Raw genomic sequence first — 70,155 nt, forward strand, 5'->3', positions numbered from 1 at the left:
ACTTCTATTCATTTTATATGCAGAGAATGTACGAATGCATTTGATAGAAGCTGACATGTATAGAAAATGGTTGTCATCAGCATTTTTCTTGACGGGTTTCACCAGCACCTTCATCTATAAGGATGCAACCAGGGTTGTGAAAGCACTATAGATAGATATCTAACAATGTGAACCCATACACTATTTAAAAGATTGTCTCCATGCATGCTAATTTAGATAACAATGCCAACATTGGCTACAAATTTATTGTAGAACAACCCAGCAGGACGCCAGAAAGTTAAGTCCCAGGTTTTACATCTAAACCAGCAGAATGTTAACAAGCAAAAGGAGTTCATTAAGTATTCAAGAAAAAAGAAAAAAATCACACTTAGGAAAACCAAGGGTTTCTAATCAACCAGAAGCTCATTAAAGGAAGTACTCAATCTATAACCACCAATATTATAACAAAATAACAGCATATTCATCTTTCAATAAAACCCACAAACCAGAATGTTAACAGATGGAAAATGCTCATCTTTCTCGCAAAAAAAATCAAAACCTTTCTTCTCATCCACCCAACATGTTCAATGCCGCAATCTATTAACATCGTTACCAAAAACAAGCATTTATTCATCTGATCACAAGCAAAACCCACATACCAAATGTACCAGACGTAGACAAAGAAAGATAACTTCAATGTCAACAACCCAAATGAAATTGAACAACCACAGATCCCTCTTCATAAACATTCAGCAAATCTTTTCGGATAAATAATGTTTTCAACAACATCAAGAACTATTAGACATGTCCACAACAGAAGATAATTCAACAAAAAAGGGTAACAAACAACCCGAAGAAATCAAACCAGCTTCTCATCTCAAAGACTCCAAACAATCAAATAAACTGATAACAGTAAAACCAAACATCAACAACTTCAAACTCTACCCACAATAATTAACACAAAGCAACCAGTATCACACAAAGATATCACAACATTAACATTACATAGAAACATATATCTATGCAAGAAAGAAAAAAAGTAAATAACAAAGTTTTTAAATGGACAGTGTCAACTAACCTCCATGGAACTGCCTGGAATGTCAAATCCCAACGTGAAATGCACAACCTGGACAAAAGGGTCATCACGTTAACCACTATATAATTAACTTATAACATCAACACAAAACAAAACAAAAGTACCATGAAAAGAAAAGGAAAAGAAGACAAGACAAGAGAGAGGGCACCTCACCTTGTTGATGAAGAAGGTTTTTGCTTTAAAGGGTTGTTGTCTTTCAGGGGAAAATCAAGAGAGGAGAAGCAAATAGTTTGTCATGGTATGGGAAAAGAGGAGGAGTCGAGAGGGAGGAGAGAAAATAGTGTCTTGTGCTCTCTAACAAGCTGCTGCTGCTTCTTCTTTTTAATCACTTTAGAAGCATTAAATAAAAGAAAAGGTGATTATATAGAAGGACTTTTAAAAGCCCATGAAAAAAATTTCAAGCAATTAAATTCAAAGCTTGAATAACCATTTTTTTTTAAAATAGATCTATTGAGTTTTAACTATTCAAAACAACATCTCAAATAATATTTTATGATCATTTTTACGATTATTAAGAGTGATGAATCTCTTCCAAATGGAATTTAAGTTGGCTGATTTATGAAAAAATTTAATTTCTTTTCTTTGAATATAAATTCGAAACACATAGAGAACAAACTACCTTATTAATTTTCAAATAATTTTTTCTTGTACTTCAACCCTAATTTTTTAAAATAACTTTGAAATAATAATTTTTTAAAAAAATATTTAAATATAATTTGATATGGTTCAAGCCTTGAATCAATAAATCAATAAGTTGACTCATCAAACTAAATTTATCATGCAAAATCTTATAAATATAACTTTTTATTCTAGTTACCTTTAAATTTAGTTAAAAAAACAGATCATTTATGTCATAACTAATTACAGAGATATTAACCTTTTTGCAAGACACAATAAAATATGAGCTTGTGTCATGCTTCTATTCATATATATATATATATATATATATATATATATATATAGCACATATATTTGAATTACAAGGTTTAGCTAATTTTAATGAAGTTAGTATATTAGATGAGTTAAATTTTCTAAGATTATATTTGACATGAGAAATTTGTTCTCTCTAGGTTTGACATTTTAAATGCGCATAGTGTGTCATTGTTTGTGAACCAATCTCAGTTAAACATTTATAAATTAATTAATACCCTAAAAACATGAAGCATTATTATTTAATTAAGATATGATTTGAATTTTAAATTTAAATTAAGATCGAACAAAAATTTTATTTAATCAATGTTATTAATTCGTTGAGTATTAATTTATCAAAGATATACTATGCATATTTTTTCAAAGTGATATAGGCTATGGATATTAAGATAATTACTTCTTCCATGGGCTTTTAAGTATTTTTAAGTCGAATTTCACTGATATTTTGAATTTTTTTTATTTTTTATTTTTCTATCAGGTAATTTCATATCATTAAATTCACTTTTTATACTATTTTAATGACGCATTCCTTATGTTGGCTTGATTTATTCAGAGAAAACATTTGAAAAAAAAAACAAAAAAACATTCATTATTCGAGTTTTTTCTTAGCAAAAAAGCTAGTTGATATATTATTTTAGTTGAACTACAGAAATTTCTCCTTCTTTTAAAAATTCACGAATTCGAACCTCTACTCCATAAAAAAAGATTCAAGAAGAAGGAAAAGTTTGCCATCCACCCCATATTAAGATAGATCCATGGGGTTTATACGAGCTTCACCTAATATCCATTACTAATTTGATTAATGCACATGTTGCTGGCTGCTAAGGCGCTGTTTGATTTTGAAACTTTCATCCAAATGCAAGTGTAAATTTTAAGAAGAAGACGAAGACGAATTTTGATGCAGTTTTTGATGACTAAACCTAGCCAGCGTGGTTCGGAAAAAAGGAAAAGGAAATATATATACAAGGTGGAGACCACACGCACGTGAATTGACTCAATAAATTTATAGGTTAGACTAGGAAGACGAGTACTTGTCTTGCTATTGATTTTCTTTTTTGAGAAATTAGTTATTGATTAAGTTAATAGTTGAATTTTATAGTGGGAAATTAGGTATTATAAATGCTAATAAGGTAATTATAAAGTAATGCATGATGAATTATATGGATGGTGTCTTGAAAAAAAAAGGGTTTTGTTTTATACTTTATAATCTGTTTTTCAAAATTTTTTTTCACTTAAAAATATTAAATTAATAATTTTTTTTGTATTTTTAAATAATTTTGGTATGGTAATGTTAAAAATATTTATTTTAAAAAAATATTATTGTAATTTACTTTTAAAATAATATCATGTAGAACAATACCAATCACACAAACCACTAAAAGATAACCCATATCATTATTTTCTTAGAGGAAAAAAAAAAAAAGCAAGGTTCATATTGAAACCCTAGTTCTCCATTTTTACTATTATATATATATATGTGTGTGTGTGTGTGTGTTAGAATTATTTTAAAAATAATTAATTAGTTTTGATTAACGTATAAAATATTTAAAAAAATTATTTCCTTTCAAAAGAATATAAGATTTGCCTCATTATGCACTTAATCTATAGATAGCACTTTAATTAATTAATTAAAAAGCTACTAATAAAGAGTACTGCTCGAACAAGTTTCTTCGGCAGCCATTCACTGCAGGCCATGGTCTGATTCTGTTGGCTACAAAACCTTGTGCCAGCTAGGTTAATTAGATATTATTTAATCGTCATGCTAATCACATTATAATTATAAAAAAACAAATAGTTTTATAGCTAATAAAATATGTTTTTCTTCTTAAATCTTTTATATTCAAATCTTGAATTCGTTGTCCAACAGAATTGATCGAATTCTTCTTGATATATTAATATGTTAATATAATTACATGTTCTTAAGATTATAAATTATCCAAGTAGAAAATTTATCATTAAATTAACTGGCTATAGTAGTTGTACGATGATTCAAGTTTATATATATTTATATATTATTGGATAAACGAGGTGGATATTCTCAAAGTGGGGCCAAATTGCCATATCCCCACATTTACTTTTCGTTGGCTGAGGAAAAAAAAAAAAAAAAAAAACAATATTAACGGCCATCAAGTTGCCGCAATGGGAGCTGACCATGTTCATTGAAAATTAAAATATCAGAGTCAACGCTTCAATACTAGTCGTTTTTGGACCGTCTATAAATAAATATAAATGCATATTAATTAATCTATAAGACTATAAATTATGTTCAACTGGAACAAATAAAATCATACATATATTTCCATAGATCTTTGATCTTCCCTGGATTTTCATGTTCCTAACGAGATTCCTGCATTTCTATAGCAGCCCCTAGTGATTAACTCGCAATTGTGGCTGTGAAGTGTTGTTTATGCTTAAGGTTTACGATTTTCCATCTCTAAAGCTCTTTTTTTTTTAGTTTAACTTGGGTGTTCGGGCCAGCTTGCGCGTACCTCGACTAATTTCATGGGCCCTGAAGTTAACGACCATGTAAGCCTCCAGTGATCATCATATGAGCAACTTAAGGCTCGAACCTGAGATCACAGAGGAAACAAACATCTTGGTTCCAAGCTTTTACCACTGGACCACTACCTAAATGGTTATCTCTAAAGCTCTTTTAGTTACAGTACTTCAAGCACAGCTCGCAGATGCTCATCGACTTCTAGGGAGAGAAAAGGTGTCTCTAGTGAGGGAAGAGAGCTTGAATATCTGTGGATTTTAGGAAAGTTGCGCAAGGAGGAGAGGTTCGGCTCTGTGTTCAATCTTGTCTTTGCAAATTCTTATCTGGGGTATGTTTTGTTCTTATTTAATTACTTTGATTTTTTTGGGATTTCTTAAACATTTTAGTGTTCAGCACCTTTTATTTACTCAAATTTGTAACAAATCTTATTAGCAGTGGCCTCGATTGCATCATAAAAACTATAGAATTGCTCAAACCAAACAAGCAATCTAATAAATAATAACTATGTTAAGAAAAGAAAAGAAAAACGAGTGAGACTATAAGGTAAATTAATTTAATGCATAAAAACGATTGTTCGATTGAGAATTAGTTTTTTATAAGATAATAGTCGTTGGTGATTTATAGGATAAATTCATCACAAGCTGGTTTTAGTTTGTGTATTTAAAAAAAAAATTAATTTTTTTTTTTTAAATTAAATTTTTTTTATATATTTTCAAATTATTTTGATGTGCTGATGTCAAAAATAATTTTTTAAAAATAAAAAAAATATTATTTTGATGTATTTTCAAGTGAAAAATTATTTTAAAAAACAACTGTAACCACACTCCTAAACAAGATCGATGAAATGTGAAGAATATAAAGTGAACTTGAAGAAATTTCTTCACAAGTGCTGAATTCGGATTATTTTGCTCTTGATTCTAGTTTATTAGCTCGTTCTTAAATAGGGATACATATAATAACTTGAAATATAATTTAATTACTTAAATAGTAATATACACCATAGCTTAAGTTTTGGTAATTAAAGAACAAAATAATGAGAACAACTGCAAAAATAATTACAATCCAAATATGAATTGAAAAAAAAAATTGAAGGATGGTACCCACATAAAATAACAGTTAAAATATTTCCAAGTAAAGTCTAGCTTCAACTTAAACTATAAAAAAAGCATTTATCTTAAAAAAACTTAATTGAGTTAATTAAATTTCCAATAATTTGACTGATTTAATCAAATTTAATTTAGATATGATTATCAAAAAAAAAAAACAAAACAATATCATATTAATAAAAAAAAATTCATTTCACCTAAATTGATCCAGTAACTCATGAATTGATCTGATGTGAGTCAATTTCCCAACTAGATCTAGAAACTATGACGTGAATTGCACATGTGGACACATGTGATTGGACACCATCTTAATGCCATTAGGTTTCTACTTGCATATCTCCAGTCAATTGTAAGTTAGTCCCCAAACAATTTGAAAATAAACAATATAGTCTCTCCTTATAGGATCATAATGCAAAAACAATATAATTAGCCCCATTCAATTAACAATACAGATGCTTGCCCAGCATTTAACCATAATGGGCTTATGCATTCTTTACAAACTTTAGGCTTAGATGCTCTTTCTTGAACACTGACAATTCTACAATGGCTTGTCTTGAGTCCAAAAACTAGCTTGAATAGTAGAGCCCTTCAACAATTTGAAATGAGCCGAGGTCCAAACATTGCTCTCTTTTCCTCCTTTTTTTTTTTTTTTTTTTTTTTTTTTTTTTTTAAGGCTATGCCCACTTGAATTTATTTATTTTTCGTGTATTAGTCACCCTAACTAGTAACTATGCTTTTGTGGCCATGGCTTGAATTTGAGAAACATAATTTGTGTAATCATTATCTTGGAGAGGATGATTGTGAAGATTTCATCAACTAAACAAGGTTAAGCTTATAACTTAATCATTTTTTGTTTACGAGTGCAAGACACTTTATTTTGCTAGATTTTTGAAATTTTTTTTAAAAAAATTAAATTAATAAATTTTAAATATTTTTTATCTTTTTAATATGTTGATGTTAAAAATAATAAAAAAATATTAGTTTAATACATTTTCAAGTAAAAATATTTTAAAAAAACATCATGCATTGCAAATCAAACACGAACTTATCTTAGCATTCACCTCAACTAACAAAAACAAAGCTAAACTCCCCCCTATAATCACAAATATATATGGTGTTGCTTGGATTTGACTGCATATATAAAATATAATACCAAACCCAACATGGCTTCCAATTTCCTATCACTGACAACATATTCTCCATTCATTCAAAAAGTTTTAATCAATCCCAGGAAGAAAAACAATTTAAGTTTAAGTTTAACTTATCGATAGAAGATAATTTGGCAAATTAAGAGTGATGCTCTCGACATGCTGAAATTCGTTCCTCCCTGCCGCGGCCAAGGTGCCCTAATTTTTTTTACTCATGAAGGCATGAATGCCACCCATGGAAAGGCAAGAAGCAAGTGATGATAAAGCTATAAGTTGTGTTTGGTTGGTATCTAAGAAATAGATATAAAAAAGCTAAAAATATATTTACTTGAAGAAATTAAAATGAAAATATAAAATAAACATATTCATGGTATAATTTTAAAGTAATTTCAAGACAATAATTACATGAAATTAAAACAAGTTTTTTCTATCTCATTCTCTTCTATTATGAGACGGTAATCATGCGTTACTCAAGTTATTCTTTGGTCATTTAGATAATTAATTTATGTCTTTTCAATTCCTCGCAAATTAAGATGCATGAGGAAGTTCTTATGTGCTGGTACGTTGAATAGAACATGAACAGGTTACCTAGCTAGCCGAGCACGAATTTCAATCTTAGAAACTTTAAATTTGAAGTGGGTACATTGTTTTTGATCGAAGTAGCGAGAGAAATGGATATAATCATGATATAGAAACTAGTTAACTCAAGAGTACCAACTTTAATTGACAAAAGAAAGGCCTAGTTGGGCAAAAAGAATAATGCTGTCTTCAACAACTTACCGCCCTCCTGCATGCACTTATGATAGGAAACACTTTAACAAATAAAAAAAGGGTTTATTCCTATCCACTATGCATTTAATTAATTTCCCAAACTTTTACAAGAGATTAATTAGGGTTGAAAGGATTATTTTTTTCTTTTAAAAGTAGAGGGTGGAAGGATCCTAATTCCCCAAGAAGGCAGTGATTTTTTTATTCAATACACAAAAGTCATTCTTTAAACTATAAAAAATATATTTCAAGTAGGTACTATGGCTAGCTTAGACCCAAAAGAAAAGAAAAGGAACGAGAAGCATGAGATGCCTCTTTGAGTAATTAAGGTACCAAAAGGAATGGAATCTCAACAAAGTTTATGGCCAACAAAAGAAGTATTCCAACTCCTTGTACAAAGAAATGACTTCCAGATATCTTGCTAGGGTTTACGGATCATTACTTCATTGTATGGATTTAGTGCGTGTATATAGCCACTTCTTTATCTATTTCTTCGGTCCCTTGCTAGAAACCCTAAATAAGTTATAAACCCTAAATGGGTTTTCGAAGAAGCATCTCCAAACCCTATCAAAAATGTTCTTCCAAGTCATAAACTTGAGCCAAGCTAAGATTCAGTAAACAAAACCTCAAATAGTGAGTATCAAGAGGTTCCTAGCTATCTCATTGTAGAAAATTATATAATATATACCAATAAAATATTGTATCGGTGTATAAAAAAGTTTTTATCGGTACTTTACACGGGGATAAATACTACTGTTAAAAACTAACTCGTTTTACTCCGTTACTTTTTCTGAATTCTCTGGTAGTATGTAGGTTGATTATTCAGCAAGTTTTCAATTTATGAACTTCGATAAGTGATTCAAATAGTCATTTGGCGATAGGTTGAACATAATATACAAAAGTCATAGAGATTGTGTGTGGTCCTGCAGGCTATATCTATATATATATATATCTTTTTTCTTTAACAATTAAGGCATTTATTCCCATGTTATCTTTCAGACATAAATTAAGTTGATCTCATTTTGTCCGTTTTTAAGCTAGTCGTCATCCATTATATTCATGAAAAATGTCTTTTTTTAAGCCAACCCTTTTGATTAAAACCTGAAATAATGATGCATAAAGCAAATCTCAGCAATGTAAGTAGATAGAATATGGAAGACATTTTAAGCTTATATACTTATAGAAAGTATGCATGAGATGTTTTCTACACAACAAGAGGTTTTTTCGAAGCTCTATACATGAAGATTGTTTAAAGTTCGCAGAAAATAATGATTAAAGTGTAAAGCTAACATATTTTAACAATCATGAGTTAGTTGAATTCGGACTATATATCAATGGCTGACCCCAATGTTAATACTTTGCTATATATAAGGCATTAATTAGTGCTAATGGATGATAATCAAATCAGATTACAAGAATGTGAAAGAAACTAAGTTTTAAAATTTTGGTTAGCGTCTCAAAACTGGAGGGACGGATATAGAAAAGACGAAAACATGTTTGGTTTAAAAAGGAAAGGATAAATGCATAAGATAAATCCATTTTTTAAATAATTTTAAAATGAATTTCTTTTTATTATCGAGATAATAACCACGAGCTACTTAAATATTAATTTGTTTAAATTGTAAATAACCTCGTACTAGGTTTTATTCAAAGATATAGCATACCAAAAATCTAGATTACTGGCCCCACCAATACTTGCTCCTAATTATAAATTAGACCAGCACGTTCAAAAGTTAGTAATATTAAGTGCAACCTCTGTTGAATAGTTTATCATCTATCGTACGATTATACCTAATATAAGAAACGAGGATATGCCTAAAAAGAAATGAGCTTGATTCGATTCATAGATTATTATGCCTAAAAAATTATTTACTAACAAAATTCAACTAAGCATGGCACAAAATAGCCACTAAAAGAAAAGAATATGCATCATTGAACTATTTAAAAGTATAATATTAAAAAATTATCTCAACCTAAAAGCTTGTGCTTAATGTTTTATCACATAAATAAAAATAGTAAGATTTGAATTCATGATCGCTTGATCATCAAGTCTCAGATACCATATCAAAAAACCAATTCAACCTAAAAACATAAACTGTTAGGTGAGATCTCAGGAAATAATTTATATTAGTTTCTAATACATAAATCTAATAAAAAAAAAATAGTCCATTTCAAGATTTGGCACTATCATCAAACTTCAAAAAAAAAAAAAAAACAGTTTTGATCACTAAAGAATCCCTTTGAAAACCTAATTTCAGTTCACTACAAGTAATTAAATTAACTGATCTTGCCTCTTGCTATAATCAATAGTTAAAGTTTTTGAGTTCCCACTAGCAGTATGTCCAACCAAACTGTTTCATTATACTCATGATGCAAATGCTCTGATGCCGTATAGAGAGAAACCTAAAATCTAGCCTAATTAAGCTTGAGGTAAATCAGAGGCTAGCACTTGCAAGCTAGTGCTTAAAATCAGTTCTTTTTAGGTATTGCTTAGGTTAATCCCAAAACATGCAAACGTGCACAAACGGAGTCCACTCATTTGAATTTGTAGAAAATAGTATTATATGAACAGTCCTAATACACTGCAAGCAGAAAGGGCTGCCGATTATCTGGATATTTTAAAAAAAGGTGGTGCTGTATGGGAGACCAATACCTAATCAGCTTTGCAGCTGGGGAACTAGCTAAGTTACTAGGTTTACTAATATTTAGGTTGACCAAACTAATCCTCATCTTTTTTTCTTGTAGTGTAAAGAGATGCGATTAAAATTGTATTTTGTTTTAATTATAATTTTGAAGGTGTTTACCTAATTAATATGCATTATAGTTTTACATAAGCTCTATTAAAAATTCTTTCTTGAAATTTTGATTACGAAAAAGATATAATTTATATTTTTTAAAAAAATATAATTTTTAAAATAATAATTATAAAATCTATCACAATATCAAATTCACGAAAAGCTCAACATTGTTTTTTTTTTTTTTTTTTAATTGTGTTCTAATTTCTTTTCTTCCTTTTCAATCAAATTAGAATTAGGTTATGCAATTTGAATTAATAAAACATCCATTATATTTTCTTGGAATTCCATTGGTGAAGCAACCTATTTTGATTTTTATAACTTTATAATAACAAAGCATTGATTTCAAATTTCAATATAAAATCTCAATAATTATGAATGGTCATTTTAACCGTATTAAATATAACATTAATATTATATCTCAGTATATTACGTGACACTGAATATTTATATATTTAATATCGAGAATCGTGAGTCGTCATTTAATTTTAAAATAAATTTAAGAAATCATAGTCTTTGTTATTAGTTACTCTAACAATCTTTTTTATTTAATCTTGTCTTTTGTATTAGTGACAATCATTAATTCAATTTTTTTTTATTAATAAGAAGAGATATATTAATCAATTGATGACTTAACGATCAGTAGAATATAAAAAAACTTACTGACAAAACTAAACACACAATCAAAATCAAGTATAAAAAATCCTGAATAAATTAAAGTAACTATAGCGTTACCAGACAACTAAATCAACTTTTTTAAAATCTTTTTTTTGTCAAATCATCTGCAACATGATTCTTTTCTATATAATTCAACAACTTGTTATATGTATCGATATGCATCCATGTGCATACTGTGTGGAGACACATACACATACACATGCATACACACACATATATTTAGGCAACTATTAACAAGAGAGTTTGCAAAGCAAAGAGCAATTTCTTATTAAGAAGAAATGGATGATGAGCAAGATAGATTGTTGCCTGTTGCCAATGTGGGTCGGATGATGAAGAAAATCCTGCCACCAACTGCCAAGATCTCCAAAGAAGCAAAACAAACCATGCAAGAATGCGCGACAGAATTTATAAGTTTTGTAACTGGCGAGGCATCTGATAAGTGTCAGAAGGAGAACCGCAAGACAGTGAACGGAGATGACATCTGTTGGGCTCTCATTTCTCTAGGGTTTGACGACCATGCAGAGGCTATGGTAAGGTACTTGCATAAATATAGAGGGGCTGAAAGAGAGAGATCCACTAACCAACATATAGCTTCTGGCACTGACCAAGGTGAAGAATCCAACCATGAAAGTAAGCAGCCAATTGAAGCTCCTAATAACGGAGTAGGATTTAGGGTTCTTGATAAGGGCAACAGCAGCTCTTTCACAAATCCTTCCTGAGAAATAATGTCCACTCTTGATGATGAAGTAATGAAGAAGAAGAAGAACATGAAGACCGTCATGTACAAAAAAGACAAATTTTGGAGATTTACCTGCTTGATAAAGATTTAGATCTCTTGACAAGGTTTGATATTTGAAGTTTTAATTTGACTTAAAAAAGCTTTGACAAATCTGTACAATCTGAGGTAATATTTGATATATATTTCTCCTGAGCTTAGGGTTTCTTCTCGTCTCATCTCTTAACTTCTCCTTTACAGTGAAGGGGGAAATCTGTATAATTTTAGCTATGCAACGAATCGCATACTTCACTTAAGTAGCAAAGTTTTTGGTGTCTGACATTTTCTCATAATTTCTAGCTTGAGGCCTGTGATTAGAGTACACATATGACAAGTTAGCTTCTTGTTCATAACTTTGAGAAATACGAGCTTCGCAAGAAAGATCTTTGAAATTTGTACTGTAAGCAATGCTCAAGCTATAATAGAACCTTTTTTTTGTTGCTTTTGAGTAAGAACCCTCTAGTTTCCTGTTCATAGATTTCAGAAAGGAAGTTGGGTGCATCAGATTGCTGGAAAAACTTTAGTTTCAGTGTGAATATATTGGAATCTAAATTTTCTTCTCAACCCTTTACCATTAATCAAAATGATTTTGTTTCTTCTTTTCGTCTTTACAGTTCAGACGTTTCTCTTATCTCTCTCTCTCTTGCACACGCACGCTCACGCTCTTATAAGGATGACGAACAGTACTGCTCCTGCTCAGAACTTGTGATGAATTTTCTGATCAATCACTATAACACATTGACAATAACTTTGTTATTTTGATAACTCAAATTGAATTGAACAAAGGAACTGAAGGTTCTTAGAGAGGAAAGACTTGATAATTGACGAAGCCATCCAAAAACTCAAGAACGGTCTCTGAACCAGACCAAAAGACAGCAACAGCAGCTTGCTAAAACCAGTAATGTTCATTATTTGTTCACATATTTATGTAAACCCTGATGTTAAATCATGCTAATGAAGCATGCCAACCTATGAGGCAAATTCATTCATCAGTAATTGGTTACGTGGAGACTACGTGCATTTCAAGGGTTCCCCAGCAATAGGCGTCAAACGTACACCACCTGGTTCTTTGAGCACTCTTGCATGCCCCCCGGGGCTCTCCGTGACCATTTAAGCAAGTCCAACCAGCAAATACATACCTGAAAATGCTAGAGCTACACAACATATCTAAATGGACACCTGGATGTAGCTGAACCTTCGTTGTTCTGATTCTTCCCTCTCGAAAGCAAGTGAAGTTACCAGATGCATAATTAATTAGTCAACTAATTAGGGCTAAAAAAGATTACTTGAGTACTAGATTCAGAGTTTGCATAACCCTAGAATCGGGACCACTACTATTGCGGCTTTACATAGCATGTTTTGTCGAGAAAATCCAATCAAAATCTGACGCATGCTTATTTTTAACTATATCAGCAAATGGATTGGTAATCTCCCCGTAAAAAGATGATGATAGAACCCTGATAAATTAATGTTAGAATTGAAATTGAGTTAGGTTTCAAGCTTCAACATACCACCAAGAGCTTCACTGAGCTCTTTGGGACCACTTCTCAACTATCATCTGTTTTGACAAAAGATGGAATCTTAGTTGTGCTTAATAGAAAAGGGGGAGAGGAATGCAAAGACCCACTTAAAATTGTTTCCCAACAAAATGAGAGAAATCATACATGATATGAGACAAAGTGAGAGACAAAAGCTGAAACTAATTGAAAACGTTCTAAGTACCAACCATACCGATGCAAATAACACCATTAAGGGTTTTCTTGATAGAATGAATTATCTGATAACCTCGAGACTCTAGGATCAACTATGTCAATGCAATATTAGGCAACTAATTACGGCATTCTTGAAAGAATGATTTCAACTAAAGTTGCTTCCACGGGCTTTGACCATGAGTCTCGGCATTGGGTTTCATAATCTGGTTGCTTGCATTGCTCGCTAGAGAGCACTCGACAACATAGGATCCGAATTAAACTAAACAGAACAAGCATTGGACCACGTTTTGTGCACCAATTTTACAGGATAGATGGTAATAGAATCATGGGTTGTCCATTTGCAACGCAGCAGCTTGCCATAAGCAAGCGCAGCAAATTGTTACGAGCCCTGAGACACAAAAATTCAAGAGCTGCATTGGTCTTTCAAGTTTGAAAAAAAGTCCTCACCTTAATCCTCAACGGTACCAGGAACTAATTTGATGCAAGCCAAAATGCACCAATGCCATTCAGCAATGACAATGGGTATGCATAAACATAAATTATTCCATGCACAGCATGACATGCCAACACTTCTGCAATATAAGTGCTAAGAAAATGATGCTGTTATAACGTAGCTCTGACTGAAACAAATAGCTATAATCACTTCAAAATGAATTTCGTTAAAACCCTCCACCATCGACTCTACCAAGAGCATAAAACATAATATCATGGTAGGTGTGTAAGCAAGCTTTGTTCTTTCTCTAGAAGTCCATGGCTCCTTCCAAGAAATCATCCTAACATTTCAGAGGAGCTCATATATATGATAGAAAATGTTTATCAAGGAAAACTAAAGATTTCATTATTATTTTACTTTGGTCCAATTATAAAAAGAAATTCATCATTCTCTGATCGATCGATATTTCTGATATTCACTTCAACATCAAAGTCTACAGTACAAGAAAAATGAAATGAGCCAGTCAGATCATTCATGATAAAATAAAATCAAGTAATTTGATTAACGAAACCTTCTACAAATCCCCAGCCATCATCTATATCTGGCCCCACCCAATAACCAGTTATTATTTTGTGAGTACAAGAGCTTAAATGCATACAACTAGAAACAAGTCGGTAAAAATGGTTGGTGGGAGTTGCTAGACATCCACCGCAGCTCTGATTCACAGAAAGTATCTCTCCAGTTGCGTTGCAAGGGACCAAAAGGTTCGTTGCTGTAAACAAAATTTGAAGTCATATAAGAGAGCAAGTAGAAGGCAGGTCTTCACGTTTCTTATGCATTATCTGTTAGCATTACCAGTGAACTTCTCCCTTTTCCTTTTCTTTTCTTTTTTGACTTTAAATAGAAGTTTTCATTACATAATTTAACTCTTACAAACCCACAATCCATGGTGCACTTCTAATTCAACTCAACATGTTATGCTATAACAGTTACTTATTTTCACAAGCTTATGTTCCCATCACAGGCAAAAATGGTAAAAACTATCAACTGAATATGATAAATCATCTTGCTTCAACTCTTTTTTGGTAGTTGGCGTGAAATTAAGATACCTGTCCCAGATGTTGCTTGGCCTGAAAGTCTAGTAACAGCTGATTTCCTTAGTTGTAATTCCTGAGAAACCAATCACAAAACAGTCCCAAATCAAAACACAAACTTATTAACTCAAGTCAAGAACTTGGGGAGCACAACGTGATAATACAAAATAATAATAGTTGGGGACAGGTTACCAACTCATGATGTGGTAAGTGATGGATTTTATGCATAAACCATTACTAGTGGTTGGCAGGAAGAATCTAAATCACCATGAAACATCAACTCTACATTGACATAGGCTCATTTTTGCAAGCAGTAACAGTCTTGAACATGCAACCAGATATATACAAAAAGTCAGCATTTCTATGAATTAACCTATGATGTTGACTATTGGTTCAAACCAAACTTTAAGACAAACGTGAACTTCAAATTTCATGTCTAGTTTCTTACATTCGATATGATCTTATCATAATTAAAGAACAGAAGTAAAATAGTCATTTACCCCAGAACTGTAAGAGGAACTCGTTATTAGTTTTCAACAAGAGAATTGAAAATTTATTTTCATGCGGGCCAATAGGTGGAAACAATTTAAAAACACAGACTGTGTGATTAATCCACCCAGTCAGCTTCTATAACAAAACTACAATTTTACACAATTCCATGCCAAAAGTTGTTCAATCTCAAATCTTTTAATTGACTTCTAAAGTGAAAACATTTATCTTCTCTACACTTTCGTGCAGCAATGAACCATCAAGTAGTTGTCTGTATATGGACTATTCTACAAGATCTCTCCCTATCATAATGTAGCTCAAAGGAAATATGATCACATTGTTCACTTTCAATGCTGGTTTCTCATTTAACAACTAACTAATACTTGTATACAATGGTTAGCAACATTATATTCCAAGAATTTGATGGGAATATTAATCTACAATAACTCATCTCTTGTCACACAATACGCATTCATAGTATCCTTCAAAAAAGCCATCAATTTTTTTGCCGAAAAAAACAGTCTCTCTAAACTTTCAGACAACATATCCATATCATACACAGAACCCTTTAAAGGAAACAAACGGACGACCAAACTCCTAATCCTACAAGATGACAACCCATAATTTTCCTAAATCACATCCAAAACACCAACTGAATCAAACTATAAAACAACTCTTACCCCACAAATTTATAAACATCCCAACCTCACTATACCATCTCTAGCACTACTTTACTCCATAAAGTTCATTCCTTTATGAAAAAAACCACTCTTTTAAAAAACAAAACCCACCAAATTATTTACTCAGCTTCATAAGAATAGCAACAAGAATTCACGGTGCTCAAATAAAGAACCTTTCAATTAAGAAAGTTCAATTCTTGGATCACTCAATGAAATAAAAATGACAAAGAAATTCAAGAAGGATAAGTTAAATATAACAATTGTCGCTTACAAGAAGATGGGCATGAATGATTTTTTTACCTTGAATGAGAGTTTAGGGGCGGACAGAGGCATAGGGAAACTGATGGAGACTAACAAGGATGCCATTGAAGCTTCTTTTGCAGTGGAAGTTCCTGTGATTTTTTGTGAGCTTCTGTGGTTTAGCAGTTCTTGTAGGGGTTAAGGGAAGTGTTATTTCCGAGGAGAAAGTAGCAACGACATCGTTTTATTGATTCAGTTAAATTCCATGATTATTGGGTTTTTGGGCATTGCCATTTTGAAAGAAAAAAAAAAGTATTTGTTAGTTAAAAAAAGGAATTTCCACTTATTAACAAGAAATATTAGAATTACAATAAAAAATTGAATTTTTATTTTTTATTTTTAATAAATATTTGTTCATACTTATTAAACTTAAATTTTATTTATCTTCACAATTGGAAATGTTTTTACTTTCATCACAACTTTAAAAGTTGTTTAATTTTAAAATTATGGTAAAACCTTGGGTTTTTAAAAAATATAAATTTAAAAATTTTCTTGATTTTTTAAAATTATAACCATAAAACTACTCTAATATTAAACATTCACTTAATTCAATTTAAAAAATTAATTAAATAACCCATTAACTTATAGCTTAACTCATGTTGAGTTTTTTTTTTTTTTTAATCAATATTGAGATAGGTAATGTTAGTCAAATCATTAATTTGAATATCATGCTTAAAAATATTACAAAATAAATTAAATTTAATAATTTAATTAATATTGATTTAGCTCCTGTTTAAAAAATGCAGTTCAAAAAGGATGTTAATTAAAATTAAAAAAAATATATATTTTTTTATATTTTTAAATTATTTGATATATTAATATAAAAAATAAACTATAAAAAATAAAATAAATTATTTTTATTCATTTCAAATTCAAAAAATAATTTTTATCTAACTCTCAATCACCCCGCTTAACTTTGCATCCATCATAGGAGGGGGCCGAATTTGATGGCTTTGCTTGTGATTAAAAATAATAAATGAATAATTTCACTTGCTTTTTTTTCTCCTGCCCTCGTTTGCTGCTAAGAGAAAAGGAAAGAAATGATAATAAAAAATAAAAATGATAAAGCAATATGGGCTGAATGGCTGGATCCGGAGGACGAGAGACATTCGTGGGCCTGGATTCTGTTGGGCTCAAAGCAGGCCTTTTGTTCAGATTAATGAATATCTAGTCCCGAATATTGGGCCAAAAAAGCCTTTTAACTATTTAATATGATTAAATTTAGCCATAACTTTGCGCGGGTTTCGTTGGTCCAAGCCTCTAGGCAATGAAGGGTTTTTTTTTTTCCCATAATAAATAGCTTTCAATATTTTTTAATTGAATTTTAAAACTTAGTTTAAATTAAGTTATAGATATTAGGTTTTTTAGATTAACTTGTAGGTGAGTGAAACCAAGTTCTTTTTTTTGTAGTTGAACTTAATATTTTTGAAAGAAAAGATTAATTATATATTTTTTTTAAATACAACCCATAAATCTATTTTGTTTCCTCTAGCCCATTGGGTTTCTTAAGAATTTTATTGGGCCCCCAAGTTTCCAAATAAAAAAAATATATTGTCAGAATTCTTCCCCTCCTCTCTCTTGGGCCTGTAATCCGAAAATAAAAATATTTATTTATGAAAATCTTGTGATTTTCCAAGTATAAGATCTTACTAAAAAATCTAAAAATACGTGAAGGTTTTATGAAAATCGAGAACCAACAATATATAAGCCTTGTTTTTGCCATAATTAACCATCACAACTCATAACACATATAGCTATCTATCTATCAATCTATCCATGTCCATGTTCTTAAAGTATGTTTGGCAGTGTGGTAGCGGTTGTTTTTCAAATAATTTTTTGTGTCGAAATGCATGCCAATGATTTTTTTTTTATTTTTAAAAAATTATTTTTGACATCAGCACATCAAAACGATCCAAAACATACAAACCATGTTAAATTTTAGCGATTTTTTTTTTTAATTTTATGGGAACATGGTTTCAACGGCGTTCCCAAACTCTTCCTTGGATTTAAGCTTGTTTGAACCTTTATCGACCCATAATTACAATGCCTTTGGGCATCCTTCCCCTTCAAGGACATCTACTCGTAACCTTTGAGGCGACACAACATGGTAGACTTGTCGATGTTTTCATGGTGGTACAACTAGCAAAGAAGGTAACTAGCTTACGTTTTGAATAACAAAGTCAAGAAATATAATTGTCAATGTTATCGTTGTAATTTTTTTTTTATTTTTTTTACTAGAAGATTTGGAATGCCTATCAAGTAAATCACTATAAAACTTAGTGATATTAAATCTAGCTTGGTTTGATGAGTCAACTCCGTGATCTACTAACTTGAAATCTTAATTTTATACTAAAGTCTCGTTATGGAAAGAGTTTTTGGTAAAAAAATAAAAGGGAATCAACTAGATTTTTGTTCAATTCTCATAGACGGTGCCATTGATGAAATCATGAAAAAAATTTACACAAAACTTCTTGGGCTTTTTATGGTATGCTATGAAATTGAGCCTGTTAACTAAGAAGTTCTTGGAAAAATTCACGGGGAACTTTTTGATATTTAAGTCAGTACTTGTGAAGGAGAAGACAAAAATGAGTAGAAAAAAAAATAAATATATAATGTGCATAGTTTTGGATCTAGCCTATGTATGACTTTGTCTAAAGTTGATCTTTGATTTTGTGAAATCAAGGTGTACTTGTATACCTAGTTTAGAATTTTTTCATGGAGGAAGTTATGTCATTGGTCAATCAAAATGGCTCATTAGTTAGTGCGAACTTGAGTTTTGTGCTTGGTACATGATTGAAGAAGAAGGTAGCATGTTAATATGACAAAAAATATTTAGCCTTCATGTAAGGTAGTAGTAGGCATAACAAAAAAGTAACTATTAGTGACAAAATATAATGCATGTCTTGCACACACAAGAAATGCGTGCTACATGTTAAATTATCATATAATGATTTATAGAATTAAACATAAAAGTGTTAGCCACTTAGCTAAAGAAACAAATAGGAGAAAGAGAAAAGTGGATTGGTTATTAACTGAGCGGCCCCATAAGATCGGGTTGCCTAAATAGGCAACCTCAATGGTTGCTTAAATGCGTAACTTTATTGGTTGCCTGGGTGACTAATAAACCTCAAATTATACTTTTAAAAAAATTAAACTCATCTCATCAACGAGATAATCATTAGGTCCAGGGATTAGCTTGAAAAGTATTTGATTTATTGGATCAACTTGTAGGTTATCATGTTAATCTTAGTTGTTTATTTCAATAAAATGATATCGTGTTATTTTATTTTTTAAAATAATTTATTAGTATTAACTTAGTATCAAATCATTAAAAATTCAGGTTTAACTAAGCATGGTGACATACCCGAAACATGTCCAAAGGCTCTGAAAACAAAATAGAATATAGCCAACAATTACAAGAGACAATGAAGTCATTTGCATGAATCACCCCTGCAATTATATATATATATATATATATAACAACAATATACAAGACTGCAAAATAAGCCTCCAGCTCACTTTTGGAGTTAGGTATTAACAATTAGTATTTTTCTAAAACTTCTACCAAACGCAAGTGAAAACTTACAAAATCTTTTACCCTTGATGACAAGTAAGACAGTGTCATCTTCGAGTCATCAAGTTGACTCACTGGCCTCCAGTGAGTGCATGCACAGGACAGATCCCGGATGTCTCTCTCTTGTATATTTTCCCACCCCTTTATTATAATTTTTCTCTAACTAAAAATGGGGTCGGCTAAAGATACCTACAGCCTTCTGTTGGCCTGAGTGCATCAAGCCACCTCAGATGAACCGTAGTTGAATTTTATTTTTTCTTTTGCTGTTTAAATACTTCAAAGAAATGCCAAGTCCGACGATATTATGGAGAGAAGTGAGGGCCCAAGGTGTTAGCTGGAGGAGAGATCAAATGATTAAGGGAATATATATATATATATATATATCGTCGGACTTGGCATAACTTGCAGGAAAATTGATTTTATAAAAATCACTTGTGTTCTAGTGTTATATTGCAAGTAAATAGCAATGAAAAAAATGCTTAAATTGAATTTTCTTATTCATTGACAAAATAAATTATGTTTATTTGATGTTTTTTATTTTATTTTTGTATAATGAAATACATTGATTGATTAATAATACGTTATGATACAATGATTGACATGAAAAAATAAAAATAAAAATTTCAATTAAAATTATTTTTTATATAACTCTTCCTATTTACCACTCATTGATATAGTTTCGTAAATCATGATATTAACAATAACATGTTTAAGAAATGCTAAATGTTATGTTTACACTTTCTTCTCCAAGTGTTCTATCACTGAACATAACATAACGTCAAAAGCGATGAAGTATGTATGAATTTGTTTGTACATCAAGTTTTTCCTAAATTGATGAGATTTAAAGGTAAAAACACCGATATGTCCATGAATATATATAAATTGGGGACTGATTTGTAACTAATCCAATGATTGATCAATGTTGTTGCAGGACTTGTTTATTGCAGGACCAATCAAGAAAAAGTCTTCATGGAACTATTTATTCTACGAAGAAGATTGTTTAGCTTTAGGTAGATCCAGACCAAGCCAGCCATGTTCTAAATTTACTCTACACTTTAGAGGACTGTCGGTGCATGTCGGTAGCATTGCATGGTAATGCATCACTGTCTACTCCTCCATCTAGTTGTTACCGTTGATTACTACTCTTTTCGACGCCAAAAAAATTATCCACGTCTCCTTACCGACACTACTTCGGAAAGCTCCCTGGCTCCCACACTAGGTTGCTGTCTGTGTGCTTAAAAATATCTCTCATTTCCACAGGATATAGAGGAGTTGAGAGGGCCATAGAGGCTAGCCATTGCCTTGTCTTGTCCTTGTTGTCTTTTTGGTTTTCAATTTAAATCTCCCAAGACAGCAAGAAAATGGGAATTATACTGTTTTAAGTAAAAGAAAAAGGTAACTAACTGGCCTCCATTTCCCACTAAGTTTATTGTTTTAGCAGAACAGAATTTCCGAACTTCTACTTCTTGAAACCATGTCTTGATAAGGAATCAAAATCTTGACAAGTCTCAACATTTTCTTGGAAGTTAATCGTTTTCTTGATGTGGGTTTTTAATTTTGAGCTGAGTCATGGTTTTCCCACTTGTGCTCTTGATTTAGCTCAAGCTAAGATATTGTTGATCCTTTGTGTGGTAGAGAAGTTTACCTTTTTTGCTTTAACTTTGGCATGTATTAGGACTACTAAATCAATCAATTGAAGTGCCTGAGGATATTTATTTATAGAATAAAATTAAGAGAAGTAATTTGGAGACTTGTTTGTGATTTGATCGAGGGGGGAGTTTTGAATTAATTGCTTGATTGTTGATTGTTGAAACAGAAGGGAAAGGAAGAAAGATGAGTGGCAGTTTGATTGTCTCTCTTTTAGCATCATAAATAAAGAAGAACAGAAAAGGAAAAGTTACATTGCTGTCGACAGCTCTGAACCGGCATATTCTGCAATGGAAGTTAGCGCAGGCTTGGTGGCCGGCTCTCACAACAGGAATGAACTTGTCGTTATCCGTCGCGACGGAGAATTCGCTGTAAGCAGCTAGTTTTCTGAAAATACTCTTCTTCTTCTTATGTCAACTTATCTTGTCTTAATTCCACATTTTTCTTGTTTATTTGTTTGCAGCCGAGATCGTTAGAGAGAGTGAGTAGGCAGATATGCCACATATGTGGAGATGATGTAGGGCTAACGGTGGATGGAGAGCTATTCGTGGCCTGCAATGAGTGTGCCTTCCCCATCTGTAGAACTTGTTATGAGTATGAGCGTAAAGAAGGAAATCAAGTCTGCCCTCAATGCAAGACCAGATTCAAGCGTCTCAAAGGATGTGCAAGAGTCCATGGGGATGAAGAAGAAGATGGTACTGATGATTTGGAAAATGAGTTCAATTTCGATGGAAGGAATAGCAACAGACATGGTATGCAGCACCATGGTGGACCTGAATCTATGCTTCACCATGATCCCGATTTGCCTCACGACCTTCATCATCCTTTGCCCCAATTCCCTCTCCTTACTAATGGTCAAATGGTACTTAGCTCTGCTTCCTGTTCTGTCTTAAGGTTTTCCAAACTTTGTACTGAAATAATGACCCTTCATGACTTGCAGGTTGATGACATTCCTCCTGAACAACATGCTTTGGTCCCTTCATACATGGCTCCGGTCGGTGGTGACGGGAAAAGGATTCATCCCCTTCCCTTTTCAGATTCTTCTCTTCCTGGTAATTATTCCTATTCAGCCAACTGTTTAGGCAAATTGGGGGATCTTGGCTTTTCTTTCTTTCTTTCTTTTCTCTCTTGTAAATAAAGGGCGATTGGCTGCTGCAGCACAACCACGATCGTTGGATCCTTCCAAGGACTTGGCTGCTTATGGTTATGGAAGTATTGCTTGGAAGGAAAGGATGGAGAGCTGGAAGCAAAAACAGGACAAACTGCAGATAACGAAGCGTGAAAATGGAGACTATGATGATGATGACCCCGATCTCCCATTGTACGCCTAGTACCGACCTTTCTTTATAATTCCTTGCATAATTAATTGTCTTTAAGCTTTTTTATTCTTCTTATTTCCAGATTACTTGGCATGATTTACTGATTATTATACTTACCATTAGTTTCTCTTTTTGCTAAATGATTCGATTGCGCAATCACGAATTCTGTTTTTCTATGTCTCTCCTTATGCCTAAGAGCTTTAATCTAGTTTTTAAGAAATTTAATTGTATGGAAAACTATAGTGCATTTTTCACTGTAAGTATATAAGTTTTAAACACGAGTCTTCATGCTGAAATGTCGGCTGGTATTATAGACTGTAGTAGAATATCGGTGGCAATTTCTCTTAGTTTATTCTTTCTCTTCTCCCGCTTGAATTCCTGCTCCTAGCTTATTATTAAGTTTCAGATATCTTAAAAATTCCTGATTATGGAGATAAAAATTATTCCTTGTGGATCAGAATGGATGAGGCAAGGCAACCACTATCGCGAAAGATGCCTATTCCGTCCAGTCAAATCAATCCTTACCGAATGATCATCATTATTCGACTCGTAGTTCTTGGGTTCTTCTTCCATTATCGAGTCACACACCCTGTGAATGATGCGTTTGCATTGTGGCTCATATCTGTGATCTGTGAGATTTGGTTTGCTGTTTCATGGATACTTGATCAATTCCCAAAGTGGCTCCCTATTGACAGGGAAACTTATCTGGATAGATTATCTCTGAGGTAAGAAATCTGCCCTGTGCTTTGGTTCCTACAACTAAACTATTGGCGAGACATTAGATGAACTCATGGTCCTAACTTGTTTGTCAGGTATGAGAAGGAAGGCCAGCCTTCGCAGCTTTCTCCAGTTGACATATACGTAAGTACAGTTGATCCATTAAAAGAGCCCCCTCTGGTGACTGCGAACACAGTTCTGTCCATTCTTGCAGTGGATTACCCTGTTGACAAGATTTCATGTTATGTTTCTGATGATGGTGCTGCTATGCTGACATTTGAGGCATTGTCAGAAACATCTGAATTTGCAAAGAAATGGGTCCCCTTCTGTAAGAAATTTAGCATTGAACCTCGGGCACCTGAGTTCTATTTTGCTCAAAAGATAGATTATCTCAAAGATAAGGTTGATGCTTCATTTGTTAAGGAAAGAAGAGCAATGAAGGTGATTAGGCTTCAATCAAAGATTTTATTTTCTTGTGCCTCTTTCTCACTCCCCCCCCCCCCCTTTCATCTTTGTTTTCCAGTTTGTAAAGTGACCCTTTTACTTATTCCAACTGCAGAGAGAGTATGAAGAGTTTAAGGTTAGGATCAACGCTTTGGTTGCCAAGGCACATAAGGTCCCGGAAGATGGATGGACAATGCAGGATGGTACTCCATGGCCTGGGAATAATGTTCGTGATCACCCTGGAATGATTCAGGTATGTGAATATTGATCCTCGTTTAATGCTCTTATGATAGTGATTCAATTCTTGAATAAACAAATTTTTTCAATGCTTCATAGGTTTTCCTAGGCCAAAGTGGAGGGCATGACACAGATGGAAATGAATTACCACGTCTGGTATATGTTTCCAGAGAAAAGAGACCTGGATTTAATCACCACAAAAAGGCTGGGGCCATGAATGCTTTGGTGAGTAACTCAAAATGGATTTAGGATTTCTCACATGTTCATAAGAAAGTTAATCAGGATGTAACTTTTATTTGAATTCATGTGCTCATCTGTCGAACAGGTCAGGGTCTCTGCCGTGCTATCAAATGCACGTTATCTTTTGAATTTGGATTGTGATCACTACATCAATAACAGTAAGGCTATTAGAGAATCAATGTGTTTCTTGATGGATCCATTGCTTGGAAAGAGAGTGTGCTATGTCCAGTTCCCACAGAGGTTTGATGGCATTGACAGGAATGATCGATATGCAAACCGGAACACTGTATTCTTTGATGTAAGCATTCATTTATCAGAACTTCTGGATTGTTCATTGCTTCTGAAATTTGTCTGTCTAATGGAGAATTCTTCCATCACTGCAGATCAATATGAAAGGTTTGGATGGCATTCAAGGACCTATATATGTAGGGACTGGATGTGTTTTCAGAAGGCACGCACTTTATGGTTATGATGCTCCAAAAACAAAGAAATCACCAACGAGGACATGCAACTGCTTGCCTAAGTGGTGCTGTGGATGCTTTTGTTCAGGAAGGAAAAAGAAGAAGAAGACAAACAAACCTAAGTCCGAGTTAAAGAAGAGGAACTCTAGAACATTTGCACCTGTGGGTACTTTGGAGGGTATTGAAGAGGGCATTGAAGGTAACATTTATAACTAATTTACTCCTCAAATCCTGGTTTGATTATAGTTCTAGTTTCCTTCACCATTGAGGTTTAAATTGAGCTAAAAAAACCACTTTGGTATTTTATATGCTGATCAATTTCCTTAAGATTGCCAATATTTTTTTCTACATGTCAAAGTGATGGAAAAGAAAGAATATCCTTTACGTATCCACCCAGTTTGCCAGCTTTCAGTTTGTAGTTAGCAAAGCCTAATTCTAGAATGCAAACGAGTACCCTTTTTCATTGGTAAAGCTGATTCCATAGTGCAAAGTAAAGGACTACTGAGACATGTACTGTTAGGAACTGCTCAGTGCTTTCAGGGCAATTTTAAAACTAAGTTCTACATGACTCCTCATTTGTTTGTGTGCTGCTTGTTGAAGAATGTTTAATGTAATAGCCTGCAAGCTTTTCGTAGCACTTAATTTTTGTTGTTGGATTCATTTTGTTTCTTTTCTCTGCTCGAGGCCCTGAATGATTATCGTGTTGGATCGATAATTTTGTCTTCTAAACTGGAAAAGCTTGAATTCAGGAATTGAAACCGAAAACGTGGCTGTAACATCTGAGAAGAAATTGGAAAATAAGTTTGGACAATCTTCGGTGTTCGTAGCATCTACCCTACTAGAGGATGGCGGCACACTGAAAAGTGCCAGCCCTGCATCCCTGCTCAAAGAAGCCATCCATGTCATTAGCTGTGGCTACGAAGATAAATCAGAATGGGGCAAAGAGGTAAAAGGAATGTTTAGATTTTTTTTTTTTTTGTGGGGTTCAGACCTTTCGCTGATCATAAATTTGCTTCTGTTCCCCAGGTAGGGTGGATTTATGGTTCAGTTACGGAGGATATATTGACAGGCTTTAAAATGCATTGTCATGGATGGAGATCAATATATTGTATTCCTGCTAGGCCAGCATTTAAAGGTTCAGCGCCCATTAATCTTTCTGATCGTCTACACCAGGTCCTTCGATGGGCTCTTGGATCTGTTGAGATATTTTTGAGCAGGCACTGTCCTCTTTGGTATGGATATGGAGGGGGGTTGAAGTGGTTGGAGCGTCTGTCTTACATAAACGCTACCGTTTATCCTTTGACATCTATTCCTCTACTGGCATACTGTACTCTTCCTGCAGTGTGCTTGCTTACCGGGAAATTTATCACTCCAGAGGTATGCCATTTATAGCCACAGGAAACTATGTGAAACACGTACAGTACGAGCATAAACTGTTAAGTTTGTGTGTTAGATTTATCTATTAATCTAATCTTTTGTTCAACTTGCAGCTCAGCAATGTTGCCAGCTTGTGGTTTCTGTCTCTTTTCATTTGTATTTTCGCAACAAGTATTCTGGAAATGAGATGGAGTGGAGTCGGTATCGAAGAATGGTGGAGAAACGAGCAATTTTGGGTGATTGGAGGGGTATCAGCGCATCTATTTGCAGTATTCCAGGGGCTTTTAAAGGTTCTAGCTGGTGTTGATACGAACTTCACCGTGACGTCTAAAGGAGGAGATGACGATGAGTTCTCAGAGCTGTACGCATTTAAGTGGACCACGTTGCTCATCCCACCTACAACATTGCTGATAATAAACCTGGTTGGAGTCGTGGCTGGTGTCTCAAATGCTATAAACAATGGCTATGAGTCATGGGGGCCTTTGTTTGGTAAGCTTTTCTTTGCATTCTGGGTGATAGTTCACCTGTACCCTTTCCTGAAAGGTTTACTCGGCCGACAGAACAGAACTCCGACAATCATTATTGTCTGGTCAATTTTGCTTGCTTCAATCTTCTCCCTTTTGTGGGTTCGGATCGATCCATTCTTGGCCAAGTCCAATGGTCCACTTCTGGAGGAATGTGGATTGGACTGTAATTAAACCAGCATTCATCAGGACTCGCTCGTCAGGAGTAATGTTGAAACGAATGTCTGAATTGACAATCTTCAATCAGAACATGTGGTGGGGTGAAGCTTGCAGGCTGTAGATCGAATGTGTGTTTTCGTGTGGATCTTTGTTTTGAACTTCTCGCCCCTCGTCTTTGGTCCATGAATTCTAAAGGGGTCAAGAAGATTGAGCTGGCTGCTGTGCCCCAGTGCCTGAGCCTTACATTTGGTGGCATGCAATTATTGTGCAGAAACAACAAAAACACTCCGTGATTCTTTTTTTTTTTTATTTCAACTTGTATATACAGGGAAGATGAAGTATGGAGAAGCACACTGTATACTGTGTATTATCATTCTCATGAGTCTCTCATTTCATTCGTAATAATAGCAGAAAGTGGGATTTTTCCTGCTTCAGATGTTGTAAAATGACAGTGGAAAAGTATAGTGTTCATATGATATGATGGAGCTTATTGTTTACCCAATTGTTTCAAAAATCTACGTTACAGCATTTCAAGTATCATATTCATTGCAGCCCAAATCTTTCTCATGGCCTCAAACCTCAATTTAGCACTTTTATTAAACCCCGATGCGCAAGTCATGTGAAATAATCATTATAATCATTTTAAATTAGAAGTTTAAGTTATTGATTTAGATTTTGATTTCAAAATATAATTTAGGGTTAGAGAAAATAAATATAATGAGATTTGGTTAATAAAGTTTTAATATCATGTTAAAAATCATCTTAATTCAAAAATTTTAATTATTAGATGAGATTTTAAAATATAATTTAAATTATTTTTTAAGAGGTCAATTTTATAACTTACCAACATGAGACCTAACTTAACTCGTATTTTAAATTAAACTAGATAAGAGTTGATCTAGTCAAACCTGATAGATCAATCTACAACTTAGTTAACCGGATCAAAATTTAGTTTAATTTTTTTAAAAAAGAAAAATCCCGAAACGATATTGTTTTAGATTGATGTTGATCAATTTAAATGAACCCACTTAACTCATGAATTCGATCATTGACTAGCTAAATTTAATAACTTCTAAATTTAGTAGATACCCTAAACTTTAATGGTTCTATATTTGGAGTGTTTGATTAGAAATCAGCTGTAAGTTTACCCAAATGTTAAGCAGTTTATGTTGGTGGATTAAAGCATCTCTTTATGACTACCTAAGCTTGCGATGATCTCATGTATTAACAAATTACGGGCATCATTTGGTTCAGGTTTACAAATGCCAAAACATCCATACCAGCCCTTGTAATTTGGACGACAAACCTCTAAACATCTTAGTTGTTGAACAGATGCATCATACTCCTTGATTAATTTTTCATTAATCAGGAACACAAATATAAAAGTAATTATCTTAAAACATGGCTTGGAAGAAAACTGAAGACTTGGCATGCTCTTTCTGAGTCGAGCTACATCACTATCCACATCTACAAAAAAAAGGTCACAAGTTCCAGGATTGGAAACATATTTTCCAAGAGTCAAAACATAGGATGGCACCATAATCTTCTTACAAGCAAGTTTCAGACCTTCTGGAATGACTGCATAGGAAACTTGCTAGGGTACAAGAGAGTTCCAAAATTGTGCTTGGATCGAACCCATCTATGGTATCCACGATGATGAACAACTCAGCTGGATTCCTCTCCAGACATGAGAAGGCTGTGGATTTATTTGTTTCTTGAAAAGGCTCGAATGAATGGCAAATGACTGTTGAATTTGACTCACCTGAGGTGATATACTGGGTGGATAAAAAGAAGATTTGAGGGGAGTGAAAATCTTATGATACTCTGTAATCCTATTTTGTGAGCGTTGTTGAAGGAAAAAGGTGCAGTTTGTGTAAATACTGACTTGTTTACCAAGTGTTTTGAAGGGCAAGTGTCATCTTTTTGCCTTGTAAGAACACCCGGCGAGCAGTGTAATAGAGCAGTTGTGAAAGCCCAAATCTAGACAAGACACCTGAAAGCAAGGCTCCGATGTGTTATTAAACTTCGCCGGGGTTGAAAATTGGTCCAGGTTGCCGATATCAAGGGATAAGTTTCGTACAGAACCGAAATAAATCTGATCGACCCAATCAACATCTTTATACAGTTTTGAATTGATTCGAGCCACCCATCCGAGCCTTATGCCAAAAATCCAGTTTTATAACCATGATCCAGGTTGCAAACGTTCTGCTTTCCATGGTTGATGGATTGCTATCACACTCATCAGGATTTACCATAAACCACAACAATCATTTTGTTCATGCTATCACACTCAGTTCAGGAATTTCCCTTTTGACAATTAAAACATTTTCGATACAACAATGATGATAACTCAAGGATTATTGTACCTAATCCATTAAATTCGTTTCAAAGTAGATGGCTCTGCAAAATTGATTACCCTGGGATCCTGAAATAAATTTCAGTCTTAAGAAATATTTCACAGAACTTCAAATGATTAGTTGCATGCCCAAAACGTATCTCATATATATATATATAATCCAGATATATAACATACTCGTAACCAATAATAATAAATGAATATTAACATGTATCTTATACTCAACTGGCATGAGTATCTCCCCTCCTCCAAAAAACCTTTCAATCGTTTGCTGTCAGATTGAGTTCTGGATTAGAAGAGAAATTTTGACAGTGAAAAAAAGAAATTTTGGGGTCAATTCATAAAATTGGTACAATGGCAAATTTGAAAATTCAGCCCCTATTGCGATTTTCAACTTTCCAGGCACAAATCAAGATATGACAAATTAAAGTACAAGGACCACCTGTAATTCCATAAGATATTAATCGACTGATGTCATCCAAATTGGTACATAAATATAATCTCCAACAAAAATCTGGGAAGCAAAAACCAAGTTAGTAAATCGCTTAAATAAGGTAGGAAACACTTGTGAACGAAGGAGCAACATACAATTAAGTCAGTCCTGGGCCATTTTGCATTTCATTCGAACTCTTATGGGATTTGTGTTTTGATTTCTTCTCCCTCTTCTTATTGCTGCCAAACAGTAAAACATCAATGGAAAATTGAAAGTAGAAAGAATCTGTAAGATATTTAACTACCAATAGTTGTAAGTATTTGTGAGTGTGAAAGACATACTCATCGTGTGAGTTATGACCCCAGCATGATTTCAGCTTCCGATTTATGTGCTTCATATCCTTATCCGTAGGGAAACTGTATTTCCTCACCTGCATGTAAAGAAATAATAATAACAATTAGATGCAAAAGGACTTCATTCTCTAGAATTGAATTGCATCCACCAAACACAGAATTATTATTTCATTGTTTGACTAATCTTCTCCCCATCTGTGTATCACCAACAGGGTGATGCAAAATAAGTTTCCAACAAATTCAAGCTGCAATTTCAAAGATTCATACCCATTTCTCGACAGCATGTAGAGATTCACTGATCTCTGAAATCATGTGCGCAGAATTCTGACGAGAGAGGACACTCTCGAGATATCTGCAAAGTAGGATGCGATAAAAATCATTACTTCAGCAACTATACTTTGGCCAAGAGCAAGAGTTGAGCTTGATACTGGTCACCATCTTGAGAGAGAGAGAGAGAGAGTGGTTATCACAATTCAAACCTCTCAAAATCAAGAACTCTATGCATCTCATTTGCACTCTGCAGAGCAGCCAATGCCAACTGTGCCAAATTTATGATCGAGATAATGAGATCATATTATATACATAGATCACTAAAAGACATATCAACAGCAAAATAACTTCAACTCACACTAATATGAGAAAGCATTCTAGCATTCATGCAACAACAACATGGCAATAAATTGAGCATTCAACTTATAGGACACATTGAAACAATAGATTTCTAAAAGGACAAGCTTCCATACATTAAAGATATCATAATGCAATAACGAATTTACTGTCTTCAAAGATCTTTGATTAACACTAACTATTTATTGTATCAAATCATATGTGGACATTTTTTTTTTATTTCTGAATATTTATATGGGTTAATTGTTTTGATCTCCATAAGTTTTTCGGTTCCAGTTGGATGTTATCCCTGCCTTTAAGATGGTTACTTTATCATTGGTCATTGCCTATCTGTGAGTTTCATATTCTTTTCTTTGCCTATCTGTGAGTTTCATATTCTTTTCTTTCAATATAATTATGTGAAAAGAAAGATTCCATCTTCAAAGTCAATCAGGAAAAACACCCATACAACAGTGAAGGATACCTGCCCAGGAGGGAACAGAACAGGTGCGTCAGTGAGCATTATTTTGTCAACCTCTGCCACTGCAATTTCCTACAAGATATTGATCTATCAGATTACCTATTTGAAAATCCACGGTAGAAAAGAAATTTTGTAGAGCCATGTCAAATAAGATCCTGCATATCCACTGCATCAGAGAAGCATTATGCACAGCTATTCCAAATTGTCAATTTGAAGGTAATAATTGCTAGAATTCTCTTCTAGATCTACAATGATTACACAGGACAGCACTCAAACATGTTGTCAAGTCATACATGAACAAATACCAGCAATTACCTTCAGCTTTTCAATATTTTCATCTGTTGGATGACAGAATTCCTGTTCGATCAAAACTAAAAATCAGTAGCTCTCCAAAAAATAGATATAAAGGGGCATGAAAAGGTGCAAATTCATTTTGGATAATTGGAGGAATCACAAAAACAGAAGGATTAGTCAAACTTGCCTCTATATCAGCAACAAAACCTTCAACAGATCGATATGGTGCATAGACAATAAGATCAAATTCCAAACTCTGCGCTATAAAGTTCATATTAATACAAACACAAGTAAAAGCTAGCAAGGACAGCAATTTACATAAGCCACACCCATGCCTGATAAACTATCATCTCGTAATTGAGAATCATTTGATGATCCTGTGAAATCCCCTTACCAAGCTCCTCCGCAGACACATGATTTTCTTCTATCTTGCATGCTGCATAGATGCAGGTTAACCTGTGCACACAAAGAAGTCATTTCTCATTTAATATAGTATCATGAAACAAGTAACAAGTATCAAACAAGGGTGGTATACAATACATCCAGTACACCGTAGAACTCTAATCCATGTCTAGGCATGTTTTCAGATGATAACCTGAAGCATTTCTACCAACTTGAATGAATTGCATAAACCAATAATCATGGGAATTGGCCCAATTTGGATTAGATACAAGGGAGATTTGAAAAAAGAAAACGCACATTACATGTTTTGGATCATGCTCCATGACTGACCATTGAAGATAAAACCTTTTAAAGTATAGGAGGGCAGTTGCCTGCAAAACATAAACCAATCCCAGTTAGGTGCCACTAATCCCAATTATTGCAATAAAGCAATAAACATCTTCCTTACTACTTAGAAACAGAATAAAGCACCTGAATTTTATGAGGAAAATAGAATGCACTACACACTTCTCGAAGTTTATACTCATAGTATACTCGCATAAATTGTTCTTCCTCAACACTTATTGGTTTTGAACGAGAATGCTTATCAGCTAACATTAAAAAAAAAAAAAAAAAAAAAACCACCAGACACATGTTAAGGAAAAACCATCATCAGCATTTGAAACAAAAGATTAAAACCACAACATTAATAACATATTAGCAAAACAAATTACCATTCTCTGTCATGTTAACTTGAGGTTCTGGATATGACAATGACCCATCAACATCTACTCTCATTCTTGTCGTTCCATACTAAGCAACACAAAAGGCACAATTAACCATCAAAAGGAAGACCATTATCATCACAAACAGTAGCAAAAAAAACAATGAAGCAACAGAATAAAATGCATCATACCTTCTCTAACATTTGTTTCGCTCTATTATTAGTAGCTTTATACTTCTCGGCCTGAATTGAAAACACAATGCAATTAATTTAACACTAATTAACATCACATTACCTGTTTCTGCACAAAGTTTTGAGTCTTTCAAACACCAACATGTATAGCTACTAAAAACAAAGGTTCTCATGTGTGCTTAAAAGAGCTAAGAATCCTAATTAGAACAAAAAAAATCCCTCGACTAACCTATTTAACTATTTCAAAATCAAACTTAAACTGCAACTCTCGCTCTGAACTGATTTTTCTCAATTCGAATTCAATTACTAGCAGAAACAGAACTGAAAACAGAGTTAACAGACAAAGAAATCGAAAATTTTTCGTTTTCTCGGAAACCAAACAGAAAATGGAATTGAGTGGTGTTGTAAAATTGGTAGCGGAAGCGATAGGCGTTAAGTTACCAACTGTTGAGGGGTGAAGATCCACTTGGCTTTGTGACTTGAGGATTGGAAATCGGCCATGGGTGACTCGGTAACCCTATCTCAATGATCAGCGTCTCGTGTTACTTGTTCTTTGATCAGAGAGAATTTATATTCGAATTATTTGATGTTTTCGTTGTCCTCTTAATTTTGATTTCTGCTATGTGATTTATTAAGAATTGTAACAAACACAAGGGTAAACTACTTCTGTTAACTTTGTAAGCTTATTTTAGTCCTTATAGATTCTTCAGTGTTTCGATTTTACCCTTAACTCTTGACAGATAGATCACTATATGTGTGTGTGTGTGTGTGTGTGTGTGTGTAAATCACGGTAAAATATATTTTTGAATTAACTAAATGAGCTCTTTTGAATGATTTTAAGAATACATTTCTGAGTTAAGTTTTAATTTTTTAAAAAATATTACTAATTCACGTTAAAAAAATACACACAAACTGACTCAGACATTCAGGTTAATTATTAATTATTTGATTTAAAATATTTATATAATTATTAATTTTAGGACTTAAACATCCACGTTAAATATTTGATTTTAAAATATTTATATAATTATTAATTTTAGAACTTGTAAGATTAATCAAAATACACACAAACTGACTCAGACATCCACATTAAAAAATATATATATATACATTTCTTGTGTTATCTTGATAAAAACCAATGAATTTCATATTTTTTTTCATTTATTAACCCTAAAGTTTAAATCTAATAAGTTAGGAAAAAAATATATATATACCTTCTTAATTATTAGACGAACTCCTTAAAATTTCTTATATCGAAATATTCTAAAAATGGTACTAAAACAATGAGAACATGAACTTAAAATCATTATCAATACTAACAAACTAATCCACATACTTGTAGTTTATACTATTTCATTAGCTTTTATTGTCATGAAAGTCGGATCAGTTTTTTAACATAAAACAAAATCAAAGTAATATATTTTATAATAAAAAATAATAATAATTATGAACTCAAAATACTATATATATATATATATATATATATATATATATCTTTTTTTAAAATATTGATACAATGATATAAATATTTTTTGACTGAAAATATATTAAAATAATATTTTTATATATTTTTTTTAAAATCAAACAAGCATATTAAAATAATTAAAAACATTAAAAAATATTAATTTAATATTTTTTTTATATCAAATGTATTTTTGAAAAGTAATTTTAAGCTATCAAATTCCTCAAAACAAAAACAAAAGGGAAAGTCATTTGCAATATTCATTGCATTTTATTAGTACTTTTCACCAAACAGCTTATTATTTATCATTTGATTCACTGACTCAAAGTATTGTTTATGTCAAATTTTACTTGAATTAGTTTTTTTAATTAAAGTAACATCATTTAAAAATATTTAAAACAATGTCATTTAATGTTTTTATTTTTTAAAATAATAATGTATAAATTAGCTTACAAATTCTTAATTTGAATCATGATCGACAGGTTGCATCTTACAACCATGGTTATCATATATGCTTTGTTGAGGCTTACTCGAATCTGTTCACATTATTTTTTAAAATGTATTTTAAATTATTTTTTTATTTGAAAAAAAATTGTTGATATAGTTTTTAGATTTTTCATAATTTTAATAGGTTATATTGACATTAGTGTTAGTGACTTAGTTCGTGATAACTGATAAGTGCACATGTTTTTTAATTTATTTTTTAAAAAAAAAAAACATGTGCACCTATCACCGAACAAAGACTGGAGTCAATGGTCTATGACCTATGTCCCATCAACTTACTCTGCAAGCTGACTTCTCCATCTTTCCCTTCAACTTCCCCTGCAAGTTGCCTTCACCTACAAGTAAATGCAAGCCCCACCTTTCCCTCCAGCTTCCCCTGCAAGCTACCTTCGCCTATAAGTATATGCAAGCCCCACCTTTCCCTTCACTTCTCCTCTCCGCTGTATACGATTCTCGTTTCACTCCTTTGCTTAACCAGGTAGCTCTTGACCATATTTTAATTGTTTTTGGCCATTGATCACATGGGTTTTAGTGATTGTTACAATTTGTAGTTTTGATGGTGATAAGGTGCAGAATTTGTGTTGGGGTTTTGCATGCAATGTAGGGGAAGATATTGGTTTCTAATTTGTAAACCCTCAAGATTTCCAACCAGCTTGATAGTGTTTCTTTCTGTGTTAGCATGTGAGGTGATGTAAATTTCCATGTTTTATGAGTATTTTTTGTGATTTTTCTGTCTGGCTGTGAATGTCCAATCATTAATCTCTCCAAACAAGCTCGACACTGCTGGTTGTATGTTTTTGGCACATGGGATCGCCTAAAGTTTCTTGCTTTATGGACATTGATTCTTGAATTAGACCTTCTGGGATGTTTGCTTGTATACTGTCTCCTATGGCTGTAGTCTCTTCACAAGTGGACTCCCTTTTCAGGTCTTAGTTAGAACATTTCCTTGGATGTTTTAATTGCCAACACCACGAACTTTCTAGTGTGCTCAAAGGGTTTTGGATGCTATTGTAGACTTTAGAAATTCTGTTTTTGAAAGGAAAACGAGAAATATATAGTCTGATGGGTGTGCAATACAGATGCATGTTTTCTCTTTCTTTGATTTTGAACTGCAATCGTTACACTGTTGGATATTTTGGACTGCAGCCAAGCCAAGATGGATGTTGACATGATGTTGAATGAGAAGCTAAAGATGATAGATGATGCAATTACGAAGAAGAAGACGAAAATGGATTGTCACCCTGAGGTTCCAATAACACCTGCGGAAAAAATGAACGCTTACGAGTATCCTGCAACATGGTTTTTACTTGCATGTCAAAGTTTGATTTCTTGATTTCTTTTACTACTTGACGAGATAAATCAATATTCCTGAACGTGATTTGAGTTGTTGAGAATTGGCATATCCTTAATGCTTGTGGTAGCTCTGTATTCACTTTGTGCAATCGGCCGCGGCGAGACTACAGCAACCTGGTTTATGAGAAGTACACGAACTATTTAACCGAGAGAATTCAAGAAAGGGTGAGATTTCCTCGGTAAAATCAATTAACTCTGTCAGTTCGCTTCTCTTCTGCAAAATTTCTCTGGTAGAATTGGTTCTCATGAATCCAAAACTTGTTGGCTAAGAATGTCAAAGCATGAGAAACTCTCGCTTTGTTCATGATTATGCATTCCCAATTTTGTTTTCACATAACTGGAGAGATGAGACGTGGCAGTTGAGAAGGGTCTCAATAACTGTTCCTTTTCACCTCTTTCAAAGTGCAATGAACATAATAATTAAGACATCCCTTTGTTTTTCATCCTTGAATGCTCTTTTAGGCACTTCCAGTGTTGATGGACAAACATGGCACAGAACTTTTAACAGAAGTCATGCGATTATGGTCGGAGTATAAGGAATTTGCAAGCTTTTTGTCAAAAATCTTTGCATACCTGGATAGGTACTACATCCCTAAGAGAGGACTCCTATCACTTGATGACTCCATGAGATATCACTTCTGCAATCTGGTAAGTAACTAGCCCCTGAACTATACTTGATTTTTATAAAATGTTTTATTTTTATCTTTGATGGAATATATTTTTCAAAAATTATTAAAAATTTAAAGCAGTTTAGTTCTTCTTCTTGCTTACCTGCTCTTACGCTATTTTGCTGAACATCACATCCAATCATATTTTCAGGTCTGTGATAAGCTATTCAGTAAATTGCAGGGAGCAATGATGAGGCTGGTCAGTTAGCATTGACTGGTTGTTTCGTAATGGTTTGTCTTCTTTCTGAGGTGGGTTTAACTCTGTATATGACGTTCTGGGCAGATCATTCAAGAGCGTGACGGGGGGCAGATTGATCGGAACCTCCTAAAGACTGTATCTTGTTTGCTTTTTGAGGTGGGGGAAAAAGGAACCGTCAACTGTTATGAAAAACTGGAGCAGATAATGCTAGCAGAAGTTGCTGCCTGCTACTCTCAGCTATCTCTGGAGCGGTGGTTCTGGGGCGATTCCTTTTCCAACTACCTGCGGAAGGTCAGTGATGCTTGAAACTTTGGCATCCCCAAGAAGCTAATTCTTTGTTTGTTTGTGTAGCAACCTGTAATCTATACATCATTCTCCTTCTGTTGTTTCAGGTTGATTGGTGCTTGAACCAGGAGGAAGCCAGAGCAGAGCTCTACCCATCCCCGACCACCAAAACAAAAATACTGGATGTAAAGTGTTCTGTATCTCAGTTCATAACACCATGGATGCTGTGTTATTACATGTTTGGCATCCTGCTATGATCCTACACTGATGTGGTCTTCGTTGCAGGTGATGAAATATGTTATGCTGGAAAGAAATGCAGAGAAGTGGGTTCAGAAGCGTATCGCCGAGGGGATAGCAGCTGAAGATCAGGTATTCTTCAATTTCCACATTAAGTTCATGATGATTAAGATAATTGAAATTGTCTCTAAACATCAGTTAACCAATTTCATGTAGGAGCTGTTATCCAAATATGCTAGCTTGAAGCTTGAATAGTAGGACAGCTCTGCTGCCATTGTTGCCAGCTTCGCATGAGTGATGCCTGCGCCTTGGAGCTTTACAAAGGAATCCGAAATCCACAGCTGGTGGCATTTCAGGGTGTATATACGAATATGAAATCCTTTAAACTAGTATAATATCGTTTTATTATAATATTCAGCAGCATGAATTGCGTATGATCTGCAATCCAACTCTCCTGAGTGTGACTATGAAGTCAGTTAAATGGTTTAACTTGTCTATATTACTTCTCTACTTGCTTTCTACCGAGTAATGTGTGTTTGTATTTGTGGTGTGCCGCGGAGATAAATTGAACCGTATTTTTTAAATTTTTTTTATTTTTTAAAATAATACTTTTTAGTTTTTTTTATATGTTTGTTAAAAATTTTAAGAAATATTATTTTAATATATTTTTAAATAAGATTACTTTAAAAAATACGCTAAACCACAATTCTAAACACTCTCATGTTAATGTGGCAGGGATCCTAGATCCCAAAACTTTACTGTGAGGATATCGTTAAGACAACTCTCCCTAGATTACATGCAGGGAAGTCTTCCCAGCACAAAAATTTCTGTAGAATGTTATATAAAAATGGTTTATATAAATGGTTTCACTTGTTTATATAAAAAATTTCGAAGTAGTTAATGGTTTTTTATTCAATTAAATGATAATATAATAGATACACTTTAATTATTTGAATAAAAAAAAATGTTATGCAATATATTATCTGCAAATAAAGTGTTTCCCTTTTTTAAAACAAAGTTTATATATACAAAAGATTAAAAAAAATTATAGATGAAGAAGAAATGTTTTCAAAAATTATATATATAAATAAAAAATAATTGTCATTTAAAATTTAAAAGAAATTTTCAAAACAAAAAAAATAAAGACTAGTGATATTAATCTAAATACAAGTAAAGAACAAAAATATTGATAAAAAAAAAAAAAAAACCAAGCGCTCTTGGGTCAAACTAACTTGTCTAGCCCATTTCTTCAACGCTCATGCCTAGACTTGTTCTGGAAGATGGGGCGATTGAGCCCTTAATGTTTTTGCTAGGTGAAAATTGGGATTTTTTTTTTTTTTCAAAAACACTTGCTTTTCAACCAATTTAAAAGAAATTTTTTTAAACAAAATAAAATAGAGAAGAGATATTAATCTAAATACAAATAAAATAATTTAAAAAAAAAAATTAATTAAAAAAAAAAATCAGGTGTTGTTAGGCCTGATTAGCCTACCTGGCCTATTTCTTCAAGGCTTGTGCCCGGACTTGCTCTAGATGGACAGGGCGACTAGTCTTTTTTTTTTATTTTTTTGCTTCATTTAGGGCAAGTGGCTTGAAAAAAAAACTTGATGGAGACTGGAAAATTGTTTTTCAACAAATTTTCAATCAAAAACACTTATAAAACATTTAAAATTGTGATAAATTTATCTATGGTATAGGAAAAAAACCACCCAAAAACTAAAATCAACCAGAAACCAAAATTCAAATTGAGCTCATATATGTGTTTTTGATAAAACGCACATTACATGGTTTTTTTCCTATGCCATGGATAAATTTTCAAGGACTTTCAAGGCAAAAAAAATAAAAAATACTTAATATAAACTCTCATCATCAATTGAAATCATTTAACACAAATATTGACTATTTTGATGGTCTAAATTAGTATCAACTCTCTCTCTACTTCTGGAATTCGACAACCTTTTTCTCTCAATTGTCTAGTCAAGGATTAAAAAATAATAAAATAAGTTTTTGCACAAAAATTAAACTTGAAAAATACTGAGGTACTAAAATTATATAATTTGTGTTATTTTTAAAGTTTGGGGATCAAAGTGTATTTGTTGTTGAAACTTAGGCATGCCACCTGTGTTTGACACCTTTTTCATTCTAGTCCTTTCAACCCCCCCTTTTCCTAAAAAATTACATTCAATCTACCTTTAATTATAACTAAATCATCGAGAAAAAAACTTTGAGGATCAAAATAAAATTTTGACAAATACACAGTGCAAAACAATACTATCCATAGTGATTTGTGTGTACATAAACAATACTTGCCTCTACAATAAATAAATAAAAAATCACTACAAATGTATTTGATACTGTGATGTAAAGTATTTTTAAAAAAATGTGTTTTGCTTGAAAATACATTAAATAGTTTTTTTTCAGATTTTTTATTTATTTCTGACATTAAGACATTAAAATTATATTAAAAAATAAAAAAAAACACATCAATTTAATATATTTTTCAAATAAAATGCTCTTTTAAAACACATACAAAAGTAAAAATTGCAGCATTTTCAAATACTCATAATATTTTTAGTGCCGCTTCTCACCAAACAACTTAGCATATACAAACATAGTTATAAAACTTGACTTTACCTTACTTGTCAATCTAGTAATTTATTGATCCAAGATATGGTTTACATCAAGTTTTACTAGAATTGTGCGTGTATATATATATATATATATATATATATATATATATATAATTAAAATAACATTATTTAGAAAAATATTTAAAACAACATCATTTTATATTTTTATTTTTTAAATCATAATTTATAAATTAATCTACAGCTCAAACCACTTAGTCCTCAATTTGAATCTTGTATGTTTGGTATTGTAATGTAAAATATTTTTTTAAAATGGTTTTTGCTTGAAAATACATCAAATATTTTTTTTTTCAGATTTTTTTATTTATTTTTAACATCAACACATCAAAATAAAAAAAAAACACTAAAAAAATATCAATTTACTATTTTTTTTCTTTTCAAATGAAATTCACTTTTAAAACAACTATAAAAATAAAAATTACCACATTCCTAAACTCACATTATATTTTACTGCCACTTTTCACTCAGCAACTTAGCCTTTACTATCATAATTATAAAAATTGACTTTATCTTACTTGTCAATCTAGTAATTTATTGACCCAAAATGTGGTTTACATCAAGTTTTACTTGAATTTTTTATATATATATAATTAAAATAACATTGTTTAGAAAAATATTTAAAATAACATCATTTCATATTTTTATTTTTTAAATCATAATTTATAAATTAATTTATATATTAAACCACTTAATTCTCAATCTTAAAATCGGATGAATTTAAGTTGTTTTTTTTTTATATATATATAGTTATGGCTATCATTATTTATGCTTTATTGAATTTTATTTAAATTAATTCAAACTATTTTTTAAATTATTTTGTATATGAAAATTATCAAAGTAACATGTTTTTTTTAATATAAATTTAACATAATAATATTAAAAATTAAAAAAATATTATTTTAATATATTTTTAAATAAAAATATTTTAAAAAAATATAAATAATTATTACATAATAAACAACAGCCTATGGTCTATGGATCCTATCAACTTGCACTTTAAGGTGGCTTCTCCTTACAAGTATATGCAAGCCCCACCTTTCCCTTCTACTTCCCCTGCAAGCTGTTTTCCCCTATAAGTATAAATGCAAACCCCACTTTTCTTTTCACTTCCTCTCTCTCTGCTGCATTTGATTCTTGTTTTCACTCTTTTGCTTAACCAGGTAGTTCTTGAACGTATTTTAATTGTTTTTGGCCATTGATCACGTGGGTTTTAGTGAATATTATTACAATTACAATTTGTAATTTTGATGGTTAAAAGGTGCAAAATTTGTGATGGGGTTTTGCGTGCAACGTAGGAAAAGAAATTAGTTTCTAATTTGTAATCTCTTAAGATTTCCAACCAGCTTGATATAAATTTCCATGCTTTGAGTATTTTTTTGCGATTTTTCTGTCTGGCTGCGAATGTCCAATTATTAATCTCTCCAAACATGCTTGATACTGCTGGTTGTATGTTTTTTGGTATATGAGGTCACCTAAAGTTTCATGCTTTATGGATATTGATTGAATCTTGAATTAGTTCTGGAATGTGTGCTTGTATACTGTCTCCTATGGCAGTAGTCTCTTGATATTTTTCGCTACAAGTGTACTCCTTTTTCAGGTCTTAATTAGAGAACAGGACCTTGGATGTAGTTTGTTTGGTATAAAGTTTAATTGTCAACGCCAGAAACTTTCTAGTCTGTTCAAAGGGTTTTGGATGCTATTGTAGACTTTAGAAATTCTATTTTTAAAAGGAAAATGAGAAATAGTCGGATGAGTGTGCAATACAGATATGCATGCTATCTCTTTCTTTGATTTTGAACTGCGATCATTACAATTTTAAATGTTTTCGACTGCAGCTAAATGAAGATGGATGCTGACATGATGTTGAATGAGAAGCTAAAGAAGATAGATGATGTAATCACGAAGAAGAAGATGATCATGGACGGACACCCTGTGATTCCATTTACACCTGCGGAAAAAATGATTGCTTATGAGTATCCTGCAATATGGTTTACTTACATGTCGAAGTTTGATATCTTGATTTTTTTTTTCTACTTGACGAGATAAATCAATATTCCTGAATGTGATTTTAGTTGCCGAGAATTGGCATATCCTTAACACTTGTGATAGGTGTGTATACAATTTGTGCACAAGGAAGCTTAGGGACTCTTGCAGCCTGGTTTATGAGAAGTATACGAACTGTTTCAGTGAGATAATTCAAGAAAGGGTGAGATTTCTACCATATATAATCAATAATTCTGTCAGTTTCTTCGCTTCTGCATAATTTCTCTGGTAGAATTGGCTCTCATGTATCTTAAACGTGTTGGCTAAGAATGTCAAAGTATGAGAAACTCTCACTAGGACATGCTCTCAACAGGATAATTTTGCAAGATGCTTTACTCATGATTATGCATACCCAATTTTGTTTTCTCTAGCTATCTAGCTTAGTCTAGATTGGTGGTCTTTGTAATTTACAAAAGTGGAGAAATGAGACGTGGCAGTTGAGAAGGGTTTCAATTTCTTTTGCTTTCATCTTTGTCAAAGTGCAATGAATATAATAATGAACACATCCCGTTGTTTTCCATCCTTGCATGCTCTTTTAGGTACTTCCAGTGTTAATGGACAAACATGGTACAGAACTTTTAACAGAAATCACGCGATTATGGCTGGAGTATAAGGAATTGTTAAAAAGCTGTGCAGACCTGGATAATTTCTACATCCGTAGGAAAAGACATCCATCACCTGCTGACTCCATGAGATATTACTTCTGCAATTTGGTAAGTAACTACATGAAGTAGTTTAGTTCTTATTCTTGCTTCTGTTCCCTTACACTATTTGGCTGAGCATCATATCCAATCTTATTTTCAGGTCTGTGATGAGCTATTCAGTAAATTGCAGGAAGCAATGATGAGGCTGGTCAGTTAGCATTCACTGGTTGTTTCATAATGGGTTGTCTTCTTTCTGAGGTTGGTTTAACCCTGCATATGACTTTACTGGCAGATCATTCAAGAGCGTGAAGGGGGGCAGATTGATCGGAACCTACTAAAGAGGGTACTTGATTTCTTTTTAGAGGCTGGAGGGAATGGAACCACGGACTATTATGAAAAACTGGAGCAGATAATGCTAGCAGAAGCTGCTGCTTACTACTCTCAGCTATCTTTGGAGTGGTGGTTTTGGGGTGATTCCTTGTCCAATTACCTGCGGAAGGTTAGTAATGCTTGAAACTTTGGCATCCCAAAGAAGTCAATTCTATGTTTATGTAACAACCTATAATTCGTTCTCTTTCTATTTTCTCAGGTTGATCGGTGCTTGAACCAGGAGGAAGCCAGAGCAGAGTTCTACCTATCCCAGACCACCAAAACAAAATTACTGGATGTACAGTGTTCTGTATCTCAGTCTCGTAACATCATGAATTGCACATAGGATGGCAAAAGGAAAACGCTTCTCAAGAGTTCGGTAAACTGATTTGATCCTACACTGATTTGGTTTTTGTTGCAGGTGATGAAATATGTTTTGCTGGAAAGAAATGCAAAGAAGTGGGCTCAGAAGCAAAACGCCGATGGGATGGAAGCTGAAGATCAGGTAATCTTCAATTTACATGATAAGTTCATGATAACTAAGATAATTGAAGTTGTCTCTAAACATCAGTTAACCATTTTCATGTAGGAGCTGTTATCCAAATATGCTAGCTTGAAGCTTGAATAGGAGGATAGCTCTGCTGCCATTGTTGCCAGCTTCGCATGAGTGATGCCTGCGCCTTGGAGCTTTACAAAAGAATCCGAAATCCACAGCTGGTGGCATTTCAGGGTGTATATACGAATATGAAATCCTTTAATCTAGTATACTATCGTATATATGATCTGTAATCCACCTCTCCTAAGTTTGACAGTGAAGTTAACTTACTTGCTGGGAGTTTTTCCTAGCACAAAATCTTCTGTTGAATGTTTTATGATTCCTGCTACATTATCCGGAAGGAAGGACTCTGGCAGTTGGCCTCTGGTTAGGCTAAGCAAGTTGCTTGGGGTTCTTAAGTGGGGAATGAGGGTGCCGGCCGAACTAAATCATCATTTTGACTCGGGCGGTAAATCCGTTGTTTAATAAATATATATTAAATTATTTTAATGAAGTATTTAAAAGGGTCACAATAGTTTTTTTTTATATATAAACATATTTTTTAAAAATTTATTATTGTTATCGATATAATATATAAAATAATTAGAAATATACTAAAACTGTTTAGTGTTTCACTTTGCAGTCCATAATAAAACGTTGAGTAATTATTTTTTATTTTTTTATTTTTTATGCGTTTAAGGTTTTTTCTTTTTTCTGTGTTTTTTTATTTTTTATTTTTTTTAATTTAGTTTGTTAATGTTAATTTTTTTATTTAATTATCAGACTTTCATAACACGGATCCCGGGTTTAACGGGTTAACCTAGTTTGACGAGTGAACTCGGAATTTTATTTTTGTTTTTTTTAATTAATTTTTTTTTATTTATTTTAGTTTGTTAATGTTAAATTTTTTTCTATTTTATTATTGGACTTTCATGACATGTATCCTTAGATTGACGGGTTCACCCAGTTAATTTTAGGTTAACCCGTTAAGTTTTTTTTCTATTTAGTTATTAAACTTTCATGTCGCGAATCCCAGATTTGACGGGTTAACCTGGTTTGAAGGTTTAACCCAATTAATTCAGATTTTTTTTCTTTTTCTTCATTAGTTTTTTTCTTCATGTTCGTTTTTTTTCTTTGTTTTTTTTTAATTAATCTATTTAATTATTATATTTTTATGACACGACCTTGCAGTCAAACCCGCATCCAAGACTCTTGGGTCCGATGTTTCAACCAGACTCACTTAAACTTAAGTAATGTAAGTTTAATATTATTATTAATATTATAAATATTACTCTCGGGTCAATCGTTGTATTTAGACCCAAGGCTCTTGGGTATATCTTTGCATAAAGACCTAATATTCTTAAATCTTAGCCTTTTTTGATATTTTTTATGAAAGAAAAAAATTAACCCGTAACGTATGTCTTTTTTTTCCTTTTCTTTTTCTTTTTAAGCTTTTTACTATGAACTGCACAATACATTTCACAATGAAAAAGCAGATGCTTTTTTTTTTTTTTGTCTTCTTTCATTGTTTTTTTTTTAACTTTTTTTTTTTATTTTAATTTGTTGGTATTAACTTTCTTTCTATCTAGTTATTATATTTCATAACACAGATCCTAGACGGGTTAACCAAGTTAATTTAAATTTTTTTCCTTTTCTTCATTAGTTTTTTTCTTCCTGTGGGTTTTTTTCTCTTTGCTTTTTCCTTTTTAATTAACTTTTTTTTTTAAATTTAGTTCATTAATATTAAATCTTTTTTCTATTTAGTTATCACAGTTTCATGACACGAATCTCAGGTTTGACGAGTTAACCCAGTTGATTCAGATTTTTTTTAGTTTTTTTTCTTCCGATTTCATTTTTTATTATTGTATGCAGTTCACAATAAAAAGACCGATGCTTTTAGTTTTTTTTTTCTTTTTATGCCTTTCACGATGGACTGCACAGTGCAGTCAACGGTGAAAAGGTTGATGCTTTTTTTTTTTTCTTTTAAATTAATTTTTTTATTTAAATTGTTGATATTAATTTTTTTTCTATTTAGTTATCAGACTTTCATGACACAGATCTCAGGTTTGACGGGTTAACCCAGTTAATTTAGATTTTTTTTCTTTTTCTTCATTAGTTATTTTCTTCTTATAAGTTTTTTTCTTTTATTTTTTTTTCTTTTTAATTAATATTTTTTTTATTTAATTTTGTTCATCATTATTAATTTTTTTATTTAATTATTGGTTGATACCTTTAGTTTTTTTTTTCTTTTTGCTTTTTTGTTGTTTTTATATAAACTGATGACTTTTGTTTGTTTTTTTTTAAATAAACAATTTTTAGTTTGTTAATGTCCATTTTTTTTTCTATTTACTTGTCAAATTTTCATGACATGAATCCCGGGTTTGACAGGGTAACCTGGTTTGACGGGTTAGCTCAGTTAATTATTAATATTATAAATATTATTTTTGGATCAGGCGTTATAGCCACACCCAAAATTCTTAGGTATAGATTCATAAAAAAACTTAAAACTTTTAAATTTTAGTTTTTTTTATATATTTTTTATAAAAAAAAAAATAACTCACGGCATCGCACAGGTTTCATGGTCATGACACAGCTAGCCCGGGGGAGGGGCCCACGAACATTCAACCTCATCCGTGGAATTCACATGTTTGCAGTAATGTAGCAGGCATGCATGCATCTGGAGACCACTTCCTCGTTGGAAGTGTTTTTTAGTACAAAAATTTGTTTTTATATAAAAAAAAATAATATTTTTTTAGTATTTATAAATGGTCTTGATATGTTATATAAAAAATAATTTTAAAAAAATAAAAAATATTATTTTAATATATATAAAAAATTTAAAAAATAATTACTATTATTCTTTCAAATATTCCAATTCAATAAAAAAAATTCTTTTCATTATTTTAAAATCTAATATATTAAAATAAAAAACATTTTAAAATGATTTTTAATAAAAATAATAATTTAATAGATTAGAATTGTTTCTTTTATTCAACTATCAAATGTATTTTCGATTTAACTTGATCTCATCCGATATTACATATATGTTCTTAAGAACATACTATTATATATATTGACATGGCGATTTTAAGAGAATAAATTAGTGATTTGAATATTTAATTCTAAAAAGTAACCCGACACTTGTACAGTCCACTTCACAGGTGAAACAAGATATCCTTTTGTCAACATGTAGCCATATACTTACAAGTTTGTACTTGAGATTTGAAAAATATATTGATTTAACTTTTTTTTTATTTATTTGTATTTGAGATTTGAATGGTATAATTTCAGGTTTGTTTATATTTATATTTGAATTAATATTATATTTTAAAACTAATATTTTGAATTATTAATATTATATAATTATAAATAGTACAAATCCATAATGGATTACCGAATATCCCGAAATAAAAAAATACCATTATAATTGAGAAAAACGGAAATAGGAGGTGGGACTGGGCGGGCATCAAGGAAGAAGAAGGACAATCAAAGGCAGTAAATGTCCAATAATTATCGGTGGCAGTACAGAGAAAGAAAAAGACAGAACATCCAGAGATGGTGGCAGGCACCGCATTGAATGCCGTAGATGCTAGCAGTCTAGCACAGTTTTATATGCCTTTTCTGACAAGGAATCTTCCTTAGTGGTGAAACTGTAGACACGAGACTTGAAATAATTTGGAGCAATCCACAATATTTAGTGAAGAAAGATACAGTATTTTCGTCACATGATTTAACTTTTTTGTTAATAAAAAGCAAAAAAAATTACAAAGCTAAATTCTCTACCAACTTAATATTAAAAAAAAAACCAACAAAGATAATTTTGAAAAGAAAAAAAAAAACATTAGAAAAAACGTTGTAGCAATTGACAATGTTTTATGAGGAAAACTACAATGTTTTCCCCAATAAAACAAAATAAAAAACAATTTAGAGAAATACTGTAGCAATCCACAGTGTTTTGTGAGAAAAACTACAACACTTTCCCTATATGATTTAACTTTATTGTAATTATAATTCTTAACCAACTCAATATTAAAAAAAAATCGACAAGGATAATTTTGAAAAAAATCATATGGGAAAACACTGCAGTGTTTTAAGGAAAAAAAATTACAAAGCTAAATTCTTAATTAGCTCAATATTAAAAAAATAATAATCGATAGAGACAATTTTATACAAAAAAAAACACAAAAAAAGAAAAAAAACCATGTTAGAAACACTATAGCAATTCACAATGTTTTGTGATGAAAGCTACAATGCTTCCCCACATGATTTAGCTTTATTTGTAATAACTTGTAATTGTAATTCTCAAACAACTCAATAGTAAAAAAAATAAAATTGACAAAGATAATTTTGAAAAAATTATAAGAAAAAAAAACCATGTGAGGAAAAACTGTATCAATCCATAGTGTTTTGTGAGGAAAAACTTGTATTTACTTGTAATTGCAATTCTCAACGAGCTTAATATTTAAAAAATAAAACTGACAAAGATAATTTTAGAAAAAAACATAACAAAACAGAAAAAAAAACATGTTGAAAAAAACACTCTAACAATCAATAGTAATTTGCGAGGAAAGTTACAGTGTTTTCGTCACATAGTGTAACTGTAAAGTCTGTAATTTTTAATCAGTTCAATATTAAAAAATAAAATAAAAAAAGATACTTTCAGAGAAAATCATAAAAAAAAAAACCATGCTGAGAAACACTATAGCAATCAACAATATTTTAAAGAAAAAAATTACAAAACTAAAATATTAAAAAAAATCAACAAATATAATTTTGAAAAATAAAAAAATAAAATAGAAAAACTATGTGAGAAAACACCGCAGAAATCCACGGTATTTTTTTAAAAAAATTATAAAGTGAATTTTTTAACCAATTCAACATTTAAAACGTACAATTAACAAAAATAATTTTAGAAAAAAAATAAATGAAAAAAAAAAGAAAACAAAGGAAAGGTGACATAAAAATGGAAAGTGATTTTGGAAAAAAAAAAAAAAAAAGAAAAAAGGGAAAAGTTGGGAAAAAATGCAAAAAAAAATAAAAATACATTGTTGATTACTGTTGTAACTCAGAATGTTTTTGGCTGTGGGGAACAGTGATTCCCCACACCATTTAAAGTATTGTATAATGTTTTTAAGATTTATTTAATATATTTATATTAAAAATAAAAAAATATTGAAATACTAAAAAATAAATACTAAAAAAAACAACTAACTGCTGTATTTTTAAGGATTGAACACCCTATTTAGTAAGAGCATCTCCAATCGGAGAGGCAAATGAGAAGGCAAAATAAAAAAGTTGTCCTTTTAGCTTTTGTTTCTTAATTAAGCATTCCAACGCATCAGCCAACAGGGAAGCCAAAATGGCTCTTTAAATTAAGAGGAGCATCTAATTTTATAGCAGTTGGTGAACATTATTTTTTTTTTTCTTTAAAAGCAAGGAAAGAAACTTGTTCTTGTTTTAAATTTTTTCAAAGCATGAATTGTTTTTTAAAAAATTGAAAATCAAAATTTAAAATATTAATGGTTTTTTCAAAGTTTGAATTTGAATTTACTTTTAAAAAATTAAAATTTTAACAGTAACATATAAAACTGAAAATTAAAATATTCATATAAATAAATTTTAAATTTAATTTTTAAATTATATTTTTTAACTTTCATATTATGTCATTAAATTTTATATTATTTTTATAAATTACTCATATTAATTATATAATTAATAACACCATAATTATATTATATATAAAATATCTAAATTAGTTACATAATTATATAAAAATGAATTTAACATAAAATATATTAAAATATAAATGGATTTTCTAAATAGCTTTTTACCATTGGAATGCATATAATAAAAAATGCTATATTTATATTATTCAAAAAAGCCATTTTATCAGTGTAGCTTTTCAATTTGGCTTTTTGCATTGGAGATGCTAGAACATCTCCAAAAATGCTATTTTGAAAAGCTAAATTGATAAAATAACATTTTGAATAGTATAAATATAGCTTTTTTTACAATATCTATTCCAATGGAAAAAAACCATTTGAAGAGCCATTTATATTGGAGTGAAAGAAACAAGTGTTTTATTATTTCTTAATAAGTTTGATGATATTTTTTTTTCCACATGGCTATATTTGATTGATTTATTTTTTAGGGGCCCCACTTTATTGGTTTTGGCTCTTTGGAAAGATATGTAGGAATAACATTTGTGGGAGAGAAAAGGCATTTTAGCATTTTGTTTGGTTTTCCCCTCGGAGTGTGCAAAACAAGTAAATAAAAGCTAAAATATTAATTTTTTATTTTTGGCTATCCATTTAGCTTCTCCATTGGAGATGCTCTAACACTTTAGGAACATGGATGAGTGCGTGTTTTAAAAATTTATATTTTTTAATTTGTTTTCTTTATATTTTTTAATTTTTTTAATATGCTAAAATTAAAAATAATTTTTTTAAAATAAAAAATACTTTTTAAAAAACTTATTATCAAACTCTTAGGCCCCGTTTGTTTGTTGAAAAATAGATCTCTTTTAGAAAGTGGTTTTCTTAGAAAATGAATTCCTGAAAAATGAATTATTTTCTGATGTTTGGTAGTGTCATGGAAATTAAGTTGGAAAATATTTTCTAGTGTTTGGTTATATCATGTAAAATGAATTATAAAATAACTTCTTGATATTTTTTTAAGTTTATTAAAAATAATAAGGAGTAAATCTTATAAATTAAAAAGTTGAAGGAGAATGAAATTAAAAAAAATATATAATTTCATAAATTATCTAAAATAAAATAAATAACAATCAAATTAATAGAGTTTTAATCTAACAGATAAAAAAAATTAAAAGATGATGAAATTAAAATAATAATAATTAAAATTTTATAAATTATCTTAAATAAAATAAATAACAATTAAAAGAATAAAGATTAAATCTGATACATAAAAAATTTCAATTAAAAAAAAAAACAAAAAATTAATGACCCTTTACTTTCAATCACCACGTTCGAGCTATGTCCTGTAATATTGTCAATGTAAATGTTGAATCTAAGAACCAAAAGAAAAAAAATAAATAAATAGCGACCGCAAATTGTACTTTTACCTTGCACAGTATAGCATCTCGATGGATATAATCGCGGCGATAGAAAAAACGTGATAGCCACTGGAGGGTTTGCTTTCTCTTTCTCTTTCTCTGTGGTTTCAGATGATGTATATTAGAGGTTTATATAGTTATTAATTTCAGGGTCCAAAAAATTAGTTGAGGTGCGCGCAAACTGGCTCGGACACCCATGTTAAACTAAAAAAAAAAGGGTGATAGTAGAAAATTGTTTTCAATTTGAAAAAATAAATTAGAAAAATACGGTTGAACTGCAGCGTGCAAAACGCATCGAAATTGTTTTCAATTTGAAGCTTCAAGGCTGCCTTCACTCCCTCGTTTCTTCCTTCCTTTTTTTTTTTTTTTTTTCTTCTATAAATACGAGTGGTCGTCACCATCTGCGTACAAAAACCCCTCTCTCCTCCTCCTCCTCCTCCACTGAGCGCGTGAGAGTTGGAACAAGTTTCTCTTCCTAATCCTAATAAGTATAATTTTATTCTCTACATAGGGCCGCAGGGTACGAGGAATCTCTCTCACTATTTTTTTTTTTCTTCTAAGAAGAAAATTCTAGCTAGGCGAATAAAGTATGAGTTTAATATTTAATTCTGCTTCATCAATGTTTAACATATACTGCAATGTACTAAGCTAAGCAACATGGAGTTGATTTTCAACAATTTAAACAGCATATATCAACAGACAGGACTTTAACATGATTTTGTTGCAAATATGCAGATGGTAAGAGTTGCAATTCGAATAAAAGAGTCAACTGTCGTGCGACCTGCCGAAGACACGCCGGAAAAAAGCCTATGGAGCTCAAATCTGGACCTGTTGGTGCCAATGGTACACATCCCAACAGTATACTTCTACAAGCCGGTCAATGGTTCTTCCACTTTTTTTGACCCTCAAGTGCTCATGGAGGCTCTGAGCAAGGCTCTTGTGCCATTCCACCATATGGCAGGGAGGTTAGAGAAGGATGAAAATGGTAGGATGTCGATATTGTGTAACGCCAGAGGGGTTCTATTTGTCGAGGCTGAAACAAGCTCCACCATTGATGAACTGGGGGATTTTACTCCCCGCTCTGAGATGCTGCAGTTCATTCCAGAAGTCGATCGTTCAAGCATATTTTCCTATCCTCTACTACTCGCACAGGTGAGTTTTATGATTTCTTTGGATTTTGTTCAAAAGTATTGAAACTATTTGTGTTCTACAGTGTTTTTTTACCAATCCAAGGCAAAGTACTCGTAGCATGGGAAGGATGTGTAAGGATTAATTATAGAATATATCACGTGAGATGCAAAGAACCTGTTACCAGCTTTAAATATTCGAAGACAAATATTTCACTTGAGTCAGCACGCATATCTAAATTCAGCTAAGAAGTTATTCAAGATTTTCTTTATTTATCTTTTTTTTTTATTCCTTTTTATTTAGACTATGACTTTCAATTTATTTAGAATTTTATTTATTAGCATTTTTTTTTTGTATTTAGACAGTAGTTTTATAGGCTACTCGGAGGAAGAGAAGTTTTTTCTATATTGAAAATGAAAAAAACTAGTTTTTATTTTTATTTTTTATGATTGACGTGCTGTGTATGTTGCTAACAGGCAACCTTCTTCAAATGTGGAGGAGTATGTCTTGGAGTTGGCTTACACCATATCTTGGGAGATGGAACTTCTGCAATCCATTTTATCAACTCGTGGTCTGAAATAGCGAGAGGACTATCTCTTACCACCCCACCGTTCATTGACCGTACCTTGCTTGACGGTCGAGCTCCGCCTATCCCCGCTATGCACCACGTAGAATACGACCCCCCTCCTACCTTGAACACCCATAACTCCGGTGACCAAACCCTAGAAATCCAATCAAATCCGAAACCCACTTGTGCAAAAATCCTAACCATCACATTTGATCAACTCCAAACCCTAAAAAACAAGTCTAGAAAAGACGTTGGTGAAGGCACTATCAACCACAGCACCTTTGAAACCCTAGCAGCACATATTTGGCAATGCACCTGCAAGGCACGAGGAATCTCCAACGACCAAGCAACAAAACTACACATTCCAACAGATGGGCGATCTAGATTGAACCCACCATTGCCAGCCGGATACTGTGGCAATGCTCTTTTCACAACAGCAATTTTAGGTTTATCAGGCGAAATCCAATCAAAGCCATTGGTGCATACCATAGCGAAAATCCGTGGAGCATTGAAAAGAATGGACAATGAATATTTGAGATCAGCCATTGATTATTTGCAGGTCCAGACTGATTTAGAAGCTTTGAAGCGAGGGCCACACACATTTAATAATCCAAACATCAATATTGTGAGTTGGATGACAATGCCGATATATGATGCTGACTTTGGTTGGGGTCGACCCTCTTTTATGGGGCCCGCAGTCGTTCTCTTCGAAGGCATGGCATACATAACTCGAAGCCCAAGTAATGATGGGAGCTTCATGATATTTATTTGCTTAGAAAGCAGTCACATGGAACTCTTCAAGAAGTTCCTTTACGATTTTTAATTCGCAAGTTCATCGACCTGTATGCATGGTACTATAACCTAAGTTGCTGTCTTCATCCTTAATGAATGTTTTATGCAGAATTTAATGCTTTTATTTACAAGTTATCTGAGATTGACTGGAATTCTTCTTTCTTTCTTTTTTCATATAATCCTCATCACTTTTATCTTTTTATTGCTGTGAATTAATTGATACAGCCGGAAGACACCCTAGGCTAGCTGCGCATTTATGCTACAAAACAACCATAAAGGATATCCATGTTTTCCCTACAAGAATTTTGTGGAAATAGTAAGGGGACAAGATGAAGTGTTGAAGGATGGAATATTCTATGCACTTCAAGGCTTATTATTAGATGGGTGCTTTGCGCGCATCACGGCCTCTTTCATTGCAAAAAAGGACGATATAAATATTTTTAAAACAAGAAAAAAAATCTTATTTTTAAAACTGTCATAACCCAATTTTTGATCATTTTTATTTTTATTATAATTATTATTTTATTTATTGAAAAGGATAAAAAATTGAGGAAAAAAATAATAATGATGATGAAAAAAGAAGTAAAATGAAATAAATGAAGAATGAATTAAAATTTAGGTTAAGGGCAATATGATTGGAAGTTTTTGGAGTTTAATTAAACTTTAGAATTAATCTAATTAAGCTTGGAATTAATTTATTTAATCCAATTAAGGGTTTAACTGGAGAATTGATAAATTTTTAGACTTAATTAAGCTTGAAATTAAGTTAATTCATCCAATCAAGGATTTAATTGGAGAATTAATAAGTTTTGAGACTTAATTAAGCTTGGAATTAATTTAATTAATCCAGTTAAGGGTTTAATTAGAGAATTGATAAGTTTGGAGACTTAATTAAGCTTGTAATTAATTTTATGAATTCAATCAGGGGTTTAATTAGAGAATGGATAAGTTTTAGACTTAATTGGACTTTGGATTTAATTAAATTAACTTATTCAGGGGCTTAATTGAAGAACTATTAAGGTTTGGGGTTCAAATTTCAAAATTAAAAATCCAAGGACTACATTGGAAAAGCGCCGAAATAAAGGGGTCCAAATTTAAATTTTATCCAGGGGCTTGATTGCACGATTTCAGAATTCCAAGGACCAAAATGCAAATGGCCATTGAACACATCACTGTTCATCTTCTTCAACGTTTCAGCTGCCGGCCGCCACCATTACTCCTGCAATAACAGTCGATTAATTACCTGGTAACGGTGGAATTCTGTGGCTATAAAGCCAGAGAAAACAACGAGAGAAGAGGGGGGGGTTGAATCACAGAACTGAAAAGGGGGGGTTGAATCACAGAAACAAAAAAACCTGAGACGGAGGGGCAGAAACATAGAACAGAGGGGGTTGAATCACAGAACCGAAAAGGGGGAAGACAAGGAAAAAGAGCCACGAACAGGGGCAGAAAAACTGGAGCAAGGATGACAGAACCGAGGGGCTGAGGGTAGGAAAAACCCAGATGAAAAGGACGGGGAAGAAACAGAACCCCAATTGGAAAGCACAGACCAAAAGCTTTCTTTCCAAACACGATCTCAAAAAAAAGAAAAAACCACAGGAGGACGAAACAGAGCCAGAGAACCAAAGCATAAAGAAAGACAAACGCAAGCAAAAACCCAAGAGAGAGCAGCAATACACAGAGACGAGTATTGGCTCTGCCACTGTTTTTGTCCCTGCAGAAAAACCCAGAATCAACAACCAATTCACTGCTGGCCGGCCTCTCCATCGTCTTCTTGGTTTCAAAAGTCGCTAAGAAAAACGAAGAGGCAACGTAGAAAAGTGAGCACAGAAAGAGACAAGCAGAAGGGAAAAACATAAGCAGAGGAAAACCACCGTGACCAGAACCAGTGTCACTGCTGCCTTCGGTTTTGCCAAGTAAGCTTCACTTCCCCCACTTTTCATTTTAATTCACTCCCTTTACCTGCACATGCACGCGTGATTTAATTCACGCGTGTTTTATGTTGCCCAGCCGGGTCCAGCCCAGCCCATGTGGGCTGAGCTGGGCCCAGCCCGAAAAAAAAATAAAAAAATAGAAAAAAATAAAAAGCAGAAAAATAAAAAATAAAAAAAAAATAAAAAATGTGTATGCATGAATAAAAATAATGTAAATTTATTGGTTTATTCACTGACGCCAGAGTCAGGAATAAAAATACCAGTTTAAATTTATATTATTTTTATTCGTTGTATTTTTATTTTGTTTAGCTAGAAAAATAAAAAATGTGTGCATGTGTAAAAATAAATTTATTTTTATTTATTTATTCACTGGCGTTAGAGTAGGAAATAAAAAAATATATTGATCTAATTTTTGTCGTAGTTACGAATTTTTACCAACGCCAGAGTTGGAATTATTCGAGCTCGAATATTCACTGGCGCCAGAGTCATGAATATTATAAACAAATCATCACAGCATAAATTAATAAATATTTAGCAATTTAAGACAAAACCAGCAATGCAGTCTGCCTTAGGCAGAACGTTTAAGGGGTGATAATATCTTCCCTTTTACGTAACCAATCCCGAGCCATAGAATCTCTGTTGACCAGTTAGGGTTCCTAGTGACCATAATACTAGGCGGCGACTCCTCAAACAAGACTTTTTTTTCTAAAAGAACCGGATGCCAGAAATCTGTTCTTTTTCCATTAATAATTCAAGAGAATTAATTTTTATGGGCCGCCGCGATGTCGGGTGCGACAGAATGGCGACTCCACTAGGGACTTAGGATTAAGCTTTGTCTTTTGTCTTATTATTGCTATTTTTTTTATTTGTTTTTTGTTGTGTTTATTTGTTTATTTTTCCTGCATTTACTGCTTTAGCATGCATCCTTGTTTATGTTGCCATGCATCACTTTGAGAGCACACACTTTACAACCTAGGATAAGTGGGAAAGTAACGGTACCCCAATGACTTTAGCCTGGGTAAGACTCGTGAAACCATCCAACTCTCGCTTGATTGTTTACTTGGAAGTGGTGGATATACCAAACTGATATTACTCAGGGCCTCTATCTTCACACTACTTGTAAGCCTCATATCGACCTTTCATGGACAATCACTGAGCATGCGAGAGACCCTTTGAAACTAGATAATGACCAACCCTTTGATGCACTCAATAATTAGGATCTTTCTATTAGGTTGTCACCCCGTGAAGGGCAAGTTCGCATTTCATACGTATTTTTTTATTGCTTTAGCATTTTTGCATAATTGCATGATTTACATTTATCAGGTTGAAATATAGGTCCCCATTAAAACTCATTTATAACACTCGTTCAAGAAAAGGACAAATGGAAAACGAAGAAAGAGCCCAGTTGGAAGCCCAACATCAAAAAGAGGTGGACAATCTTAAAGAAGAAGTTGCAAGGCTTACTAGTCTACTCGAGCAGGCCTTGAGAGATAAATCCGGAAAAGCAACACAAATAGCTCAACCTGAGGATATGCATGTAACTCATTTTGATCCACAGAATCTGGGGGCAAATAAGGTGTCATCTGAATTTCAACAAGCTATGCATTTCCAACCAGCATACCCCTCAAGAATTCTGTTTACCATTGATTCTACCGAGAAAGAATCTCAAAAGGGCAAGATGGTGAGAGAAAAGGGTTTGGAAAAATGGACCGCCCTAGAAGAGAGGATAAGGGCAGTTGAGGGAAACCATTTGTGTGACCTGGTGAAAGCTGTCAATATGTGTTTGGTGCCCAATGTTGTCATTCCCAAAAAGTTTAGAGTACCAGAATTTTTCAAATATACGGGAACCCAATGCCCTATGACTCATCTCAAAGCATACTGCAACAAAATGGCTGAGGTGGTTGATGATGAGAAACTGCTAATTCATTTTTTTCAAGACAGCTTAAGTGACGCTGCCCTCACTTGGTATATGCGGTTGGACAATACCAAGGTTAAAAAATGGAAGGACTTAGTTGATGCCTTCATGAGGCAATATAAGTTCAATATAGACGTGGGCCCTGATCGGTTAAGCTTGCAAGCTATGGAGAAGAACAACAAGGAATCCATAAGAGAATATGCCCGGAGATGGAGCGAGGTAGCTGCACAAGTTAATCCTCCCATGTTGGAAAAAGAGATGATCAGTTTATTTTCCAATACATTTAAAGCTCCGTACTTTGAATACTTGGTTAGAAGCTCTGCACAACATTTCACTGACCTGGTTATTATAGCTGAGAGGATTGAACAAGCCATTGGGTTAGGTAAGATTGCTAACCCGACTAAGAAGAACGGTTTCACTGAAGGTGGTTGCCAAGACACTTATCGTTCCTATAGCTAATTCCTTCACACCGACTCCCAGAAATCAACTATTTTGAAGATAAAGCTATGGTGATAGTAGGTCGAGAATGGTTTGCATGCGACTGCAATTAAGTGTCTAAAAGATGCCTTTGTCAAGGAGAATGAATGATTCCAACAATTCCAATGAAGGATCACTAAATGTTTAGCCCCGTTTGTGTTATCATGCCAGTACTCATGTTGACATAAGTTCTTTGTTGTTAAACTGTTTTTCCAAAGTTTCAATGAAATAATGAGTTTCTCGTTCAATCGTGTTTGCGACCAAGCATTATTCATCTTCTTAAGAGAGTTTTCTTATAAGAACTCATGAATACCCCTTTGAAGCCTCGCGTGATCTCATAGATGCAATTCATCTCTTATACCTAAATCCATTTCCCTATTGGAGTTCTGAAAAATTGATCTGGTATTTTGATTTCAAAAAAATAATTTGATGTTCTTTCAAAAATGATATTTTTAACATTCTACTTATAGAATGACAATTGAATCAAGCAACTCCATCATTGAGGTGACTAAATTATAAACAAAAAAAAAAAGAAAAAAAAGAAAAAAAGAAAAAAGAAAAAAGAAAAAAGAAAAGAAAAAAATGAATAAACACCCTTACCCTATACTCTTGAATCATGTGTTTTTAAATGTATGAATAATGGTATGTAGTGAACTCTTTACTCATGACTCATGAAATGCATCTTTGCAAAGACCAAACAATCATACTGGATGAGGTCAAAGTTTATTGATCTTAACTGCTTGCGCTTGAAATGAGGAAAGGCCATCTTTGTTATTCCTTTCACGTTCTGAAATAAGTATATCCCTTGCGATCCCTTTTTGAGCCTGAATAATTTTTCTTTCATGAAAAAATCCCGACTAGGATCACACCCCACACTGGGGGGGCAAGAGAAAATTCAATGAGAAGATAGAAAACGCTGCAAGAAAGCCAAAAAGGCATAAAGAGCCCAAGAAACTCAAAAGCTAGGGGGCATGCCCAAATCACTAAAAAAAGGTGACATCCAAGATAAAATGAGTATGTCCTAGCAAAGCCATAAAAAGAAAAGAAGCAGCAAATCAAAGAATAGCGGCAAAAGAAAATGTGAATGACGTCAAGAGTCAAACTATTGATAATGATCCTCGGTCTTTGAAACCCTGAAACACTCTTTGAGCCTTATGAATCCTTTTCTTTCATAACCAAGAACCACAGCCTACATTACGTGCATGTAAAAGTCCTTTCTAATCAAGTAAGCAAGCAACCTAGAACAATAAACAATGCTCTCCAAATGCAAAGAATACTTTTTTCATAAGATTCATGACATCAAGAATAAACTACTCATTATTATTCATGCTGATAAAAATGAATGATTCAAAAAGAGACAAATTTTTCTCATATAAAACCTCGAGCTTTTTCTCGAGCCCTTCACTTTGAAACAAAAGGTCATCTCATGACTGAAGATCTCATTGCCAAAAACAAGAGCAAATAACCTCTTTTTCCAAGAAAGAAAATAACCAAGGAGTTGCAAGATTTCAAAAGCAAATTGTTTTAGATTCACATCGAAATAATTTTTGTTTTTAAAATGCAAGATCAAGATTTCAAGATTCATTCTAGACCCATATTCCTTCACCGAAATGCACCAAAAGAGATATGAGAGAATGGTCTTTTAAAACCATTATTTGTCTAAGTCGATGGCAAAGCACACTTGGAGGCAATGACCAGTACAAGGGGGCAACATTGTATTTTCTCTTCTAGAAAAAAGAGAGGAATATTTCCTACAACAAGACAAAGGGGCATTTTAGTTTACGAAAGACAATTTGCTCGTTTCAGCAAGTGACATCGAATGTGTTTTATCAGTGAAGCGAGGGGCAATGAATAAAGTCCTCTCAAATTATTTGACGAGTCAGAAATCTTTAGCAAGCAAGTGGGTCACGATGGGCACCACAAATGCTAAGTTGTGCAAATAAATCTGGAAATAGACTTACATGGGCCAACTCGAGTGGGCTAGAAGCCAAGCGACAAAAATGACCCAAATCAGAGGTAGCAAGTCCTCATCAGTCAAGCAACAAGAAGATTAAGAAGAAATGGGGGCCTATATTTCAAATCAGGTAAATATGCATGCATATCATCTAAACTTTGAGACATTGGACAATGAGTTTTGCAAATCTTATTAGAGAAAATTCCAACGAAATCCATCGAGTGGAAGGCCAACTTGAAATGGCCAAAGATTGAAATTGTTGTTGAAAATTTTTTCATCCCGGGCAAGCCGCCCATGAGAATTAGGCCATCTAGAAAAATCTCCGCGCTTTCCTCTTAGAGTGCCTTTGAGCACTCGTTTTCTTCTTGGAGCGCCTTTGAGCCCTCACTTTCTTCTTCAAGTGCCTTTGAGCACTCGCCTTCTCCTTCGAGTGCCTTTAAGCACTCGCCTTCCTTTTTGAGTGCCTCTGAGCCCTCGTTTTCCTCTTCGAGTGCCTTTGAGCACTCCCTTTCCTCTTCGAGCACCTTTGAGCACCCGTTTGCCTCTTCGAGCGCCTTTGAGCACTCACTTCCCCTTCAAGTGCCTTTGAGCACCAGTGCCTCTGAGCACCCGCTTCCTCTTTAAGTGCCTTTGAGCACCAGTGCCTCTGAGCACTCACTTTTCCCTTCAAGTGCCTTTGAGCACCAGTGCCTCTAAGCACTTGCTTTTCCCTTCAAGTGCCTTTGAGCACCAGTGCCTCTGAGCACTCGCTTTTCCCTTCAAGTGCCTTTGAGCACCAGTGCCTCTGAGCACTCGCTTCCTCTTTAAGTGCCTTTGAGCACCAGTGCCTCTGAGCACTCACTTTTCCCTTCAAGTGCCTTTGAGCACCAGTGCCTCTGAACACTCCCTTTCCCTTCAAGTGCCTTTGAGCACCAGTGCCTTTGAGCACTCGCTTCCTCTTTAAGTGCCTTTGAGCACCAGTGCCTCTGAGCACTCACTTTTCCCTTCAAGTGCCTTTGAGCACCAGTGCCTCTGAGCACTCCCTTTCCCTTCAAGTGCCTTTGAGCACCAGTGCCTCTGAGCACTCGTTTTCCCTTTCAAGTGCCTTTGAGCACCAGTGCCTCTGAGCACTCGCTTTTCCCTTCAAGTGCCTTTGAGCACTAGTGCCTCTAAGCACTCGCTTTCCTTTTGGAGCGCCTTTGAGCACTCGCTTTCCTCTTTAAGTGCCCTTGAGCATTCGTTTTCCTCTTTGAGTTGCCTTTGAGCACTCGTTTTCCTCTTTGAGTTGCCTTTGAGCACTCGTTTTTCTTTTTGAGTGCCTTTGAGCCCTCACATTCTTTTGAGTGCGCCTTCGAGCCCTCATTTTTTTTTTTTTTACTTTTACTTAGGTAGGTCACCCATCATAATGAGACCATTTCTAAAAAAAAAAAAATACAAAACAAAATACAAAAAAAAAAAAAGGGTCGTCTTCCAAATGACTTGTTTCTTGATTTCTACATCTCTCTGTAAAGGTCATGTGTCCATCTACCGTTTTCAAGACTAAAAAAAAAAAAACAAAAAAAGTGGGTCGTCTTCCAAATGACTTGTTTCTTGATTTCTACATCTCTCTCTAAAGGTCGTGTGTCAATCTACTGTTTTCTAAGTTTTCAAAAAAAAAAAAAGGGTTCTTTCTCTATCTACTTTTCTTTATAAATTTACTACATAAAGATAAAAAAAAAAATGAAATTTTCCAATATCTTTGCATAGTAAATATTATAAAGAGGGGGCAACTGTCATAACCCAATTTTTGATCATTTTTATTTTTATTATGATTATTATTTTATTTATTGAAAAGGATAAAAAATTGAGGAAAAAAATAATAATGATGATGAAGAAAGAAGTAAAATGAAATAAATGAAGAATGAATTAAAATTTAGGTTAAGGGCAATATGATTGGAAGTTTTTGGAGTTTAGTTAAACTTTAGAATTAATCTAATTAAGCTTGGAATTAATTTATTTAATCCAATTAAGGGTTTAACTGGAGAATTGATAAATTTTTAGACTTAATTAAGCTTGAAATTAAGTTAATTCATCCAATCAAGGATTTAATTGGAGAATTAATAAGTTTTGAGACTTAATTAAGCTTGGAATTAATTTAATTAATCCAGTTAAGGGTTTAATTGGAGAATTGATAAGTTTGGAGACTTAATTAAGCTTGTAATTAATTTTATGAATTCAATCAGGGGTTTAATTAGAGAATGGATAAGTTTTAGACTTAATTGGACTTTGGATTTAATTAAATTAACTTATTCAGGGGCTTAATTGAAGAACTATTAAGGTTTGGGGTTCAAATTTCAAAATTAAAAATCCAAGGACTACATTGGAAAAGCGCCGAAATAAAGGGGTCCAAATTTAAATTTTATCCAGGGGCTTGATTGCACGATTTCAGAATTCCAAGGACCGAAATGCAAATGGCCATTGAACACATCACTGTTCATCTTCTTCAACGTTTCAGCTGCCGGCTGCCACCATTACTCCTGCAATAACAGTCGATTAATTACCTGGTAACGGTGGAATTCTGTGGCTATAAAGCCAGAGAAAACAACGAGAGAAGAGGGGGGGGGTTGAATCACAGAACTGAAAAGGGGGGGTTGAATCACAGAAACAAAAAAACCTGAGACGGAGGGGCAGAAACATAGAACAGAGGGGGTTGAATCACAGAACCGAAAAGGGGGAAGACAAGGAAAAAGAGCCACGAACAGGGGCAGAAAAACTGGAGCAAGGATGACAGAACCGAGGGGCTGAGGGTAGGAAAAACCCAGACGAAAAGGACGGGGAAGAAACAGAACCCCAATTGGAAAGCACAGACCAAAAGCTTTCTTTCCAAACACGATCTCAAAAAAAAAGAAAAAACCACAGGAGGACGAAACAGAGCCAGAGAACCAAAGCATAAAGAAAGACAAACGCAAGCAAAAACCCAAGAGAGAGCAGCAATACACAGAGACGAGTATTGGCTCTGCCACTGTTTTTGTCCCTGCAGAAAAACCCAGAATCAACAACCAATTCACGGCTGGCCGGCCTCTCCATCGTCTTCTTGGTTTCAAAAGTCGCTGAGAAAAACGAAGAGGCAACGTAGAAAAGTGAGCACAGAAAGAGACAAGCAGAAGGGAAAAACATAAGCAGAGGAAAACCACCGTGACCAGAACCAGTGTCACTGCTGCCTTCGGTTTTGCCAAGTAAGCTTCACTTCCCCCACTTTTCATTTTAATTCACTCCCTTTACCTGCACATGCACGCGTGATTTAATTCACGCGTGTTTTATGTTGCCCAGCCGGGTCCAGCCCAGCCCATGTTGGCTGAGCTGGGCCCAGCCCGAAAAAAAAATAAAAAAATAAAAAGCAGAAAAATAAAAAATAAAAAAAATAAAAAATGTGTATGCATGAATAAAAATAATGTAAATTTATTGGTTTATTCACTGACGCCAGAGTCAGGAATAAAAATACCAGTTTAAATTTATATTATTTTTATTCGTTGTATTTTTATTTTGTTTAGCTAGAAAAATAAAAAATGTGTGCATGCGTAAAAATAAATTTATTTTTATTTATTTATTCACTGGCGTTAGAGTAGGAAATAAAAAAATATATTGATCTAATTTTTGTCGTAGTTACGAATTTTTACCAACGCCAGAGTTGGAATTATTCGAGCTCGAATATTCACTGGCGCCAGAGTCAGGAATATTATAAACAAATCATCACAGCATAAATTAATAAATATTTAGCAATTTAAGACAAAACCAGCAATGCAGTCTGCCTTAGGCAGAACGTTTAAGGGGTGATAATATCTTCCCTTTTACGTAACCAATCCCGAGCCATAGAATCTCTGTTGACCAGTTAGGGTTTCTAGTGACCATAATACTAGGTGGTGACTCCTCAAACAAGACTTTTTTTTCTAAAAGAACCGGATGCCAAAAATCTGTTCTTTTTCCATTAATAATTCAAGAGAATTAATTTTTATGGGCCGCCGCGATGTCGGGTGCGACAGTGTATGCAAAAGATATAAAAATCATCTATGGCTTCTGACAATTTGTTTAACTCCATCAGTGCCATGTTTACAAGTCCAGCGTCGGGTAGGTCCATAGTGAATCATTCTTAGGGACATCGATTTATTTATTTACTTTTTTTTTTTTCATTCGAGATGGTTTTGAGTTAATGTGTGTTTTATATTATAACGTGTGTTTTATATTATAATGCATAATACTTTTTAAAAATATATTTTTTAACATTAATATATTAAAACAATTAAAAAAAATAAAAAATATATTAATTTAATATTTTTTCATGTAAAATACATTTTTAAAATATATATTCTCTGTTCTTGTGTATAATGATGTGGGGTTGATCTAGGATGATGGGTCAGGAAATTAGAAATGTAATAAAAGTGAGTTTGTTACAATTAACTTGTTATAATTCAAGAGATAAATAGCAACAGCATCCGATGTCGATGGACTGATTGAGTGTACAAATCATTTCGGTTGACTATTTGATTAAATGAATACTTAAAGTCATTATTGTTTTAATTGATCGATGAAACCGGTCAACTGATTAATCCACTAATAAGAAAAACTAAAAAATTATGGGAGAAATTGGCCAACCAAATCAATAACTTGAATTATTCTAGTTGAGCATTATCATTGATAATATGCTGTGACAAAAAGGAATTAGCCTCGTTTTTTTACTTTAAATGAAGAGAAAATTATCTTTAAGTTATATTATAAATTTGGGGATGTTTTGAGTTATTATTTTTTTATTATTTTTAATTGATTTTTTTAATCTCATCATTTAATATTAAGTTGGCCGATAATTTAATTTCATAATTTATTTTAATTTATTTTCTATGAGATTATCTCAGTTTTATGACTTGGATAATGAATTTCACAGATTAAATTGGTTTGCCTTTTTTTTAAAAAAATTTAATTGATTTTTTTTTATTTTATTCTTTAACATTAAATTGACTGAAGATTAAGCTTCATAATTTATTTGATATGTTTTTTATAATTTCATAACCCGTGTGTTAAGAATAAGAACAAAAATACACAATACTGAATTGAATGAATTGATTTTATTGAATGAAAGTGGCTAATAAATAGCCTTACAAGAATAACAAGATAACTGGAAAGTAGCTCACGTTCATAGTAACGTGGCACATACAATAACAAAAAATAAGCAACTGAAATCCTTAACTTATGCTTGACCATGAATGCCTTCCTGAAGACCAGGGACTCATGGACTTATTCAAATACTAAAATAAACCCCTCCATTCCTTCCCTTAAACTTACTGCGGTATGCAGTTAGTTTACATCAGTAATTTCTTGGACTCCCAGTAGTGTTCTTAGTTTCAGAAATGCATCAAGCTTTAAAGGCTTGGTCATTAAATCTGCCACCTGATCCTGACTTCCACAATGAACTAATGCAATTGTACCTTTTTTAGTAAGATTTCTCAGAAAATGATATCTCACATCAATATGCATACCGCGTCCATGCATCACCGGATTTTTAGACAATTTAATAGTTGAGTTGTTATCACATTTCACTTGTGTGCACTCTTCATTGGAATGTCCTAATTCCTTCAAGACTCTTTTTATCCAAAGAGATTGACATACACACATTGCGGCTGCTACAAATTCTGCTTCAGTTGTTGAAAGAGTCACTATTGGTTGCTTCTTCGAACTCTATGAGACTGCTCCCGAGCTTAACAAAAAAACATATCCACTTGTATTCTTTCTATCCTCCATATCTCCGGCATAATCACTATCCATAAATGAGAGTAGTTCACTACTTCCCCCTTTCTTGTAATGAATTCCAAAATTTATTGTCTCTCTCAGATATCTAAGTGCCTTTTTTGCTATTTGTAGATGAAGTTCCGTAGGTTTAGCCATGTATCTGCTGATAAGACAAGTAACAAACATCATGTCTGGTCTTGTTGTTGTGAGATACATTAAGCTGCCCACTAATTGCTTATAATATATTTCATCTACTTTAACTCCATCTTCATCTTTGTTGACTCTGCATCCAGGAACTATTGGATTATTCACCGTGTCGCACGTCGGAAAATCCACACGGCATCGACTTGGCGATTTTTCTCGTTGTTTTTGTTTGGTTGGTTCTTTGGAGTCGCCACCTAGTAATTTATTGAAGGCTACTAGAAAACCGAATATACTGGTCTTGTTAGAGATTCGCGGGTACGGGACTGGATGTGGTTAGGGAAGGTATTAGCACCCCTAACACACCCTACCTAAGGTAAGCTGCTTCATGAATTTGACGTGTTAAAGAAGTTTTAATAATTGTCTTTTCATCGGATATTAGAAATACAACTTACGTATAAGTTAATAATTCTTAACCGTGATCCAATCAAAATATTAAATTCTTCTTTAATATTTGCAATTTTATCATAAAAAATAAATAAAACATTCATAAAACAAATACAAACACACACCTACACTTTCACTATTTTTGTTTCTTTTCTTTTCCTTTTTTTGGCTTCCATGTTTACAAAATAAAAATTACAAAAACTCAAAACTAAACAAATATTACATTAAACAATTAAAAAAAAAAAAACAATCCCTAAACAATCCAAGAATGGCAGGGAAGTCCGTATAGAACAGCATGAAGGGTGGCGGCGTGTCTTCCCACACGCCATCGTGAAAAACATAGGCAGCAAGGGAGATCCGAAACTACCTCCTCCTCCTCTTCCTTTCTGCACCGGTGGCGGCGCCGTGACCTGTAAAACAACAAAAACGCAACAACACAGTCGATTCTAATTTGTTTTTTGTTTTTTAGATATGTTTCCTCCGGTCGGTTTTTTACAATTTTTAGATATGTGATATCAATTCTTCCTCTTTCTGGTGGCTGACGGCTCCAAGGTGAGGGTGAACGCCGCTCGCTTTGGAGGCGTGCGGGTGGAGATAGGTTGCTCCGGGCCGGTCGGTGAGAGCTGGAGAGAGGGAACGCTGGAGTTGTTGCTGAGTTCAGCTGCCGCTGGAGGCTGATTAAAGAGTTGCTGGGAGGGAGCAGGCTTGGTATGCGGCGCACGACGCGCGGCCGAGGTCTAATATATGGCCATTTCTATTGAAGAGATCGAAGGCGAAGAAGACGCTACTGAGAGGGGCTTCGAGTTGATGGAGAAGAAGAGAGGTAATGTGGGAAAAAGATGGGGACGCCTCTCTATAGGCTGGATTAACAGCTGTTTCGGGGTTGGTCTTCAGCAGGAGGCAAATCAGAGGAAGGGGGGAGTTTCGGTGGTGGTATGGTTGGCTGAGGAGGTGAAAATGAAGGCAAATGTTGATGGGAAGGGAGATCAGGTGAGGGGCTGAATTGGAGAGAAAAGGAGAAGAGGCAATGTGGCGGTTGGTTCTGGTGGACAGGCGAAGGAGTTGGAGATGGTGTGGAGGAGTAAAATTTCCAGCCGAGAGAGGGGGGCGGTGTTCTGGTTTCTCTTTGGCCGAGAAGAAATGGTCAGTGGCGTGGAAAAAAAAGTTCCAGCCCGGGGGGGCTGTTGTTTTGGTAGAGATAGGTTTAGGTTTAGGGTTTTTTGTGTTTCTCTTCTAATATTTCAAAATTGCCCCTCTTGAATGTGTTAAGGAAACCAGTATTTATAGGTGGAAATATTGTTAGGTTTTCAAATTGGTCCCTCAATTTTTTTCTTTTTGTAAATTTGATTTTTCTTAATTTTTCTATATTTTTTTGAAAACGAGCAATATCAACATCGACTTGATGAGGAAAATCAATGATTTAAAAAATAACGCGTGAAAAGTCAAACGCGTTTAAAAGACCCTTGAAAATTTAAATTTTTTTTAGACGACGCTGAAAATGCTAAAAACAACGCAAATATATTAAAAAAAGTATTTTTGGATTTTTTGATGTTTTCTCTTTTTTTGGATTTTTTTGAAAATTTATCGAAACAATCATACCAAACCTCTTCAACACCTCTAGTGCATATTTCTTTTGACATATGTAAGTGCCACCTGAATTCTGTAATACTTCGATTCCCAAAAAATACCGCATCTTCCCCAAATCTGACATGTCAAACTCTCTCATCATGGAACTTTTGAATTCGGACAACATATGTGCATCATCTCCAGTAAATATTAAATCATCAACGTAAACACTTACAATGATAATCTTTCCTTCCCTGCTTCTCTTAGTGAATAATGTTTGCTCACTTTCACACCTTAGAAAACCTTCATTGACGAAGTGAGTCTCGATTCAGCTGAACCAAGCTCTTAGAGCTTGTTTTAATCCGTACAACGCTTTATGCAGCTTGTAAACTAGATGTTCGCTGCCCCTCTTTTCATACCCTTTTGGTTGGTCAACGTAAACATCTTTATGCAACTCCCCATAAAGAAAAGCCGATTTGACATCCAACTGATAAATAGTCAAGTTTTTTTTGAGCTGCGAGAGCAATAATCATCCTTACTGTATCCATTCTTGCCACTGGTGCAAAGACTTTTGTATTGTCTATTCCGTGTTGTTATGAGTACCCTTTGGCAACTAGCCTTGCCTTGTATTTGTCAATATCCCCATGCTCGTTGTATTTTGTTTTGTAGACCCATTTGACTTCAATTTTTTTGGCTCCCTCCGGCAACTCGTTGAGCGTCCAGGTATTGTTCTTCTCGATGGCATTAATTTCAGTGTCCATAGCAAGTCTCCAGTGTTTAATTTTCACAGCATCTTCAAAATGAATGGGATCAGAGGACATAATTAATGCCATATTTGACTCATATTCAAATAAGTCTTCCCCTGTAACATAATCTTGCATCCACACCGGAGGACCCCTTTCTCTTCTTCCACTTGTCAGCAGGCCACTCTCCCCGTCTGTCATCATTTGGGCCGTTGGATTGATTCCATCTGTCTGCAGATTGTTGCCACCTGTCAGATGATCACTCTCTTTGTTTGGCAGTATTCTCGCCGTTGGATTAACATCCATTTCGCCACCTGTCATCTCCATTTCTCCACTTGGCCGTGTCCGTGCCGTAGGATCAGCATGTTCACCTACTCTTCCAGCTGGTAGCATACACACCGTAGGATCACCTACTTTTCTTCCTATCTCAGCTAATTGTCCCTCTCTCTCGTTATTGTCATCATTTTCATCCCTACCAATTCTCTCTTCACAAACATTGTGTCTGTCTCCTTCTTCCCCACAGAACTTAGCATCACTCTCACCACTCTCACCCCCGTGATCATCGTCACCCTCACCACCATCCTCATTTGTTCCTTCTCTGTCATTCACACCCCAAACTAAATCTGTCAAGATTTGTTCCTCATTAGTAACATCCCAGTCCCACTGTTTGTCTTCCATAAAGATGACATCTTTACTAACCACAATTTTTTTGTTTAGAGGATCAAACAACCTGTACCCCTTTGACTTCTCACTCATACCCAACAACACACAAACAAAGCTTTTGTTATCAAGCTTGCTCCGTTTCATATCTGGAATGTGGACATGAGCTAAACACCCAAAGACCCTGAAATGGTCTACTGATGGTTTAATTCCGCTCCATGCCTCATGAGGAGTAAGGTCTGTCAAGGCATAAGTTGGGCACCGATTGAGAACATAGAAGGCCCAGTTCACTGCTTCTGGCCAGAAGGTTTTTGGAATCCCTTTACCAGAGAGGATTGAACGGACCATGTTCATCACAGTTCGATTTTTCCTCTCTGCGACCCCATTTTGCTGTGGAGTGTACGTCGTGGTAAGCTGTCATTTGATACCTTATTGGCTGCAGAACTCGTTGAAGTCATTTGAGGTAAATTCTCCTCCCCTGTCAGTCCTTAGACACTTTACATGTAATAAAGTTTCTTTTTCCATCATAGCTTTGAATTGCTTAAAGTAAATGAAAGCTTCAGACTTTGTAGCTAAAAGAAATACCCATGATTTTCGACTGAAATCATCAATGAAATATAATATATACCTTTTACCACTGTTGGATTCGGGGGAAATAGGACCGCAGATATCAGCATGAATTAATTCCAATTTTTGATTTGCTCTCCATATGCTGTGTTTTGGCATGACTTCTCTGTGTTGCTTGCCATTGAGGCAATCTGTGCAGGTAATGGTGGGAGCCGAGAAGGTGGGAAGTCCATGTACCATGTGCCTCCATTGTAATGTTCTTAAGCCTTTGTAGCTTAAGTGACCGAAACGTCTGTGCCATAGATAGGAGGGATTTTGAGAACAGGTGTGAAGGAAATTTTCATGATTCTGAATCTGTGCATGTACTGGAGCTTGAGTATGTAACAGTAGGATGAACATCCTGTTTGCACTCATCTGAGTTTGAATGATCAAACCCTTCTCAGGATGGTAAATCTTACAAATTCCATTCTTAATTAAAATTGCTAAACCCCTCTATTGAAGTTGGC

At 33.4% G+C, this 70,155-nt stretch overlaps 7 protein-coding genes and 1 long non-coding RNA gene across 15 annotated transcripts in view; 5 read left to right on the top strand and 3 right to left on the bottom strand.

Moving 5' to 3' along the window:
* LOC118047638 (uncharacterized) overlaps window positions 1-1,391 on the bottom strand; it is a 5,860-nt gene extending 4,469 nt beyond the window's left edge. For both annotated transcript variants that reach the window (XR_004687339.2, XM_035056979.2), the window contains exons 1-2: window positions 1,229-1,391; window positions 1,058-1,105 (exon numbers count right to left, since the gene is read on the bottom strand). Coding sequence is in view for 1 of the 2 variants with exons in the window: in XM_035056979.2 (XP_034912870.1) it covers window positions 1,058-1,063 (6 nt within the window). In the remaining variant the exon portion in view is untranslated. The remainder of the gene's footprint in view (window positions 1-1,057; window positions 1,106-1,228) is intronic.
* Window positions 1,392-11,190: 9,799 nt separating this feature from the next.
* Window positions 11,191-12,234, top strand: LOC118047639 (nuclear transcription factor Y subunit B-4). Its single transcript, XM_035056980.2, has one exon. The coding sequence runs from the start codon at window positions 11,276-11,278 to the stop codon at window positions 11,714-11,716; it is 441 nt and encodes a 146-aa protein (XP_034912871.1). The 5' UTR covers window positions 11,191-11,275; the 3' UTR covers window positions 11,717-12,234.
* A 2,146-nt stretch (window positions 12,235-14,380) lies between these two features.
* LOC118047640 (uncharacterized) lies at window positions 14,381-16,641 on the bottom strand. Its single transcript, XR_012169899.1, has 3 exons — window positions 16,481-16,641; window positions 15,027-15,087; window positions 14,381-14,689 (listed from the first exon to the last, which is right to left on the bottom strand). It is a non-coding gene; the product is annotated as an uncharacterized lncRNA (long non-coding RNA).
* A 4,652-nt stretch (window positions 16,642-21,293) lies between these two features.
* Window positions 21,294-27,676, top strand: LOC118047641 (probable cellulose synthase A catalytic subunit 3 [UDP-forming]). Of its 4 annotated transcripts, XM_035056985.2 has the most exons (14): window positions 21,294-21,449; window positions 21,871-22,072; window positions 22,165-22,563; window positions 22,642-22,753; window positions 22,860-23,022; window positions 23,479-23,745; window positions 23,833-24,178; window positions 24,297-24,434; window positions 24,518-24,643; window positions 24,744-24,956; window positions 25,042-25,318; window positions 25,869-26,065; window positions 26,146-26,496; window positions 26,610-27,676. In XM_035056985.2, exons 2-14 carry the CDS (start codon window positions 21,992-21,994, stop codon window positions 27,192-27,194), a joined length of 3,255 nt encoding a protein of 1,084 aa, XP_034912876.1. In that variant the 5' UTR covers window positions 21,294-21,449; window positions 21,871-21,991; the 3' UTR covers window positions 27,195-27,676. The 4 variants fall into 4 exon arrangements, with proteins under 4 accessions (XP_034912876.1, XP_034912874.1, XP_073265286.1 ...); XM_035056983.2 differs by having other exon boundaries at window positions 22,165-22,753; XM_035056984.2 differs by lacking the exon at window positions 21,294-21,449 and adding an exon at window positions 21,477-21,597 and having other exon boundaries at window positions 22,165-22,753.
* A 2,171-nt stretch (window positions 27,677-29,847) lies between these two features.
* LOC118047642 (cyclin-H1-1) lies at window positions 29,848-33,629 on the bottom strand. 3 transcript variants are annotated; one of them, XM_035056988.1, is made up of 14 exons: window positions 33,441-33,629; window positions 33,000-33,050; window positions 32,818-32,896; window positions 32,576-32,694; window positions 32,402-32,475; window positions 32,038-32,158; window positions 31,890-31,958; window positions 31,724-31,765; window positions 31,412-31,480; window positions 30,801-30,859; window positions 30,589-30,673; window positions 30,310-30,398; window positions 30,124-30,207; window positions 29,848-30,049 (listed from the first exon to the last, which is right to left on the bottom strand). In XM_035056988.1, exons 1-13 carry the CDS (start codon window positions 33,498-33,500, stop codon window positions 30,126-30,128), a joined length of 999 nt encoding a protein of 332 aa, XP_034912879.1. In that variant the 5' UTR covers window positions 33,501-33,629; the 3' UTR covers window positions 29,848-30,049; window positions 30,124-30,125. The 3 variants fall into 3 exon arrangements, with proteins under 3 accessions (XP_034912879.1, XP_034912878.1, XP_073265287.1); XM_035056987.2 differs by having other exon boundaries at window positions 29,848-30,207; XM_073409186.1 differs by having other exon boundaries at window positions 29,848-30,207; window positions 33,445-33,582.
* Window positions 33,630-35,210: 1,581 nt separating this feature from the next.
* Window positions 35,211-38,226, top strand: LOC118047643 (cullin-like protein 3). The gene is made up of 9 exons (XM_035056989.1): window positions 35,211-35,443; window positions 36,112-36,249; window positions 36,387-36,483; window positions 36,781-36,966; window positions 37,138-37,185; window positions 37,270-37,476; window positions 37,578-37,655; window positions 37,756-37,839; window positions 37,924-38,226. Exons 1-9 carry the CDS (start codon window positions 35,214-35,216, stop codon window positions 37,960-37,962), a joined length of 1,107 nt encoding a protein of 368 aa, XP_034912880.1. The 5' UTR covers window positions 35,211-35,213; the 3' UTR covers window positions 37,963-38,226.
* Window positions 38,227-41,377: 3,151 nt separating this feature from the next.
* Window positions 41,378-44,286, top strand: LOC118047644 (cullin-1). The gene is made up of 9 exons (XM_035056990.1): window positions 41,378-41,515; window positions 42,191-42,328; window positions 42,465-42,561; window positions 42,938-43,111; window positions 43,203-43,250; window positions 43,335-43,541; window positions 43,632-43,709; window positions 43,833-43,916; window positions 44,001-44,286. Exons 2-9 carry the CDS (start codon window positions 42,195-42,197, stop codon window positions 44,037-44,039), a joined length of 861 nt encoding a protein of 286 aa, XP_034912881.1. The 5' UTR covers window positions 41,378-41,515; window positions 42,191-42,194; the 3' UTR covers window positions 44,040-44,286.
* A 7,126-nt stretch (window positions 44,287-51,412) lies between these two features.
* On the top strand, window positions 51,413-53,644 carry LOC118047645 (shikimate O-hydroxycinnamoyltransferase-like). Of its 2 annotated transcripts, none has more exons than XM_035056993.2 (3): window positions 51,413-51,541; window positions 51,757-52,173; window positions 52,626-53,644. In XM_035056993.2, exons 2-3 carry the CDS (start codon window positions 51,757-51,759, stop codon window positions 53,538-53,540), a joined length of 1,332 nt encoding a protein of 443 aa, XP_034912884.1. In that variant the 5' UTR covers window positions 51,413-51,541; the 3' UTR covers window positions 53,541-53,644. The 2 variants fall into 2 exon arrangements, with proteins under 2 accessions (XP_034912884.1, XP_034912883.1); XM_035056992.2 differs by having other exon boundaries at window positions 51,440-51,608.
* The last annotated feature ends 16,511 nt before the right edge of the window (window positions 53,645-70,155 follow it).

The sequence above is a fragment of the Populus alba genome, chromosome 5 (assembly GCF_005239225.2).
Source record: "Populus alba chromosome 5, ASM523922v2, whole genome shotgun sequence".
NCBI lineage: Eukaryota > Viridiplantae > Streptophyta > Magnoliopsida > Malpighiales > Salicaceae > Populus > Populus alba.

What these genes read in the sequence shown, in the direction of transcription:
- LOC118047639 (XM_035056980.2), top strand. Translation starts at nt 11,276, where the DNA reads ATGGATGATGAGCAAGATAGATTGTTGCCTGTTGCCAATGTGGGTCGG.
- LOC118047641 (XM_035056983.2), top strand. Translation starts at nt 21,992, where the DNA reads ATGGAAGTTAGCGCAGGCTTGGTGGCCGGCTCTCACAACAGGAATGAA. An exon ending in AGGAAAGAAGAGCAATGAAG is followed by an intron (nt 24,179 to 24,296) that starts GTGATTAGGCTT and finishes TTCCAACTGCAG; the next exon opens with AGAGAGTATGAAGAGTTTAA. An exon ending in ATCACCCTGGAATGATTCAG is followed by an intron (nt 24,435 to 24,517) that starts GTATGTGAATAT and finishes AATGCTTCATAG; the next exon opens with GTTTTCCTAGGCCAAAGTGG.
- LOC118047642 (XM_035056988.1), bottom strand. Translation starts at nt 33,500, where the DNA reads ATGGCCGATTTCCAATCCTCAAGTCACAAAGCCAAGTGGATCTTCACC. An exon ending in CGAAACAAATGTTAGAGAAG is followed by an intron (nt 32,897 to 32,999) that starts GTATGATGCATT and finishes TGTGTTGCTTAG; the next exon opens with TATGGAACGACAAGAATGAG. An exon ending in TTCTGTTCCCTCCTGGGCAG is followed by an intron (nt 30,860 to 31,411) that starts GTATCCTTCACT and finishes AATTTGGCACAG; the next exon opens with TTGGCATTGGCTGCTCTGCA.
- LOC118047643 (XM_035056989.1), top strand. Translation starts at nt 35,214, where the DNA reads ATGGTCTATGACCTATGTCCCATCAACTTACTCTGCAAGCTGACTTCT. An exon ending in GAAAAAATGAACGCTTACGA is followed by an intron (nt 36,250 to 36,386) that starts GTATCCTGCAAC and finishes TGCTTGTGGTAG; the next exon opens with CTCTGTATTCACTTTGTGCA. An exon ending in CCGAGAGAATTCAAGAAAGG is followed by an intron (nt 36,484 to 36,780) that starts GTGAGATTTCCT and finishes ATGCTCTTTTAG; the next exon opens with GCACTTCCAGTGTTGATGGA.
- LOC118047644 (XM_035056990.1), top strand. Translation starts at nt 42,195, where the DNA reads ATGAAGATGGATGCTGACATGATGTTGAATGAGAAGCTAAAGAAGATA. An exon ending in AGGAAGCAATGATGAGGCTG is followed by an intron (nt 43,251 to 43,334) that starts GTCAGTTAGCAT and finishes CTTTACTGGCAG; the next exon opens with ATCATTCAAGAGCGTGAAGG. An exon ending in TGTCCAATTACCTGCGGAAG is followed by an intron (nt 43,542 to 43,631) that starts GTTAGTAATGCT and finishes CTATTTTCTCAG; the next exon opens with GTTGATCGGTGCTTGAACCA.
- LOC118047645 (XM_035056993.2), top strand. Translation starts at nt 51,757, where the DNA reads ATGGTAAGAGTTGCAATTCGAATAAAAGAGTCAACTGTCGTGCGACCT. An exon ending in ATCCTCTACTACTCGCACAG is followed by an intron (nt 52,174 to 52,625) that starts GTGAGTTTTATG and finishes TGTTGCTAACAG; the next exon opens with GCAACCTTCTTCAAATGTGG.